Below are 68,437 nucleotides of genomic sequence, written 5' to 3'. Positions count from 1 at the left end.
ATCATATTATACATAAATTCATACGTATTTATCATAATTTAAAACATAAAGCAATAACATCATGTTATACATATATCCATATGAATTCATCATGCTTTAAAAAAAACTAAAACATGTTTTTCACAAGCCACGATCTGACACCAATGTTTGGAATCTTGAGAACAATAACCACAACATAAATATTGATTTCTCTACTAAAAGCCTTGTGAGATTCATGTTTCAAATTTCATGGAAAAAACAAAGAATTCAGGAATACATTTGGTGTAGTGAGCGCATGTAGAAATATAAGATTTGACTCTATAGAAGTTCACGCGAGCCTCCCACTAGAAACCCTGGTGACTTGTTGTATTAGAAAAGATAAGAGTATGAGCAAATACTAGTAACTTGGGGTTGAGCATTTCATGCTCTATTTAATAGCACGTAAGGGATGCACCGTCTAGGTGGCTAAACTTAATTCACACTATTGTCTATTTGAATTGGGTTCATCTAATGAACATGGCCTAACAAGACAATATTATACTTTCTAAGATGTTAATTCTTTGTGTATGACCTTTTACATATTTTTAGCATATTAAGGCTGTAATATTTAAAACAAGTAATATTAAGTTGTTTGTGCATAAATTAAAAACACCTCTAAAACACATACCTCAACAGATTAAATAGATAAGCAAAGCCAACGAACACAGACACACACAAACGCCCTAAATCAACTCAAAACCCTAAACTTTAGGAGCTAATTAAAGCTTCAATTCCAAGTCCAATTCATCTTGCTCCTCCAGTTCTGATGTTTCTCCAAGTTCTGGTTCTTGTATTTGTACTGGGGGCATTCCATGTCTAGTAACACCTACTTCAGATCTGGCTAATTCATGAGGAGCAACAGGCACGATAGTGGGTATGAAGGGTCGGTCCATGAGGGACAAAAGGTCCCTTGTCTCATAAACATTGGACATAGGATTATCTGGTGATGGTGGCGGTGAAGGAAAGGGTGTCAAACTCCACATGTTGAGCATAGACTCATGTGTTGATGGTGGTGTGGTGGTGAAGGTGGGATTGAACCATGCATGCTGAGGTAATTGTATAGGTTGCAATCCCCTATTATATCGGCACAAGAGATTACAAGCTTATTCAGAGAATATGGTGGAAGGTTTCTCCCAAAAGTGTTGGGAGCAAAAGGAAATGGTGGCAGAGAAATTGAAAAACGGAGAGGATTCAACTTGTAATCCCTCTTTTCCCCATTTGTAAAGCAATTATACTATTGGAAATAATGCTCCACCATCTCCTCTTAGAACCAAAGAAGGTCAAGCAAATGGGACATACAAAAATGCTAAGAGTTTCATTGTTGACTTCATTCCAAATATTGTTCATCTTACCCTCAAAGTTGAAGGTATGAAAAACGGTAGAAAGGGGGGGTTTGAATAACGTTTTCAGAATAAAGCTTCCACCTTAAAGATTTTGACAAATCTTTCGAGAACTTAAGTGCTAAAGATAAGAGATAGAAAAGCACACAAGGATTTTATCCTGGTTCACTTGATAAATCACTCAAGCTACTCCAGTCCACCCGTTAAGGTGATTTCTTCCTTCTTAGAATGAAGGCAATCCACTAATCAGGTAAGAGTTACAACTGCACTTGAAACCTACAAGTGACTAACAATTACACTGACTTAGCTCACACTAAGATTCACTCTCTTAGTCTTCTCTAGGATCCGATCAACCTTGATCTCCTAAAGGAACTAAACAAACTGTTTATCAGAGAATTGTTTACAAGAGATTTGCTTCTAAAAAGCTAATAGTAAACTCAATGAATTTCAGATGAAAGAAAGCTTAGAAGAATTTGAATTTATCTTGCGCGTATGTGAATGCTTCTGCCGCTTCTTTCAGTCTTCAGCCTCTTTATATACTCCAAGGATTAGGGTTGAGCGTTGCATGGGAAATGCTACCGTTGGAGGGCAGTTCTGGAAAATCCAGCTTCTGCTATGTCTGAGACTGTTAGGTAGGTCGTCAGGAAGGTACAGTTGCTTTTGTACTTGGATAGCGACTTGACCTTTAAACCTAGGAGACTTCTGATCAGGGGAATGCTTCATATTGGAACTTGTGAAGCCGGTTGATCAGAGTCAGAGGGAAAGCCCAGATCCTCTGACCATTGTTTCTTCTGATTCTGAAATCAGAGGGAAGTACATGGTCTTCAGAGTATCTTGCTTCTGGACATCAGAATTTCACTAATCAGCTTCTGGATCTTCAGAGTCTTCTACACCATCAGAATATCTAAGCCTTCAGTGTTTCTTGGTTATCAGGCTTTCTGGATCTTCAGAACTTCTAGTGACTGAATCCACATCAGAGTTTGTATAACTTCAGAACTTCTGAAGCTTTTCCACTGTTCATACTGAACATGGTGAATGCGAAAGCGTTGCTTGGGTCGCTCTTTAACACAGTGCTTCTGATTTGTGTGAGATTGAGTTGAGGTCAGAGCCTGTAAATAGCACACTCAGAAAAACACGTTAGAGTACCACAATTGTTCATATCAAAAGGTTAACTTGTAATCATCAAAACATAGAGTTGTACTACTAGATCAAAACTTGATCTTACAATCTCCCCCTTTTTGATGATGACAAAACTAAGATTTTTGATGAACAATTCTTAAACATTAAACTAAATTCACTCAGAGTTTAGAGATATAGAATAAGACTTATCCTGATGTGTTTAGTTTATCTTGCTCATTCTGAATTCAAGTCACTGTTTGATTCTGAGCTTAGCTCCCCCTGAATCTAATACTTGATGAAAACATTAGTAAAGTCTAGATTCTGAGCTAAATGATATAAGAGTTCAGAGTGAAAAACTTATGACATAGATGAAAATAGAGTAATCAGAGCGCATAAGTAATCAGAGTCACGGACAAGGTATCAGAGTCTTGGGTATCAGAGTCAAATTAGAATCACTTCAGAAGAAGTGAAATGTATTCCTTGTATTTGCCCAGTGACACATCTATGGTCATAAAGGTGGAACTCTTAAATTCTCCAAAAGAAAAATAAATCACACTAACACATCTTACACATCAAAAACTGGGTTTACTCCCCCTTTTTGTCATAAGCAAAAAGCCTGGGGTGTGAAAAACTTAGCTTGAAGTACAAGGTACTCCCCCTTAGAGAAGGTCTAAGTTTAAAGAAAATGAAAACGATGCAAGAAACAGAGTTAGGCGAAATAAATAGAAGAGTTAATGCAAGATAAGAACGTTTACCACCGGCCAAGGGAGTAAAGAGGAGGGTCAGTTACCAAGAACTTAACCTCGAGAAACTGTAGGAGCATTAACTTTCAGAGAGAAAGTGAAGCCTATATAAAGCGTTGGAGAGAGATGTAAGCTTCACAACTCGAACAATTTTCAGTAAAAAAGAATGGCATCATACATCGTAGCACTAGAAGAGCTGAGAAAGAAGGCCTTTGAGGAGGACTTGTTCCTGAACATCAGGCATCCATAGGGTACACAGACCATCTCAGAGCTAACACGGACACTGCTGGAGGAGGACCTGCGTCCAGAGTTGAAGAGAGACTTGAGGGAATTTCTTGCCTTCGTGGAGGAGGTGCAAGAACTTAGCCAGCTTGAACTCAAGCTGCTGGAAGAAAGAGAGATTTTTGAAGAGAAGCTCAAGACTGCAGAAGAGATTCTGGAGAGGGATGAGCTAAAAGACAGGCTCAACAACATCCAGTATGCACTGGAGCGTCTAGAGAAGGAGAGGGCAGAGCAGCGCCAGGAGTGCAGAAGAATGAGGAAGGATCCTCCATTCTAGACTTTAGGAAAAGAATGTATGATGTAAACATAAAGAGATTATGAATAAAAAGATTTTTGCAAGCATATGTGACAAAAATATATATAGATATGCATAGATAATCACAAACGAACAAAGTAGAATAAATAAAGAAAAAGAAATAGAAAATAACAAAACAAAACAAAGTTAAAGAAAAAGAAAAGCGAAGAGATCCTAAAACTAGGGTTTATCAGATCGACGCAGAAGTTCCATCATCATGTGCTTCATTTCAATTAGCATGGATTCATGAGTGTCAAGACGTTGTTCCATGATGTCGAGTCTGGACGAGCTTGACTGAGTAGAACTGGAAGGAACATTCTGAGCAGCTTGAGGAGCTGGAATGGAAGCAGAAGCAGCAGGAGTAAACACTACTGGTGCAAGTGCTTGGCATCTAAGGGCTTCAGCCTCAGCTTCAAGTCGTTCTGCCTCTAATCTGGCTTGTTCAGCTTGAGCTGCTGCTTGACGTGCAGCTTCTTCTGCTTGTTCTTTCTTTCTCTTAGCCTCTTCAATAGCTTCAAGTAGCTTATGTCTCTGTTCTTGTTCATGAAGAGCCACTCTTCTAGCCAACCTTTGCTTTGCAGCCTCGATCCTCTGACTTCCTTCTGCATGCAGGAGCTGCATCATAACTGGAACTTGAGCCACTAGCCAAGTGCCCAGATTGTTCCACTCTTCAGCCACATGTTCAGCATTCTCGCTTAGGTCAGTCTGACCTTGCACATTGCGTAGCATCAAAGAGGCTTCATGATAGAAAATATTGATGCACTCAGAGAGAGATGTAGGTCGGAGGTGAGTGTAAGGAATTATAGAGAGATTGGTTTCAGGAGAGGCTGGGTGATTGCTGCTGTGAGCTTCAGAGGCACCTTGTGGAGAGCCAATGTTAAACATTTGAGCATTTGGTTCAGAGGTTCCAAGGTGAGGTTCTGAAGTTTCAACCAGAGGATGGGGTGATCTAACTGAGGATTGGTTAGACACAGATTGTTCTGGTTCAGGTTCTGGTTGAATAGGCTCTTGTTGGTCAGGGGCAGGGTGAGCTTGTTGAGCCAAAGGGTCTGCCTCATGTAAAGGATTGGCCAAGATAGGTTCATCTGGGTCAACTAGACGTTCAGGTCTAGGGCCAGGATATCTCCTAGGGCTTGGACAAGTGAGATAGTATTCTTCTAAGGTAGACACCTTTTCTTTTCTAACTTTCATGAATTTTCGAAGGGATTCAGAGTTGTTGGAAGGAGAAGAATCAGCAACATTTGTTGAGAAGAGTCTATATCCGTGGTTCTGAGAGCCAGACGTTCTGATGCTCTTGGGACAGAGTGATCAGAGGTTCTGGGTCCAGGTTCTGTTGGGTTAGGCTCTGGTTGCTCATGAATGGTGGGTTCAGAAGTTAATGGGTTGTATGGGATGGTAATGGGAGAGGTTGGTTCATCTGGCCTAGAGGGTTGGTTCTGGAGCAAATTCCAGAGAGGTGCTTCAGTAGGGGAAGGTTGAAAAAATGAAGACCTTGGGGAATGTGGTGGAGAGGTGGTTTGTGCAGCTGGTTGGGACTCAGGAATAGGAGTGAGGGGATTTGAAGAGTGTTTGAGCATGGCTGATATGGGGAGTGCATCAAATAAATTCAAATCATCATCAGAAGCAACTGCAAACTTACTTGAATGTGCTGATGATCTTGTCACTCTGGCAGGAGGTTCAATCCTTCTGATCACTTCAGCAGCTGGTTCCACCCGAGTAGGCTTCACCACAATTCTGACCTGCTTCTTCTTCTTCTTAGGAGGACCATCCTCATCATCACCATCATCACCATCATCGGGCTTGCTGGTTTCATCATGTTTTCTCTTGGATTGACCAGCCTTCTTCTTTTTGATCAGAGGGACATCTGATTCCTCAGAAGATTCTTCTAGGATCATCTTCCTCTGAACTTTCTTCTTGATAGGAGAAGGAAACTCTGGAGCTGGTGGCAGTCTGCTGAAAAATTCATCAAGATCAATTTCAAAGCCTTGAGCCCTTAGGTCTTCAACATAGCACCTAATGGCTTCAGGATTGTCTGCCTGTGTCCACAGAGGGTAGTCATTCAGAGGCACCCTTCTACTTCTGATTTCAGAAGATGTGTCTTCATGGGCAGGAGCAATCTTCTTCTTGACTAGGCCCATTTTCTTTAGAGAATTTGCAGTGAAGACATCACTGACAATAGTGGTCAGATCCTCTGTGCATCCAGCATTTACCAGATCTTGAATGAGGCCACTCTCAATGAAGAGATCAGACAACAGTCTCCCGAAGGGAATATACTTGATTGCTGACTTGATGGAGGCAGTGGTACGAGACTTCCGGATACACTCCTTCAAGTAGGAGAACAGGAAGTAGGGAAGGCAGATCTTCTTCTTGTCTTGGATGAAGAACAACATCGCCTTCTGGTTGAAGTTGATGTAGTCTGGGGAACTGCCCTTTGGTCTCTGGTTTATGCAGTGGAGCAAAATCTTGTGCCAGATCCTGAGCTTGGGATGAAGGTCCATCACTTTGTAATTCGTCTTGCCCGGTTTGTAATTGGTGTACAGGGCCTTGTTGGTCTCATCCTTCGTCTTGGGTTTCAGCTTCGATTCAGTGAATTGGAAACGATACCCAAAAGCAGTTTCTGCACCCAGCAGGTTCACGAAGGACTTTTCTGTAATGATGATCTTTCTTCCAAGAATGTGAGATACCACCTGAGTATCATCGCAGTCGGCGTGCTTCCAGAATTCCTTGATCAGTTTATCATACACCGGTCCTCGAAGCCTGTTGAAGTAATTTCCCCAACCTTGAACTTGGACTTCAGGACGAAGATCATACCCATTTGTAGCAAGGTTGTCGAGGTCGAATCTCCATTCTTCCAGGACTTGAAGTTCTTCAGGAGCATATACGCAGTGAACGGCACAGCCCCGTTCTGCAATCGGAATAATCTGCTCTTGAGCTTGACCTTGATCTTGAGTCGGATTCTCAGGACCCCTTTGACCTGTTGCTAGACCAACTACCATATGAGGGAACTGGGTTGCATCTGCAGTAGCTCTTCTGGTTTGACTCACCATTTTTGGAGCGGTTGAAGGTTTAGGTAGAAGATGAAGGTTGAAAGATGAAGAGAGATCGAGAGAGAAATCGAGGATAAGCGGTTTTGAAATAGCAAGAGAGAGAGAGTAAAAACCGGAAGTGAAGGAGATCGTGTGTGTATAGTGGGTTTTGACAAATAACCGTTGTTGATTCAAAAAGCAATTTAAAATCAACGGTTGAAAATTAAAGATAGATAGTAACAGTAAATACACATATCACACACAGGAGAGAAGCACATCTACACGCAATCATGACAGACTGTCACACGGGCACAAGGAACTATGCATCAGAAATACTGACACACGTGTTGCTGTCTCAGCTTCAGAGTCAGTACCAATGGGTACACACACTCTGATTGAGTTACCTTCTGGACTAGACATCTTCTGATCAAGAAGTATCATAGTCAGAGGTTCTGATCCATCTTCACTCTGGACAAAAGTCCATGTTCAGATTTTTCAGAATAAAATTAAATCTATCCTCTGCTAAGGGCTTTGTAAAGATATCTGCCCATTGATGGTCAGTATCAGCAAACTTCAGAAGAAGTACGCCCTTCTGTACATAATCTCTAATAAAGTGATACTTTACCTCAATGTGCTTTGCCCTTGAATGCAAGATAGGATTCTTACTCAATGAGATTGCAGCAGTGTTATCACAATAGATTGGGATATTGCTCTCAAGGATCTGATAATCCTCCAGCTGATGTTTCATCCAGAGCATCTGAGTGCTGCATATTGCTGCTGAGATATATTCTGCCTCTGCAGTTGATAGTGCAATGGTTGATTGCCTCTTGCTTGCCCATGAGACTAGATTGCTTCCCAGAAATTGACAATTTCCAGAAGTACTTTTTCTCTCTGTTCTATCTCCAGCATAGTCAGCATCACAATAACCTGAAAGCTTATACTCTGAAGTTTTCTTATACATCAAGCCAAGGTTAGTGGTGCCTTTAAGATACCTTAGGATCCTCTTAACAGCAGTTAAGTGGGTTTCCCTTGGATCTGATTGGAAACGAGCACATAAATGAACACTAAATAGTATGTCTGGCCTAGATGCAGTTAAGTATAGAAGTGAACCTATCATGCCACGATAGAGCTTCTGACATACTTTACCACTTTTATCTTCTTTCTCCAGAATGCATGCAGGATGCATTGGAGCCTTGGCCACTGTTGATTCCAGCATATTGAACTTCTTCAGAAGTTCTTTAGTGTACTTGCTCTGATGGATATATGTTCCTTCTGGTGTTTGATCAACTTGTATTCCCAGAAAGTACTTTAATTCTCCCATCATACTCATCTCAAATTCAGCCTGCATCATCTCAGAAAATTCTTTGCATAGAGATTGATTAGCAGAACCAAATATAATATCATCAACATAAATTTGCACAATTAAGATATCATCTTTATAAGTCTTGCAAAAAAGAGTTGTATCTACTTTACCCCTTACAAACTCATTCTCCAGAAGGAATGAGCTGAGTCTCTCATACCATGCTCTGGGAGCTTGCTTCAGACCATAGAGTGACTTCTTCAATTTGAACACATGGTCTGGTTTCTTCTCATCTTCAAAACCTGGGGGTTGATGAACATAGACTTCCTCTGAAATATAACCATTTAGGAAGGCACTCATCACGTACATCTGATGTAGAACTATGTTGTGATTCACTGAAAAAGAGATCAACAGTCTAATTGCCTCCAGTCTTGCTACTGGAGCAAATGTTTCAGTGTAGTCTATTCCTTCCTGCTGGCTGTAGCCTTGAGCAACTAGCCTTGCCTTGTTTCTGACTACATCTCCTTTCTCATTCAGCTTGTTTCTGAATACTCATTTTGTTCCAATTACATGGACACTCTCAGGTTTCTTCACTAAGCTCCAAACATCGTTTTTGGAGAATTGATTCAATTCTTCTTCCATAGCCAGAATCCAATCCTTGTCCTGAAGAGCTTCATCTATGGACTTGGGTTCAATTAAGGACACCAATCCTTTCAGACTGAGCAAGGTCTCTTCAGAGGGTCTGAAGGCTGATCTGGTTCTGACTGGTTCGTCTTTGTTGCCCAGAATCAATTCCTTAGGGTGAGCTGCAGTGATTCTGCTCTTCTTCAGAGTTTGTGAGTTAGAGGGACCAGCTTCTTCCTCTGGTTCATCTTCCTCTGGCTCAGCTTCCTCTGGAGCTTTGCCTTTGTCAGAAACATTAATGCTTAAATCTGCAAACTTCTCAACTAGCTTTGACTGGTCAGAGTCAAGCTTATCGTCAAATCTAACATGAATAGATTCTTCAATAGTCTTAGCATCAGTATTATAAAATCTAAAACCTTTAGATCTCTCAGAATAACCAAGTAATAGACACTTAGAAGACTTAGCATCAAATTTATGCAATTTATCCTTAGTATTGAGAACATAACAAACACAGCCAAAAGGATGAAAATAAGAAATGTTGGGTTTTATGTTCTTCCACAATTCATAAGGAGTCTTATTCAGAATTGGTCTCACAGAGATTCTGTTCTGAATGTAACATGCTGTATTTACTGCCTCTGCCCAAAAGTGCTTGGCCATGCCAGTTTCTTGGAGCATGGTTCTAGCCATCTCCTGAAGAGTTCTGTTCTTCCTCTCAACAACACCATTTTGTTGAGGAGTTCTGGGACAAGAGAAATCATGTGCAATTCCATAGGAATCAAACAGACTCTCAAACTTGTCATTCTCAAACTCTCCACCATGGTCACTTCTGACACGCACAATCCTACAAGCCTTCTCGTTTTGCACTTGAGCAATGAAGGTAGAGAACACAGCATGAGACTCATCCTTGCGGGTTAGAAACTTTACCCATGTCCAGCGGCTATAGTCATCAACGATAACCATCCCATATCTCTTGCCACCTATAGACTCAGTTTTCACTGGTCCAAAAAGGTCGATATGCAGAAGTTCCAACGGCCTTGAGGTTGAGACAACATTCTTTGCCTTGAAAGGGACTTTTGTGAATTTGCCTTTCTGACATGCTTCACAAAGAGCGTCTGAAGCGAACTTCAGATTGGGTAAGCCCCTGACAAGGTTTAGCTTGCTCAGCTGAGAAATCTTTCTCATACTGGCATGCCCTAACCGTCTATGCCATACCCACTGCTCTTCATTAACAGACAGAAGGCACTTCAAATTCTGAGCCTCCAACTCAGATAATCTGATCTTATAAATGTTGTTCTTCCTCTTGCTGTTAAACAGAACAGAGCCATCGATTTGACTTACAGCCCGGCAGGACTTTTGATTGAATATAACATCATAACCCTTGTCAGCTAATTGACTTATAGACAATAAGTTATGTGTTAAGCCGTCTACCAATAACACATTATCAATGCATGGACTACTATCTACACAAATAGTACCAGTACCAACAATTTTACCCTTTTCATTTCCTCCAAAGCCAACTTCGCCTCCAGGCTTAAGTTTCAGCTCTCGGAACATACGCCTTTCTCCCGTCATGTGACGCGAGCATCCACTGTCCAGATACCATGATTGGTGTTTCAGTGGAGCTATCAAGGATATCTGCAACATAGATAATCTTGTCCTTAGGTACCCACTTTCTGGGTCCTCTCTTGTTAGTTACCCCAGAGGTTCTGATCACCTTGGGTGTCTCAACATGATATTTTAAAGGAATATTTGCATGATATTTAGTCATAGAGAAGGATCCCTTTTTAAGAGGGTTTTTAGCAACTTTAGCAGGTAAAGGATCAGGCAATATGGTACCAGAAGGAACAAAGCATTCATACAAGGATTTAGCTTTAGACACAGAGAGCTCATTTCTAATTGGTTTAGAATAGCCAATGCCATGCATTCCATTTCTGCTTACGCCATAGATCATTGAAGCCATTAAGCTTCTATCCACGCTTTTAGCTAGGAATCTTTGAAAAGACTTTTCATACTTAGACTCATTTCTACAATCAGAGGCATCACAGGCAACAATTTCTTCTAACTTAGCAATCTGGTTCTTAACCACAGAGTTAGAATTGATCAAGGCATGATTATCATTTTTCAATTCAGAAATAATTTTCTCATGTTCAGAAGGAGTCTTGGAAACAGCAGATAAGTCCTTTTTCAGCTTCTTATGCTTAGACAATAAGGAGTTATATTTATCCATGATATCAGACAATGCATGTTTCAGTTCAGAGGTAGAGAAAGAAGCGAATACCTCATTTTCATCGTCTGAGTTAGGATCTCCTTCTGATTCTGAGTCAGAGTCAACAGCTCCCTTTGACTCTGCTTCCTTGTCTTTGACAATAGCCATGAGTCCTTGGACTTCACCATCAGAGTCAACATCCTCTGACTCTGATTCATCAAATGTCACCATCAGACTCTTCTTTGTCTTGAAGTGCTTCTTTGGCTTCTTGTCCTTCTTCAACTTTGGACAGTCACTTTTGTAGTGCCCTGATTCTTTGCACTCAAAGCATGTGACTTCCTTAAGTGAGGACTTCTTCTGACCTGAGGATTCAGACTTTCCTTTTGCCTTTCCAGAGCCTTTGTATTTGCTCTGCCTGTGCTTCCAGATGCGATTGAGTCTCTTGGAGATCAGAGTCAGCTCATCTTCATCAGAATCTTCTGATGCTTCTTCAGATTCCTCTTCTTCAGCTTGAAGAGCTTTTGACTTCTCAGCCTTAGCCTTTTCAGATTTAGATTTCAAGGCTATGGACTTTTTTCTCAGATCTTGCATCTCTGAGCGCTTCAGCTCATGGCATTTCAAAATGCTGATGAGTTCTTCTAAACTCATATTCTCAACATCTCTCGTGAGCTCTATTGAAGTCACTAAAGGCATCCAACTTTCAGGAAGACACCTGATGACCCTTATGACATGATCTTTTGTTGTGTAGCTCTTGATGAGAGGTCGTATGCCAGCTACAAGCAACTGAAATCTGGAGAACATTTCTTCAATGGACTCATTTGGCTCCATGATGAAGGATTCATACTTTTGGATCAAAGACAATGCCTTTGATTCTTTGACTTTCTTGTTACCTTCATGAGACATCTTCAGAGATTCGAAAATGCCTTTCGCAAACTCACGATCTGTAATCTTCTGGTACTCTTCATAGGAAATAGCACTTAGAAGAATTGCTCTTGCTTTGTGATGTTGTGAGTACAGCTTCTTTTGATCTGCAGTCATCTCTGACCTTGGGATCTTCTTGCCATCTGCATCAACGGGACGCTCGTAGTCATCCACAATAATATCCCAGAGATCTGCATCGAAACCCAGAAAGAAACTTTCCAGTCTATCTTTCCAATATTCGAACCTTTGACCATCGAACATAGGAGGCTTTGCATTGTAACCATCTCTTTGAGTTTCACTGGTGGTGGCAGCCATTGTTTTTCACACCGGCCCGGATCACTGAACACTGTTAGGTGTGGTAATTAGAACTTGCGCTCTGATACCAATTGAAGGTATGAAAAACGGTAGAAAGGGGGGGTTTGAATAACGTTTTCAGAATAAAGCTTCCACCTTAAAGATTTTGACAAATCTTTCGAGAACTTAAGTGCTAAAGATAAGAGATAGAAAAGCACACAAGGATTTTATCCTGGTTCACTTGATAAATCACTCAAGCTACTCTTGTCCACCCGTTAAGGTGATTTCTTCCTTCTTAGAATGAAGGCAATCCACTAATCAGGTAAGAGTTACAACTGCACTTGAAACCTACAAGTGACTAACAATTACACTGACTTAGCTCACACTAAGATTCACTCTCTTAGTCTTCTCTAGGATCCGATCAACCTTGATCTCCTAAAGGAACTAAACAAACTGTTTATCAGAGAATTGTTTACAAGAGATTTGCTTCTAAAAAGCTAATAGTAAACTCAATGAATTTCAGATGAAAGAAAGCTTAGAAGAATTTGAATTTATCTTGCGCGTATGTGAATGCTTCTGCCGCTTCTTTCAGTCTTCAGCCTCTTTATATACTCCAAGGATTAGGGTTGAGCGTTGCATGGGAAATGCTACCGTTGGAGGGCAGTTCTGGAAAATCCAGCTTCTGCTATGTCTGAGACTGTTAGGTAGGTCGTCAGGAAGGTACAGTTGCTTTTGTACTTGGATAGCGACTTGACCTTTAAACCTAGGAGACTTCTGATCAGGGGAATGCTTCATATTGGAACTTGTGAAGCCGGTTGATCAGAGTCAGAGGGAAAGCCCAGATCCTCTGACCATTGTTTCTTCTGATTCTGAACTCAGAGGGAAGTACATGGTCTTCAGAGTATCTTGCTTCTGGACATCAGAATTTCACTAATCAGCTTCTGGATCTTCAGAGTCTTCTACACCATCAGAATATCTGAGCCTTCAGTGTTTCTTGGTTATCAGACTTTCTGGATCTTCAGAACTTCTAGTGACTGAGTCCACATCAGAGTTTGTATAACTTCAGAACTTCTGAAGCTTTTCCACTGTTCATACTGAACATGGTGAATGCGAAAGCGTTGCTTGGGTCGCTCTTTAACACAGTGCTTCTGATTTGTGTGAGATTGAGTTGAGGTCAGAGCCTGTAAATAGCACACTCAGAAAAACACGTTAGAGTACCACAATTGTTCATATCAAAAGGTTAACTTGTAATCATCAAAACATAGAGTTGTACTACTAGATCAAAACTTGATCTTACAAAAGTTAGCTTCAGGTTGCACAATGTTTGAAGGAAGAGTTTCCAGAGAAGAAATGAAGGATTTGGATGAGAAGAAAATGTTTTGTAGCTTGAAGAGAGATAAAATATGAGTGATGGACTGAAAAGGCTAGGTGAAAAGACTATATTTTATAGTGAGGTTCGAAGTCCAAATGTGGCTAAGATCTCAATTTAAGATTTATTTAATTTTAAATTTAGATACATGGATACTGATTTTGAGGTCTAATACTCATTCTCCTTGTCTGTTCTATGACGTGTTTTATGAAGCTTTACATAAAATCTATAATCATTGTTTTCAATTGATACATATTCGAAAGCGAAAATATATTATGATCAATACATAAATATTTTACTATCCTGAACTCATTTAGTAAATATTCAATTTTTCATCAATATCATGCCTAATTGATCAATTTTAATAAGATATTAAATAAATAAAATTTAAAACTTTTCAAAAGTAAGATATTTTAAAACTGTTTTAACTTTTTATATTCTAAGGTTTACTTTTACCATAAAAAGTCATTTTTGATCCAAATTAATTTTAATATGTATTTTATTATTTTAATACTTTACTTGGATTTAAAATTGAATGTATAAAAATTCATAAAATATTTACTAATTATAAAATATTAGCTTTGGGTCAAATTATAAATTATTTATAAGAGAGAAAAGGTTTGTATACTATATACTATATATAAGGCTCATGCGTTGAACAAATTTATTGATAATATTTTATAAGAATAAATTTTATTTAATTATTTAACATTTATTCTTATTGTATACCCATAGGATAGCTCAAGTTGTAGGAGCTGGGGACATATGGGTTGGGTAGGGGATGTCCAGGGATCGATTCCTGGCGGGTGCAATTTATGTTTCCGATGTACCAAAAAAAATTTTGGTTTAAGAATAATTTTTAATTATAATAAATAATAAAATCAACGGCAATTGTATTGAAATATTTTAGAAAAAATATAATTTTAAATAGGCTTAATTCCAGTTTAGGCCCCTGATGTTTTACAAATGTGAGGTCTGCATCCCTTGTATTTAAAATGTGCGGTCAAACTCCCTAATGTTTCTAAAACGGTCGATTGGAGCCCTTCCGTCCATCTCCGTTAGTTGACCAAACGGAAATGCTGACTTGTCACTTATTTAATACATAAAATATAGGCTACTAATTGGTGACGGAAATAATCCGTCACAAAATCCTTCAGCAAATACCTTTTTCTTCTTCCTCACACATTTCAGAATCAACAGAGACACAGGAGAAAAACAAACAACTCCATCATCATCAAGCTCTGCCAAATTTTGTTCCTTTTTCTCCTCTTCTTCCTTTCTAGCAGGTACTGGTAATGCAGAACAATTAATTAAAGCTTCCCAGACCAGATTTTGTTCCTTTTTCTCCTCTTCTTCCTTTCTTAACTGGACGCACCACCTCTGTCCCCTCTCTCACCAATCCCTCTAATAAAACCATTTTGGGTGAGAGGGAAGAACCCAAACCCACTACATTAACCCCAATAACAGCAGCAACATCAACAGCGAAGTCGATGCACTACTACAGAAAATGCCTTTTGCCACAGTTCTGCACGCCCTTTCGCCACGGTTTAACCGTGGCGATAGCTTGCGTGGCAATTGAGCAATTGCCACGGTTCAAGGGTGACCCGTGGCAATTGCTTCGCCTGTAACCACGGGTCGTAGTTGGTAACCGTGGCAATAGAGGCCACATATTGCCACGGTTACGCACATAACCGTGGTAATAGATGGTCTCTATTGCCACGGTTACGTACTTAACCGTGGCAATATGTGGTGGCAATAGAGGCCACATATTGCCACGGTTACATAACCGTTGCAATAGAGACCACGTAGTCAACTACCCAATTGCATCAATAATTGCAGCCACAATTTCATAAAAAGTAACTTAGACTAATTGCAGCCACCAACTTTCATAAAAAGTAACTGAGAATAATTGCAGCCACCAAATTTCATTAAAAGTAACCTCAACAATGTAGCAGCTAAAGGAAATGAAAAATAATACACTAGTGACAAAAATGAATTGAAAATATGTCATCTACCTCACTAATTACGTCTATTTACATATTATTATGTGACATGGAACCGTGGAGCTCTGCTTGGACTAATATTCGAAGACTTTGCTACCTTTCTTTTACTTCTCGTTCGATATAAGACATTGTCGGTATCTAAAACATATGACACCTAACAACATGCAAAAGGTGTCGTTAAGAAAATGTAAGGACTGGCAGTTCAAAAACACAATCCAACATAATTACTTTAATCAAATGCATAATCAGCAAGATGTGCAAAATAACTACAAAGATGGAAAAAAAAAGTAAAGGACATAGAGATATGAGAAAGAGATTGTGATACTAAAATGGGATGCCCTGCTAGAGGTCAAACTCATACACTCTAAATAATCTACATCTAACTGATAACTTTGCCTCTTAACAAGAAGAATTACTCAGTTAAAGTGAATAAAGACATATATTGACAAAATATGTAGAAGTAACAATTGATATTCAATACCTTCGAAGAACTGCAAGCTATCTCACACTCCAGACCATTAAAAATTTGTAGTCCTTCCATAGCCTAGCCTGAAAAAGTAAGACAGCTAAAATTTCAAATATTTGCAAGTCATTTTACTCAACCACTATCTCTATTAGTTCCCTCTTAACTATATAATTTATTCAGCCATTAACAAAATCATTATTATTACAAATCTAGCCTTTTCCCACTAGGTCGGGCAGCTACATGCATCAACCTTCACCAAAATGCTCCAGAGGAAAATACAACTTTGATTTTTAAAATCAATTAAGAATCAAGTAAGCCACATATTTGACAAACATTTTAAACCTAATGATCATCAAAGATCTTTCTTTTTCTATGGTGTTTACCTATAAATTCAGCAAACAAGATGCACTCAAATAAGATAAATATATGAATATGATGACATGGCAAATCGGGTCAATTCGAGTTTAAGAAAACCATGATTTATTTGAGATTCTAGACCTTGGGGCCAAGATGCACTCTCCACTAGCAAAAAGAAGTTCAAAAAACAATAGGCAAATGAAAAGAAGTACTAGAAAACTTTTTCCATTACAAGATGCACATCTACATCAACTCATATGAAGTTGTGAAGCACTATAAAGGAAATAACAGTACATGTATCTATGACTATAACCATATCATGTCTTATTTTCCTAACTCTTTCCATTGTAGGGCTTTACCCACAATAATAATCATGTAAATCATTCAATCATTAAACCAAAAATTAGAACAAATCACATTTAGCATTCTAAATAAATAAGAATATTTGATTAGGAAAGAAAAGGAAGCACCTTCATGAGAGTTTGAAGAAGGCAGGTGCTAGAACAACAGAAGACAAATATGGAGTTTGAAGAAACTAAACACTGCTTGGCAACACACAGCTCTGCTGTATATAAACATTTACCTGCAACTTACACACATCATGCCTTTGAAATTCAAATCCGAAATTAGATCACGAAAAGGGTATGAATCACCTTATTTTTATAAATATCATCACAAATTTGAAACAACAGATCAAACTGTGATATCAGTTCTGATTTTGTTGGTCATATCTTAGTTTTAATGAGTTACCAGCATACTTTCACTATCAAGAAAACGAAAACATGTACATGCTCTTAAAAACAAATAACATGCATATTATCAAAACCTATCCAAAATGACATTTAAGCATAATCAAAACAAACCAAACCTAAGTTCAGCAGCCTATATCACCACCTGATAAAATGATCTCTAAAGTTCATTAAATATACCCACCTACCCCTATTTATACTATATTGCAGAAGTGTGTGCGTGTGCTCCCTCAGTCAAATGAACTTTAGAAAACCTGGGATATTGTCTGAAAGAGAAAAACAAACTTCAGCTCGTGTTAGTACAACATACGTCTGTTCTTTAAATCTTCATTAAGCTAGATCAGCTTTTCCATGGGTAAATAGCATGCATTGCCAGCATATTAGACAGACTCAGTAGAATAATTGTCCTAATCAAGACCTATCTGCTATCTTTCTCTTTGATTTCTTAGGATTTAAGGACAGATTAAACATGATCATGTGAAACTCAAACACTTCAGAATTCAGAAAACTCCTTGAAAGTTTTCCGATTACAAGTCATTAAAGAAACACTTTTTTGGTTCTTGTCTATCTGGTCATAATTAACGCACCATTCTGTAATCAAATCACATATGAATCACTCCTCTACAAGTCATTGAAGAAAAACTTTTTTGGCTCTTGTCTTTCTGGTCATAATTAACGCACCATTCTGTAAAAGAAGTAAAAAGACCAAAATTTATAATGTGAAAAGATATGAAAATGTTAATCAAGAAAACTTATATGTAGATACTAGTTCTTTTTTACTTACCTTGGGTAGGGATTCAATATAGCTTTCAGGGATCTCCATCTCCGATAGGGTCTGTGCATTTATGGCCATCACCACATCAGATGAACCCTCTGCAGGAACCTTAGGTGTAGGACCACTTGTCATCATTTTTTCTCTTTGAACTATCTTTATCTGCATCATCTGCATCTTGTGATACATAGTAGAACTCATTCTGGTCTTTGAAGTTATCTGGACAGTCCTGCTCATCATCAGCAAGTTTTTTTAAGAGCTAACAACCTATTGAGACTTATCTATAGAAAAATAATGATCATTTTGGTTAATGATCTTACAATAAGCATGTTGTCAAGGTTTCTTAAGGCAGGGATATTCATATGGAGATCTGTTCGTTGTCGCGTTGTCATAATCTATTCATTCAAAGATGAGGATCAATCATATAACAACTATCATAGGGACAATAAGGAACATAGGAAAAATAGAGTGAGTGAGGAGGGTTACCTCCATGCTGGATCCATCTTTTGATTTTTGTTTAGTAGGACCATCTCAACAACATAATTTGTCACTAATAGAAGCCAATCAATTTCCTTTCTCCATCTGGCTCTCCTCTCGGGCAGCATCGACTCTAGGCGCTTTTGTTCACCAAAAACAGCAGCTGCATTCTCAGCAAGAAAACAATGAGAAACTGACAAGAGCTATTTGAAACATTTCTTCTATCAAGAGCTCATGAAAATGGAAGTAACATCATAATGTTTATCCATCATGATTCAAGCAGCATATAAAGAAAGTAAAAAGTCAACATACCAGCAAGGTTTGGGAATGCATTTGACAGTGCCAGAGCTGATGAAACACCCTTTCCTCCACCAGACATATCCTCCCCCAATAGCAATTCTCTCCGTCATCTATTCCATTTCTGAATTGCTGAAGCTTAGTTATATTTATAGACACGAACTGCAAACACCAATTAAAGACTAAACCCAGAACTCATACTTCTCTATGCAATCTTACGGTTCAGTATTTCCAACATTAACAGTGAGGTAAGTGGTGCAGGCTAAGAAAAACAAAATAACAGAACTGTTGATAAACATATAAAGAAACAAAACATCTAAGCGTTAGATATAGAGATAGAGCAAGAAAATGGATACCTAAAATGACTCAACAATCAATGAAGGACGGTAACGACACGGCAGAGAGAGCGTGACAGAGAACCCTAGTGATGGAGAACGACTGATAGAGAACAGCGACTTGGACGGAGAACGAAGACTTTGTCGGAGTGGGTGACGAAGTTGCAAGGTGTGGTGTGACTTCGATGGAAGAGAAGGCCCAAGCGTCGAGAGGGACTGCAACCCTAGGTGAATGGCGTGAACAGAACAGATCGGAGCTTAAAATCAAAAATAGATTTCTGTTACGTCCTTCTCTCGCCTCTCCGTCAACATCGTTCAACTGTCGCTCGCTCAGCCGCAGTTGCAGCCTCCTCTTTTCTCCACGAAGCTTCCTCTGCGGCTCGCTCTGTCTCAGAATTATCCGCACTAAATTCGCTGGTGGGAGAGAGGGACAGGTCGATGAAGAGTGGGAGGGAAGGACAGGGAAACGAGAGAGGGACGGGAACAGATTGAAGCTTCGTCGGCAGGTTGATGGAGTGTGGAGAGTGGGATAGAGCGTGGGAGGGAGAGGGTTTGCAAAGCTTTAGGGTTTTCTTCTCAAAAAAATTGGAGAAAATTTCTATTGTCACGGTCCCTAAAAAAAATAATAAAATATTATACCCTATTACCACGGTTCCGCTTATAACCGTGGCAATTGAGCTTTTGCCACGGTTCCGCCTATAACCGTGGCAATTGAGGCGTGGTAAAATGTCATTTCTGTAGTAGTGATGGTGGAGAATAATTGAGTCCCAGATCCGTTCGAGTGGGTATGAGAGGAGGAAGACGAAGGCTAGGGCGAGGATGTGGAGGAATGATGTGAAGGATCGGTGGGTAAAATTAATTTTCTTGGTTTGTGTTTGATTTCTGGAAGGAGAGGGGAGGGGGCTGAGTTTCCTAAGCTTCACTCGCATCTACTTCCCGCATCTCTCGATTTGGGTTTCTGGAAATACAATTTTTTTGAATGTGTGATGCCTGGATGTTGGTGGTGATTTACATTGCAGTTGTGCTTCTTTACAGGTTTCTGGGTGAACAAGGTTTTTGATTCTGAACGATGAACAAACAGGTTTCTGGGATCTGGGTTGGTTTTTGGAGGGTTTGGAGCGATGGGGGTTCAAAAGCTTGCAGTGATCATCTTCCCTAAGATTGTGTTTGGATGGGGGAATATTTGAGGGGAATGTAATTTTAGAGGGTATTTCAAATCCCTTCAATTAAAATACCGTGTTTGGATATTTAATGTGAGGAATTCTCAAATTACTAGTAATTAAATGAGGTATTTTACTCAATAGAAATTAGGGTAATTGAAATCACCTCAAAATAGGAGGAATTTCAAATTCTTCATCTCTCCCTTAACCCTATCTAAGTTTAGTCAAAAAAATTAATCTCGGCCAAAAACTCAAAAATCGGTCCAAACCCCTAAAAATTGGCCCGATGCTTAAAAATTCGGCCGAAAAACTGAAAGTTGGTCCAAAACCCTAAAAATCGGTCCGACTCTCAAAAATCGGCCGAAAACTCGAAAGTCAGCACAAAACCCTAAAAAATTGCTGATAACCTTAAGAATCGGCCGAAAACTCAAAAATCAACACAAAACCCTAAAAATCGACCCGACACTCAAAAATTGACAGAAAACCCAAAATCGGCCCATAACCCTAAAAATTGGCCGATAACCCTAAGAATCGGCCGAAAACGTGAAAGTTGGCCTGGAACTCAAAAATCGACCCAAAACTCAAAAATCGGCCGAAAACTCAAAAATCGGCTCAAAACCCTAAAAATCAGTCCGACTCTAAAAAATCGGCCCTACTCTAAAAAATCGGCCGAAAACTCGAAAGTCAGCCCAAAACCCTAAAAATCGGCCGAAAATGTGAAAGTCGACCCCAAACTCAAAAATCGACTCAAAACCCTAAAATCAGCCGAAAACTCGAAAATCAGCCGAAAACTCGAAATTCGGCTGAAAACTCAAAATCGGCCCAAAACCCGAAAGGTCGGGTTTTAGGTTTTTCGGTCAATTTTTGAGTGTCATGCCGATTTTTAGGGTTTTGTGCCGACTTTTGAGTTTTCGGCCGATTTTTTAGAGTCGGGCCAATTTTTTGGGTTTTCGGCCGACTTTTGAGAGTCGGGTCGCTTTTTAGGGTTATGGGCCGATTTTGGGTTTTCGGTCAATTTTTTAGTGACGGGCAAATTTTTAGGGTTTTCGGCCGATATTTGAGAGTCGGGTCGATTTTTAGGGTTATGGGCCGATTTTTGAGTTTCGAGCCGACTTTCACATTTTCGGCCTATTTTTAGGGTTTTCTTGCCATTTTAGGGTTTTGGGTCACTTTTTAGGGTTTTGTATCGAATTTTGAGTTTTCGTCCGATTTTTTAGAGTCGGGCTGATTTTTGGGTTTTGGGCCGATTTTTAGGGTTTTGTGTCGACTTTTAAGGTTTCGGTCGATTTTTTAGAGTTGAGATGATTTTTAGGGTTTTCGGCCGACTTTCGGGTTTTCGGCCGATTATATTAAGATAAAAAATTTAAATGAAGGAAATTCAATTATATTACCCAAACAAAGAATTTTACAATTGAGGGGAATTTCACCATTTTATCCAAACAATAAAATTTGAAATTCAAGGGAATTCAATTGAATTGAATTCCATAGCATTCAAAATCCCTTAAATTTCTACAATCTCTCATCCAAACACAACCTAAGAGTCTGGTTTCAAAATTCCAAAGACCAGATCTGGGTCTCTGGTTTCAGAAGCTTGCAGTGATCATCTTCCCTGCAAACCATCTTCCATGCAAGGCCCTTTGGGCACCTATTGCTGCTTGAGTAGCTTCAAATCTTAAGTAGACAAAACCAGCACTTTTCCTGTCAAAGAAACAATAATCAAATGAAAATTGCACAATCTTATAGTCTTAGAGAAGTCAAAGAAGAAACATAAGATACTAGTTTACTTACTTATCAACATATATGTGCTTTAACTTCCCAAATTTAGAGCATTCTGCTTCAACATCTTCTTTCATATCCAAATCAAAATCCGGTTTCGTCTGCAGCACATCGAGCAAGTAATATCATTAGACAAAAACAGAAGTGTGGTAGAAAGAAATTCCAAGTATAGGTTCAATTTAGCTACCTCAGCTTTGGGGTCAAACATATTCTTTAACATTAAGCATTCACTTGGAACACCAATAGTATCTACTGAAGGAATTGCCAGCTGTGGGAATTTGGAGACCTCCAATTGGCAATACAGGTATATTCCCTGCTTCTGGCAGGTTAAAGCTTGTGTTGTTGACAACAGAATCACCAAGGAAACCAACCATGCTGCCGATAAAAGCACAAGATGAGAGATTATATACTGTCATATTGATGATCTCAAAATATGAAAAGCAAAAATGGCAAGGGCCAAGGGATAAACCTTGGTGTGGTGCCACTGCGATCCAACTTCTGCATGAGTAATGCTCGAGAAGATGCATTCAAGGAATGAAATTTTCAGAAAGCTAATGTGAGTTTGTATATAAGAACTTGATAGCTAATGAAAGTTTGTATATAAGAAGAAACATAGTCTATTTTGAATCATGTCTGAAATTTTGAAACCAAAGTCTTAATTTGGACACAAATAGACTATGTTTTTATTCCCTTGTGTGGCTGGTTGCAGCGTGTTTGAACTTTGAAGGAGAAGAACGTAATGATTCTGAAATGTGTGAGGCTAAGGGGTTTTGTGACGGATTATTTCCGTCACCAATTAGTAGCCTATATTTTCCGTTTGGTCAACTGACAGAGATGGACGGAAGGGCTTCAATCGATCGTTTTAGAAACATGAGGGAGTTTGACCGCACATTTTAAACACAAGGGATGCAGACCGCACATTTGTGAAACATCAGGGACCCAAACTGGAATTAAGTCTTTTAAATATTATATGGTGTTTAATCTAACCATTTTTCAATATGTTTAATGTTTCTATTCCAATACAATATAGCATCTTATATGTCAATTATGCAATTTCAAAATGACTCGCATAACTTTTTTTTATACATTGGAAAGAAAAATTGTACTCTATAGGGATTGATCCTCGGACCCACCCCACCTAATTCACATGTCTTCTTGCTCTTACCAAATGAGCTATCATTTAGGGGCAGACTCGCGTAACTTTAGACAATAATAAATTGTGATTATTTAAAATCTTAATAGTAGTTTTAAGTTTTAAATTTTTTTTGTTAAATTTATTTTGATAATATAATGATTTATAATTGTAAAAAAAATTACAATGTAACATAACAAATCACATGCGAGTGCCAACTTTCTCTGCTAGGGTTTCCCTTTCCCTAGCAGCCTCACTGAATGGCGCCGTCAGTGAAGGAGATTTGGAGGACGGCGACACGGACAATGAAGGTGATGGTCAGGATCAAGGTGACAATGCAGACGATGGAGGAGGTCGTCGAAAACGCCGTTTCTCATGGTTGGATGTTGTTTCTCAGAGTTGTACCACTCTTTTCATTGATGGAATTGCAGAATCGGTAGGGTATTATCAAGTTAAAGACCTATTTGTGAAACACGGGAAGCTAGCGAGTGTTTTCGTCCAGAGAATGAAGAAGCAAGGGAGGGTTTCTCGCTTCAGTTTCGCTCGATTTGTGTCCAGGGATCATGCTTTTAAAAAAATTAAATTTCTTCATGAGATGAAATTGGGAGGGTGTTCCCTGTCTGTTTCTTTTGCTAAATTTCCTAAGGATGTTCCAGATAGGTCAAGCAGGCGAGATCCCAAACTTCGACGCCATTGAAGAAGGTGGAGGCCCCTGTTTCTCAAGGCTGGCTGCGAAAGGTTGGTGATTCGTGCTATCTTTCTAAATCATGGCGTGACGTTTTGTCGGGCAAGATGGATGAGCGGCGTGAGGTGTTTTGCTCTTTCGATGAGGAAAGGATAATTTTAGGTACTTCAAGGTTTTGTGTTTCGGGGCCAAGGATTCCAGATGTTGCTCTGTTTCCAGAAATTGGCTTCCCTGTAATTCGCTTTTCTAATTGTTTGATAGAAGATGAAACCACACATGAATGAGAAGATTTGCATATAGGAGAGGATTTTACTGAGGCTTCCCCATGTTTAGTGCAACACAAGTTAAAAGCTCCTTTGGAATCAGTAACACCTTTCAAGGGTGGGTGGAATCCGGAGGACTCTTCCTCTGGTGTGGCCTCACTCTCCCTTTTTACTGGTTCACATCAAGGAGGTTGTTGGCCTTCCAACACCACAGTCGTAGCCAACTCCTAAAGCTCGGAAGGTCAACCAATTAGGGAGTGTTCTCGCCAAAAACATAGAATCAAGGCATAGTGCCAAGAGTGTGTGGAATAGGGGTGAGCACAAACCCGCTTCCGACCCGTACCCGATCAACCCGAGATCATTTTTTTGTCAAACGGGCGGGTTTTAGGGCCTATTTGGGATAGCGTTTTTAGCATCAAACGCGCGTTGCGTTCACCGAAACGTCATTCCGAAACTTTCCGTCCCCGTTTGGATGAGCGTTTGCAGCAACGCAAAAACGCTAAAATTCACCAAAACGGTGTTCTACTGGAATCGATAATTTGGAGCGTTGGGCGTTGGAGCGTTAGGCGTTGGAGCGTTCGACCGTTGAAAGGAAGGCATAAATTTGATTTTTTTCCCATGGTACCTTCCCTGACTTTGTTCAGTTTGCCCATGTCGTGCTCGATCCTGGTTTGGAAATCGCATTCGTGCTCAATCCCGGTCTCTGGAACTTGCCTCCATGCTCGATCTCGATCTGGATCTGGAAATCGCACGTTCTGAGGCAATAAAATGGGTTTTCATAGAGTGATACCCTGAAATTGCTGCGTCTAGCTCTGAGCCAGTTCCAGGTAAGTTGAGCCAACTCCCACACTCTCTCAGCATTCTTCTCGCCTCCTCTAAAGATAACTTTATTCCTTTCTAGCCAAAGGGACCAGAGAACCGCAACCCAGATTGTTTTGAACCCCCTTCGTTGCAAATCTGTCCCAAATTCGCTGCCATGTTGGAGGAAGTGAGCTTGGCAATCCAAAGGCAGAGCTGAAGACACATTCAACCACTTGTAGCACTGGTTCCACACTTTTGCTGCAAAATCACAATTAAGGGAGCAAAGCCTCTCCAAAGGTCAGGACATTTGAGGGAGCAAAGCTTCTCCAAAGTTGATCAAAGGCAGGTAAAACTTCTTCAGAATTCAATCCCTGCAGTAGCAAGAAGCCTCTGGTATAGTCGGTTAGTTGAGTCTAAAAGCTCCTCTGGTATAGGGAAAATTGAATTTATAATTTGAGGTCCAAAGAGTTCTTTTTTTCTTTTTTCAACCAGAGAGTTCTTTTCATTTTGCACACTTTCTTTAAAAATTATAGAATAATAGAAACCACAATTGTTTATATATAATGCTTCTTATAATCTGTTCACGTTTTAAATTTACTTCCCTTCATTTATTACTTGTTCTGCTTATTACTCCTTGAGCATGGAATTTCAGATATGGAATTACCAACTCTCTTAAAGGCAAGTAAATGCAAGTAGGTGCATCAAACATTGGTTCAGACCTTGAATTGAATTTTGGCTTTCTAATCCTTACCTCACTCACCAACTCATCTTATATGCATCTGATAGAGAATTAAAGGCAAGTGATAAATCCATTTATTTCTTAGTTTGTTTATTCCTTTGGTCTCTCTATTTATATATTGAAGTGCATTGGTTCACCCTATCACAGTGGATGGTTGAGGACTTGAAGAGTGTTTGAAGAGGGTTCTCTTTGTAATCCATCTTCTTGGTTCAATCTTGCAAGCTATTAGGTTTGTAATTATTCTACTCTTGCTATTGTTTATTCTTGCTTAAATGACTGTGCTATTCAATATTCATGTGTGTAAGGTGAAAAACTGGGTCTTGGTCTCTTTTAATGTTCCAAAATCAAAACTGAGGCTTGATCTAAAAAACTGTGTAATTTTCTATTCAATATTTTCTTTTTGACATGCTGATCTGAAATCCCATGCTCAATCTACTGACATTAGAAAAACTGCATATTGACTAGATTTTAGGTCCCTATTTATGCTAAAGTTTGTATGTTTGTGACGTTAGTAACTTGGTATTTTTTCTCTTGCTTGTAATAGAAATGTGTTGTTCTTTTTCTTGCTAATAATTGCTAAGTGTTCTATAGAATTTTGCATGATCTTTAGCACCTCTTTGCTACTGTTATGAGTCTTCAGCTAATGGTTTCAATTTCTGTTATGATATTATAGTAATGAGATGCTGAATTATAGTAATTTGCTATGACCAATAATAGTATAATACTGTTATATGCACTTTTATCATGTTTGATATCTTTTTGTGATAGAACAATGGGTAACAACAAAAGAGAGAAATACATTATGGATAACTCAAAGGCTACATGGGATTTTCAAGCAACTAAGTTGTATGTCAAATTATGTTTGGCTGAACATCATAAAGGGGAACGTTTAGGATCCAGCTTTACAAAGAAAGGGTGGATATCTATTTTAACCAAATTTAATGCATCAACTGGAAGAAATTATGATAAGCCCAAGTTAAAAAACAAATGGGATAATTTTAGAAGGGAGTGGCAAGCATGGTACAAGTTATTTGAAAAGGAAACAGGTTTGGGATGGGATAAGGCAAAGAATACCGTAGATGCTCCAGATGAATGGTGGGAGAAAAAGCAATTGGTATGAATTTTTTAATGCAAAGTTGTAAAATTTTCATTCCTTTCACATAATATATGGTGTTAATTAGTTGAAAACTTGCAGGAAAATCCACTATATGGAAAATATCGAGAGAAAGGACTTTCTTTTGGTGAAGAACTAACTATTATGTTTAAGGATGTGGTGGCTACGGGAAAGTCTGCGTGGGCACCTACTTCTGGGATATTACCTAATGGCCTAAGCCAAAATGATGATGTTTATCGTCCATGCTTAGAGAGTGATGAAGAAGATAGAGAGGAAGGATCCGGAGATAGTGAAGAACTTATTTATGGTAGCGCTGTACCAAGTGTTGGAGTAAGCAATGAATTCCAAAATATAAATTTAAGTACTTCCCAAGGAAATAATAGTGAAACTAGCACTGGGAAGTGGAAAAGGGTTGAGACTAGTGCAAAAAATCAGAACAAGAAAAAGACAAAAGAGCCTGCCTCAAAACAAATAGCTGATGCAATAACTAAGATAGCGGATGCATCTGAGTCACGCACCACTGCTATAAACACACTTGTAGCTCCCGGTTCATCTATTGGTGAAGTTATGGCTGAGATTCAACAAATGGAGGCTATTACAAGTGATCCTGAATTGCATTCTAGATGTTGTCAACTCATGATGATAAAGGATGCAAGGATTATGTTTGCATCCTTGAAAGGATATGATAAAAACTTGTTGGATTGGCTTAAGTATGCAGCTTATAACCCATTTCCTAGTCGTGGGTGATGTGTATTGTGTTATGTACTAGTACTGCTTCTACAAAATTAAGCATATGAATGTAGTATAACCTTAATGGTTTGTTTGTTATGAATTTAGAGCTTTGAAAACTTAAATGTTGTTTTGTCTTGTATTTGAAGAAGAAAATGAATGAAAGATATTTTTCTTTATGCATGCAATTCTTTAGTGATGTTTTATACAATGCAAGTGATTATTTGCAGAAGTAGTGTTATGCTGTGCTGTGCTATACTTATTATATGCTTTTGGTATTACTAATATGGATGCAATAAAAATCTGAAAAGGATGATTAACAAAGATCTTGTGACTTGGACATCCATTATTGGTGTTTATGCAAGGTTTGGACTGATGAGTGAATTTATGTGGTTCTTATGTGGTATGCAGGAAAGTTGCTTTGAGTGTGCTTTGAGCTAAGGCTTCCCTTCTGTCAAGCCTAAACTTTGGAAAGGTCAAAGGAAAATTATTGAATTTTATCCAGGTTTCAATTGGCTTAATGTTTTCAAATTTGCTCGTTAGATATCCCACTGATATGCTTGTTATTGAGTGTTTGGGCTTAGGAAACTGACATGTTACTGTCAAAACTGTTTGCATTATAGTTTCAATGAGCACTCACTTCCATTATTTTGGTTGCTCAAATAAAGCACATATGCCAATTAATGTCTTGGTTGCTGATATTTCTTATTTTTTGGTCTTTGGGGAAGGGCCAATGAGCCTGCAACGTAAATATGCACACATAGATTTGAGTTGATTATACACCCTTTCCCCAGGATACATTTCGTGCTCTAGAAATAAGAATAGTAACTGATCTTAGTACCAATATTGTCCAAGAAGCATCTCATTCCAACGTATCATTTTATCATATAGTAAATGTAGTACTTGAGTTTTTAATCATAAATTGTTTCTTATATTGATAGGTTTGACAAGATCAATGGATGATTGGAATGAAGAATCTTTGGAAGATCAGTCTGAGGAATCTATGTTACTTTCTATTTTAGAAGATGATATAAGGGAGAATGAAGAGGTCAGTGCTTTAATTGGTCAATACACAGTAAAATATCTATGCAAAGAGCCACGAAGGGACGGTGATCAAACAGGGCATGCGTGGGTGCAAGAAATTTTACATGGGCATCCCATCCGTTGTTATGAGATGTTTCGAATGGAAAAACATGTATTTTATCAATTCTGCAATGAATTGGTTGGACATGGTTTACAAGCAACTAAAGGAATGGGGATAGAAGAAATGGTTGGAATGTTCTTGAACTTGCTTGGTCATGGAGAGGGAAACAGGATGATGCAGGAAAGGTTCCAACATTCTGGTGAGACTGTAAGTAGGCATTTCCACAGAGTATTAGTTGCTTGTCTTAAGTTGTCATTTGAATACATTAAGCCACAAGATCGAAGGTTTCGTAATGTTAATGAAAAAATTCAAAATGACCGACGATATTGGCCCTTTTTTGAAAATGCTATAGGAGCCATTGATGGTACTCATATCCCATGTGTGGTTAGTTCTAGTGAACAACCCAGATATATTGGAAGAAAAGGATATCCCACACAAAATATAATGGCTGTATGTGATTGGGACATGTGTTTTATTTTTGCATTACCGGGGTGGGAAGGCACTGCACATGATGCTCGTGTATTTGAAAATGCTCTCACAACAGCCTCAATGAATTTCTCACATCCACCTCCAGGTATGATTCTTGTTACTATATTTTATCTATATGTATGCATTAAAATCACAATATACATGACCATATTTTTTTAATAGGAAAATATTATTTGGTTGATGTTGGCTATCCAACACCAGTTGGCTATATTGGTCCATATAGATCTGAACGCTACCACCTTCCAGATTTTAGACGCTCAACTGGATTTGCAAGCAACAATGAAGTGTTCAATTATTATCATTCGAGTTTACGATGCACAATAGAAAGGACTTTTGGGGTATGGAAAAATAGATTTGCAATGTTACGTTGCATGCCTAGTTTTAAATTTGAGACACAAGTGCAAATAGTTATTGCGACGATGGCTATTCATAACTTTATTCGAAGGAAATCAACTACTGATTCTGATTTCATGCGCTTTGAAGATGAAGATATCCTTGAAAATGACAATGACAATCAAGTTGGTGAGAATCCATCCATAACTGTTGCCTCTTCGACAGAAATGGATTTTGTTCGGAATTCAATTAGAGATCAAATTGTAGAGAGCATGCAAAATCACTAGTTTGTGTATTTGTACTTTGAACATGTAATCTATTTATTATCCAAGCACCATCTGCCCTATGATGTGATGATTTTTCCACCTTTGTTATTAATTTATACCCACAGTTATAATGTTTGGAAAATTAGGATAATAATGTCTTTTTTTTTATTTAATTCTAAACGTGAGTTTGATTCATTCATCCAAACAATATTCATTTTTTCACAATCACGTTTGTTACAAATCATCCAAACATAAATCACGTTTATCAAACACATTTATACTAAAATCACGTTGCCTGAAATCACGTTAATTCAAACACCACGTTTCCAACGGAATCCCAAACAGGCACTTAATGGGTTCACGGGTTTTCGGGTGATTTGTGCGAGGTAGATACTGGTGAAACCGGGCGGGTGCGGGTCTGGTAAAAATTTCCGTCGAAACCCGTACCAGCCCGAAGCACTAAATAAAATCACGTGAGAGCCACCCTATGCCTGCTTTATGCAGCTACACTACTCATGATATTGACAATGTGACATGCATAGAGCCAGCTGTCTCCCACTCTCTCAATCTCAAAGACTCAAAACGTTAGCCTTCTGACATTCTCTTTCCATCTCAAAGACTCTTTTCTCTCTATCTCTGCTTCAATTCCTTGCAAAGACTCTTTCTTTCCTTCCAGCTCCGTCATCTTCCACTGTCGAAGAATATTGTTTGGTCGTTATCCTCCCGTCGCGGCACCCACAGTTGATGTATTGCTTGAAGAACCTCCATCCTTTTATTTACGCTACTATTAATGTTATAAGTGGATAAGTGGAAGTAAATTGTTGATAACTCAAGAAGAAGCATGACTGAAGTCGGTGGCCGGTGGGTCAGCATTGTCTCACTTACTCTTGCTTATGCCATTGTATTCATAGTTCTTTTTCTTTTGTTTAAAATGTAACTTTAAGTGCTAGAATGTGAAGTTTCAAGAAGTTTAATATGATAGATTTTTATTAGTCACCAGCCATTTGTTTCCTATTTGTGAGCTCATGAAATATATGAATTACGTTCTTATCTACTTTTAATTTCATTTTTTGGCCTGAAAACTCCATTTGTTTTCCTTTCTTTTGATGATGTGCTTCATGGATGGCCGCTTCTTCCTTCTATCCCTCTATGTTGTTCTTGGGTGAAAAAAAAATACAGCCCAACACTGGTCCAACCCGTTCAAACCCACCCGTTCAACCCGTCACCCGTTCTACCCGTCACCCGTTCTATCCGAATGAAGATTCGGTCGGAATTGGGCCAATATATTGCCTAGTCGGTTTTCGGCGGTTTGGACTTTTTAGACCCGAAACCGACCGCACCCGACCCGTGCTCACCTCTAGTGTGGAATGTGATCGGAGATTTTAGAGAGATGAGCTCATAACTGTTTAGGGAGAGAAAATATAACTGAATTTCAATATTGTTATTGTTAAATGAGCTAAGAGTCCCTTACAATTGGTGATCGTCCCCTATTTATAGATTTGGGGTTGGGCCTTCGTGCCTTTATTCTGTCTAAATGGGCCGGTTGGGCCTTGGGGAGAGCGGCCCAAGGTCCAGGCATGTTCCGCGCCTAAGGCTGAGTCCCCTGGGCGAGGGACCCTGGGGTCTCGCCCAGTCCAGGGAGGATGTTGTCGACGTTGCTGATGGAAAACACGGAGGCAACGGCAGCGTACGGTCTCCGGTTGATGAAGAGGGCTCTAAACTGGTAGTGATCCACACAACTTTAGCAAGTCCAGGCTTTTGTTTCGACATTTCGAGGAAGATTTTGAATTTTTCATCAGAAGGGTTAGGTGGTCAGGAGGCTAGACCACACCTGTCGTTTTCCGTGACATGTGGCAGTGACTTTCTGGTTAAGGTGGGGCCTTTAGAGATCATTATTCCAATTCCCAGAATATCAACTTTTTCACGTGTGGCTAGTGGTGATGCAAACCTCTGGAAGTCAATGTTGAGCATCTTATCTGGGGTTTTACCAAATAATGGACAGGGGAGTGATTTGTTTACTTTGGCCATTAAGGCCTTTTTCCCTATGATAGGCCAAATTGGGCCAAGGTTGTTAAAGGGCTTGGACAAAAATGCAGGCAGGCTCATGGGGTGGACTTCCCGGTTACAACCTTTTCACCATCGGTTTTTTCATCTGTGGATCTTGACATTGATGTTGAGTTCAGGACAAAAACAGTATCTTTACCAAACCAAATTCGCAATCCGAAGCGAGGAAGAGGAAGACCTCGAAAAATTCTTCCTAATTCCTCTTCTACCTCAGCGGGTCCACATCTCTCATCAAGTTCGCCACTTCGTAGAGAGACACCTACGACACTTGAGGGGGCATCTCTCTCAGTCCTTCGACCAGAAGGATATCCAACGAGGGCAAAGAAGGCATGGGCTGTAGGGAAATTACTAGGATTACACTTTGAAGGCACAGACGAGCAAGTTGAAAGCGGGTTAGTGGACGAGTTAAACATTATCTACCCACCGTTGTCATGATTCGATGAGGGGTGGGACTGTGGGAGGTTGGCTTGTTTTGTGTAGTTTTTATCGTTTTGGCAATGTTTCTGGTACTTGTTATTGTTTCTTGTTTCCTGTTATCTTTTCCTTTTCGATTTGTAAGGCTTTTGTCTATCTGTTGTACTTTGGCTGGTACCTTCCATTATTAATATATTTGTTTGGTTTTTCCAACAACAAAAAATAATATAATGATTTATTTATTCAATAAAATTAAATAAATAGTAAATTTATAATTTGTAAAATCTAATATTAATTCAATTTTTTCGTGAGTGGATCAGAACGGAAGTCCTTGCAGCCACAAAAGCAATGGTTGTCGGATCTCGAAGTCAGGATAGAAGAAAAGGAGAATAGCGGAGCAATCGAAAAAGGAAGGAAACAGAGGGGGTTGTTGCTGCGCAGGGAGGCGGTGCGGCACCCAAGGAATCATAGATCTGGTCGATTGGATGAGAAAGGCAAAGAAATCGTAGAGAGAGGACATCAACAACTATTTATATATATCAAATTAAATTTATGGTTCTTTTCTAATAATCTGGAGTTACCAAATACAATACACAAAACATTATTGTCACGTTTCATTCCATTACGTCATGTTCATCAAACACTACCTTAGCACTTTCATTCATGATTACCGAAACAAATTTGTCAATTTTTAGTGAACCACCATGAGCCACTTGATAAAAGTCTCACTGAAGACGCCGCCCTGTTTAACTGTGTTTAACTTAGCGCCAATCATTTTTTTTTTGGATAGAATTGATCCTAACTAAATTAATTATAGTAAAAGTTTTTTTTTGAAATTAATTATAGTAAAAGTTAGTTGAAAGTCACATGATTTATGTTTGATAAGTTTAATCTGGATGTGATTTTTTATAGGAAAAAATAATAATGTTCACTGAGAATAGCTTAAGCACTTTCATGTTAATAAACTACCAAAAAAAAAAACTTTCATGTTTAATTCAAAAACATGATCTTTTTGGTTTGGCTTCAACAATATTCTGTCAGCCATAAGTGCTTCTAAGAAGTTAACCCGAACATGGTCTGATGATGAAAAACCATGAGATAAGATTAGAAGTGTTTATATGGATGAGCAACGTGAAACTAAACATACACTAAGGTCACAGATCCATCCACATGTAGCAACCGTTATTCACAATTCCTTGCGAACAGATTCAATAATGAGCAACCCTTACAAGACCAGATGGTTATGGTTATGGTTATGATTATGATTATGGTTATGGTTATAGGTGAGGTGATGACATAAGACTGAAAGACTAGCTCCTAGGTGTTAATAGCATTTCAACCTTCTACTTCCTTACAAGTAACAAACATACCTAACTCTTTCAGTCACTACTTTTCTCTAACGATTTCTAATTCTAATCTATTTAGAAAAAAATTGTATTTTAACAAAGCAAATTGCAGCAATCCAAAAAAAATCGCAGGCCCAAGAAACACATGCTTGTAGTTGCTTTTTAAGTCACATTCAAAATGTCAAATTTGATAGTGCATGAGGGGGGAGGGGTATCAATTTTCTCCAGGTTTGCAACCAAAGTTTAAGATAAGACAATGTCGGCAAGAAACAAAAATAGAAAGGACCTAGGGGAAGTAAGCGGGCCAGTTGAAGTAGTACGAATCTCGGTGGTCCTTGTCCCACCTCTTGTTCCACTGCAACAGCACAAAGTTATACGAAGGTATTAGCTCTGTTCAGCTTAATATTCCAAGAAAAATGAGGTAGAGGGAAGTAAAGTAGCATACCTGGAACTCATATGGTTCATTCTTCTTCATTGCCTTCTTCCAGTGATATTGCTCAAATAACATTGCTTTATCATGCCAACTGCGCATTAAAGAATCTTAGAATATGAGATATAAACATGAGTTGATGCAAAAGAAAGTTTGACAAAGCAAAATTAATGAAGAGAGAAATGGTAATGGATTATCAAATCAGCTCAAATGTCAGAAGCAGGATAGATGGAAAACAAACCAAGAAGAAAGACAAGACACTAGTACATGACTGAATGAACTAAGGTACAATGAAACTCCATGACAAGTCGTTGCTTCAAATCAATGCAAAAGATAAGCCCAGGCCTTAAGATCAAATCATTTCAAATTACTAGGCATAAGTAATACTCACATCATAAAGTGACTATGCAGCATGAACCTTGGCTGTATATGACAGAATAATCATTATTTTTGCATATGGCTTATATATGAAAAAGAGGTCAGGGACCCACTTGCTCGATAATAAGTCTGGCTAAACATACTATACTAAATAGCTTTTTCATAAATACTGAATTTCATTGATCCAATCGTTGATATGAAAGCTCCCTTTGAATAGTAAATTAAGTATTATGTAATTTTAAAAACTATTTGATACGTGTAATATGCATGCTTATAAATATCTAATTTCTCTTGAATTCGATTTTCTTAATCACTAATCATCATATTCATATTCATACACAATCTTCAATAGTTGGATTTGTTGAATTCCTATTCTACAAAACTATCATCAAACGAAGTATCAAGGATTTGCTCTAGGAGTAATCACACACACACACATTCCCTCAATCAGACAATTTTCTGGGGCTAAATTCCAACTTGGAGAAAGCTAAACCAATTCTCAAATGCACTCTATGAAAGCAGCATTTCTCATTTCTCAATCCAGACCAAGCTAACATATCAAAATACAAACTTTCAAACAAAAGCATTTTCTCTCCACCACAACAATTGAACAAACTTTCAAACAAAAGCATATTTTAATGCAATAAGAATGTCCACAGGGAAATCAATAAATCTATCCAAGAATCCCCCGCCTCAAGGCGGTCATATACACACAGAGAGGACTAAAACCATAACAGTTTGATTAAGCGCGCATGGCAATAAGCACTTCTGGGATAAGCCCTTATTCATAAGCTAATTTTGAATCTGATTGAAATAAGCTCAATTAGTGGTTTAAGGCTGTTGTTGTATTCAAATAAGCCCAAAACAGCTTATAGGTAGGTATAAGGGCTTATTCATAAGCTAATATGAGCAGCTTATGATAATTAGCTTATGTTACATAATACACTACAATGGTATCAAATTGTCCATAGGTTGAAAACGCGGATTCGCTTGAGTTTGGTATAGTTTGTTCCACCTATGCATAAACCTAAGTACCAATTACCTAAGGATGAAAAAAGGGATTAAATAATTTCAAATTTTAAAAATTCATTCATTCCATAACCATGGCTGAAGAGAAAAACCTAAAACCTAAAAGCAGAGCAACAAAATCCAGATTACAAAAATACATGCAATGTAGTGAAAATGCATAAGATGATTCAATCACAAAAATCTAAACTGCAACGATCAAAGGAAGTTTAAATTAGAGAGTAGTGAATTTATACTTGTACTGATTAGAGAGCTGCCACATGTAGGGATTGATATAGGTGAGAACAGAGAATGCAGCGGCACCGATCCAAATGGTCACGAATCGTTCGGGATCGGCATGGGGTACGCCTGGGTCACCACGATAAGCATTCCCGAAATACTTCTCCATTCTTCTTCTTCTTCCCTCTGCTTTCTCTACGCTACTTTCCTCTTATCCACTTCTCAGTCCTCACCCCCTATGTAAAGTGTAAACCACGCCTAATCTGACAAAGCAAAGGAACGACGTCGTTTTTGAGTGAATTAAATTAAATATTTACTATCCAATGTGTCATTCATCTCAACCTAATCATGTGTGACTATCATATCAATTTTCGTTTTTAAATTGTAATTTAACTTAATTAAGATATATTAAACAAAACACAAATTAAAAAACAAATTTACACTTTCTATTTATAGATATATTAAATAGCATATGATCGTGATTCCTAATAGCTTCCAACCTTGAGACTTGGTCCTGCAAAAAGAAGAGATCAGCCCTTAGAAGAATTGACGAGGAAAGCTTTCACTTCTTAGTGCGTCATCACCGATATCATTAAAGGACCAAACAAGCTGAAAACTCTTTCAACTTAAAGAATTTACGCACCATTGGAACATCGTGAACCTTAGGAGATATTACATATGAAAGCAAACTTGTCTTGTTTGTCTTATAATAGAAGGATATCATTAAAATCAAAGTATGCATCCATAAAGGATAGGAGGCAATATCCTAAGCTTTTCTACTAGGTTATGTATGTTAGATAGAGGAAAATGGTACTTCGAGCATGCTTTATTAGGATCTGTAAAGTTGACGCACATGTGCCACTTCAACTAAATTTCTTCAACATGACCATGTTAGATAGCCAAGTGGTGTAGCCGACTTCTCAGATCAATCCAGACTTCAGAAGTTCCTTCACACCCAAATGGCCTTTCTTCATTCTGAGCCCACTTTTCTTTTCTTGGCCTTATGCTTGATGGATAAATTATGGCAGGAGAAATCCTCATTAATCGCATGCATGTCAACTATGGTCCAGGCGGACAAGTTTATGTTTCTCTTAAGGAATTGTAAGTGGTGGCCCCTAATTGCACATTATCCAAGCTCTCTTTTGGCTCGAGGAGCAAGAGGTTACCTTGGTCTATATTCGGACCCATGTGAGGGTACAAATCAATGAGGTTGCACTCGATGCCAACTGTCCTCAGTGTTTTTTCTTTTCTTCGGATTTTTCATTCCAAGGTGAGTCTCATACTCATGTTCTAGCAGCTCTAAGCTACTTCTTAATCCCCTTAGGTGGAGATGATTTCACCATTGTCGATTGGGAGTTTAAGCACGATCCTCTTCGTTGAGATGTAGGTATCAAACATATTCATTGAGAGTCGACTAAGGATCACATTGTAAGTGGTAGGATAATTAGCTATCAAAACTTTGGAATTGATAGTCTTCAAGTTATGTCGATCCTCGAGAGTATACCTAGCCTCGTAATACCCTAGAGGGTGATACGTACTCCACCAAATCCTATCAAGTCTCTCTCAAAAGGAATTAAATCATTGTTGGTGAGTCTCATCCTCTTCAAGCATGGGTGGAATATGATATTAGTGGAACTGCCTTAGTTGATAGACACTCTGCAGACGCAATGTTAGCAATTTGTTTCTCAATGACTACGGGGTGATAGTGACTGCACTTGATGTGATCGAGTCTAGGGATGACAATTTTCACCTGCATATGGGGATCCCTGCGGGGATTTCCCAATTTGGGGACCCGGTCTTGGGGAATTTTTCCCCGTGGGGATGGGGGTGGGGACGAAAATCCCCTAGAGACATATTTGGGGGTGTGGATCACCCTTCCCACCCTGCAGGATTCTTGCCCCGTGTACATAGGTAAAAATTCAATAATACCCTTCATAATAAAGGATCATAAACGTAGTCGATTAGGTACTTCAAAATTTCAGTTTGAACAACATATATTTAATGCAGATAAAGATGCTGATTGAGGTAAAGAAATATGTGGTTTCTATATTTAAACATATGTGGTCCAAGTAGAAATTTATGTATTTTTTATTTTATTTTTAATGATGTATTAGTGATCGTCATGGGGACCTGTGGGGAGGTGGAGATTAGGGATGGGGTGAAAACTCACCCTGCCACAGGGATGGGGAGTGGGGAGGCACTCCCCCGCCCCCACCTCGCGTGGGAATCATCTCTAGTCGAGTCTTTATTGTTGAGTTTGATATACAAGCCAAAAGAATCCTCATACTCAATTGAAATGTCTGGCTGGAAGAAATTTGCATAACTTCCTTTAGGTTCTTCTTGCAAGTACTAACCGAGGTTGCACTACTTGTGAGTCCTTCAATTACCATGGGGGCTACCACTCCATGCGCGATCAACTGGTCCTCCTCAATCCATGTGATTCAAATTTTGTTTCCCTTCTTGACCTTATGGTTGTGGCTTCTCCCTATCTTTATTTCATTACCTTTGACCTTGACCACCAGGTATTCAAGATTTTTGACGACCTCTATGTGCTCTTCCATATAGGCTTGGTGATCAGCGGCGCCGGAAGTTCTAGTTCTGTCTGCCCTCGTGTTCTTCTCCTTTGACACACATTGACCTAGCCACACCATCCTCACCAAGTTCTTGATTCCATCATGGAGAGTGACATACTCATATATGGTACAATCGTACCCATCCTCAACATGTCACTATTGTTGATCTAATGGTGGTTGAACTATGTGAAAAAATTATGCTAATGGATCTAGGCGCCAGGGATTTGTACCAAGTCATTGCAGCCTTAATTTAACCTCAATTCTCTGGGACTCGTCTAAAAGTGGAGGGATTTCATTCGTTAGACCTTAATTTATCATGTTTTTTTTCATTTACATTCTAAATAATAAACTGAGAAGTTTCAAATCATGTGATTTTTAATGGGTACTAGAGCAACTCACAAAAATTAATTGTATAATAATTTCTAAATATGCACTAAAATAAATGATGTATTATAAATAATTGAGTGAATCTAGTTCCACTCCAAAAGTGCTTGTCCTGTAGGTAAAAAGAGAAATTGAAATTGAAATTGCAAAGAGGTGCCTGTTCTTGTTGCTGAATTGCTGAATGACCCAAAACCAAAAACCAGTTCACAACTCTTTTATAAATAACACTCCCCCTCTCTCGCTTGAATGCTGAACCCATCTCGTTAATCTTCTTCCTTCCTTCTCCCCTTTCATTCAAATTTCCCTATTCAATTGCTTTCCTTCCACTCTCTGAGTTGCGATCTAGGGTTTTACCAAACAACTGAGAAATCCATGGCGGTGAACAAACAATGCCACTCCACAAAACCCTAATTCCGGGTTCAAACATGAGCCATGGAGGCGACGGAGGAGAAAGAGCTGCCGCCGACGACTTCGGCCGCGCCGCGGCGAAGGTCGCAGTATCGCAGCTATGTGAATCCCAAGGGTTTCACGCCGTGAGAACCTCAGCTCTGGATTCCTTAGCCGACGTCGCAATCCGGTACCTCGTTGACCTGGGGAAGATCGCGGAGCTCTACGCAAACCTCTCCGGCAGATCGCATTGCTCCGTCTTTGATTTGATTCGAGGGTTTGAGGACCTGGAAGCGCCGCGAGGGTTTTCCGGTGGCGCCGGATTGAAGGAGATCGTGAATTATGTGGAAGCGGTGGATGAGGTTCCGTTTGCTCAGCCGATTCCTCAGTTTCCGGTGATTCGGGAGCGGAGGAGCATCCCGAGTTTTGACCAGATGGGTGAGACGCCGCCGGGAAAGCATATACCTGCTTGGTTGCCAGCTTTGCCGGATCCTCATACTTACATTCACACGCCGGTGTGGGATGAGAGGGTTTCTGATCCTCGTGAGGATAAGATTGAACAGGCGCGGCAGCGCCGGAAGGCGGAGAGGTCGTTGTTGAGCTTGCAGAAGCGGTTGTTGTTGTGTAATGGTTCGGCAGAAACCACCACAACTACTAACACTGCTGCTGCTACTAATGCTACACCTACTGGTGTTGCTATGGATCCTGGAAGGGCTGATAAAGATGTTTCTCCGGTTAAGATTCCGGCGGTTTCGGATGGGAGCCGTGTTTCTGTGTTGGAGGCTTTTGCTCCTGCGATTGAGGTTCTAGGGAGTAGTAGTTTGTGTGATGATGATGGGGTTGAGGGGAGAATGGTGGTTCCTGCTGCGAGGCCGACTGTGCATTTTAAGTTCAGAACTGGGAAGAAGCTCATTGGGGAATCTTTGGATGCTAGACTTCAGAAGAAGGATGCTGCTTCGCGAGCGGCGTCGTTGGGTGGCAGAGAAGATGAGAGGGATGATAAGAAGAGGAGGGCTGAGTATATTCTCAGACAGTCTATAGAAAACCCACAAGAACTGACTCTGTTGTAGATTCATTAGTGTTTACATTGGAGAGAGTTGGCATTATCCGCAGGGCTGAGGGGTTACTCAATACTCACTAGTTAAGGGCATGCTGATCTTCTGGTGAGGATTCTGCGACTTACCTGTAGAATCACTCTTGAGTTTTTAAGTTTTGTTTAGATCAGTTAGATTGGTTTCCTTTCTTGTCAGTTTAGCTCTAATTTACTTACAGATTTTTCAATGTAAAGCTCTTCTCCACATCCCATGTTGTATTTTACTTACTGAATTCAACTGAATCGGCGTACTCAATTTTGTGTGCATGTGCCACAATCTTCTTGTTATTCTAGTTCTACCATTGCTTATGTTGACTTACAAGAAATTTGCATAGTCAGGTTAGAATTGAAGTGCATATTAGGACATGGGAAGTTTATTAGTGGGGGAAAAGCATTCTGCAGCTTATTTTAGTGGCAATTCATTCAAATGTGATTTTTATTCATTCTCACTTCTATCTTTTCTAAGAAATACTGTTTTGTATCCATTGCACATTTCTCCCTATTCATATGACAAGATAGATCTTGATGCCTTTTCCCATAACTAACCCATCTACTAAGTAATAACAACATTATGGCCATTGTATTTCAAAATATAAAACCACTGGCAAGAGTAAATATTGTGTCTTTCTGGAATGATTGGTGAATAAGTAATTTATCAATGTTTGTCTTCTAACCAATCATAGTCCCGACCTCCAAGCAGAATGTGTTTATCATCGTTGGCCTAGACAGTTAGATAGATGAATGCTTAGCCATGGATATATATCCCCTTAAACTCAAGTCATTCCTAGTGTTTTACCCAGTTTCAGTTAATGGTGGAAATACAATTCAATACTAAAATCTAGTCTGCCCAATTTGATGGATGTAGTGAATTTGAACCTCTGACCTAATATCTCACTAGTGTTATTCACAAGCTCACTTGCCTGTATACACACCCCCTAAATGGTTCTATAGAGTGGAAGCATGGACACCTAGTTGAAATAGGTCTCACTCCTAGTCCTAGCTCGTGCTAATTTACCACTTAAGTTTTGGAACCATGCGTTTACTTCAGCTGTTTATCTTTACTAATAGGATGCCAACTTCCATCTTCAACTCTATGTCATCATACTCTGTCTTTTGAATCAAATACCTGACTACAAGTCCCGTAAGGTCTCTTGGGTACGCTTGCTATCCATTTATTTGATCTTACATTCCTAACAAACTCTCTCTTGGCTCCAAAGAGTGCATATTCCTCGGTTACTCTTTGTCTGGCCTCCATCTAACCCTTCTCCTTCTTATGCCTCTCTCCTCTCCACGACCTTTTGCATCTTTCCTCCCATACTAGCCTCGTGGTATGTCTACCTGCTTCAGTACCTTCTTCCAGCAATATTTGCCCCATGCAAACTCGTGCCAGAGCTAGCATATTCAGACCACAGCTGTGCCCTGCTCTATTACTTAATCACTTGGAACCAACTATTGTACAGCCCTGATTGACCCCCTGAATAGCATGCAGCCAAATAATATTTGGTCATTGGTACCTTTTGCCTCCAAATCATCATGCCATCCTAAACGGCATACAGCCAAATATTTTTTGGTCATTGGTCAGTTTGCCTCCAAATCGTCATGCATTTGGCAGCAAATGGGTTTTCCAGATTAAATAGAATCTATATATGGCAGATAAACAAGTATATTACCCACCTAATACGGTAATACCTAAAGGGTTTCACCAACAATATGGTTGGATTTAGCAGAAACTTTTTCTCCAGTTATGAAGTCAGTCACTGTTCACTACTGTTGACCCTGGCTGTTTCCTATCACTGGGACTTCCAACAGATTCATGTAAATAATGTTTATCTAAATGAAGAGGTGTACATGGAGTGAACTCGAGGCTTTAAGTCCTCTGGCAGGTCTTTGGTTTGTAAACATAACAAAGCTCTTTATAGCCATAAGCAGGGACTGAGAGCATGGTTCAAATGGCTTACTTTCAGTCTTCTCAGTTTTGGCTTTAAGGCCAGCTGATTTGATTCATCTTTGCTCATGCTACATGGCAGCAAGCTCTGTCTTTTTGTACTCATCTATTTTGATGACATTATTGTCAACTAGGAGCTCTGCCTATGCAATCTGACAGCTCATTTTTCACCTGGATACTGTATTTATTTTCCACTCTAAAAACTTGGCTCACTTGAATTTTTTTTGGGTATTGAATTTGAAGCTCAGCGCATCAAGGAATGTTCACTATTGCCACCATGTGACCACGGTCTAAGTATATTCAGGACGTCTTGACCAAAGCTCATATGTCTGAAGCAAAGGGGTTTTCTACCCCCCATGGTTGGCAATAGTAAGCTGTCTATGGACTAAACAATGTTAAAGACCCCTACACTGCATCGCTCCATTGTTGAAGCTCTACAATATGTGAGAAAGTCTTATGCCAGATCCAGCATAGAAGCTGAACACAGAAGCATGGTACAACTTACAAGCTGCAGCTGACCTTCTGTAGGTTCAGTTGCTTCTCATTAAATGCGGGTTCAATTTCAGGCCCCTGCTGTTCATGGTGATAACCTCAATGCAGTCTAACTCTCTCCCTGGAAGTTTAGGCCTCTTTCCTACGAGATACTTCCATTTTTCCCCTTCTTGCTTCTACACATAATTATACAGGGACCTGGAATCATTTGATTCAGGCCCATTCTTTGTAAAAACCTATCATTCACGGTTTTGACTATCTCTTTTGTGGAACCTATCAATTTATCATGCAGCTTTACTGTTAGGAACCTTAATCCTAACAATTGAGAACTGTAAAGAAAGTGTAAGAACTGAATTGATAGATTGCTTATTTGATGATAAAAAGGGATTACAACAGAAAGGGAATGAAATCCGATTCTGACACAGAGCTAGGCTCCTATAGGAAGCTCAAAGCTTCCTACTCATATCTCTACTTAGCTTAGAATCAAGATACCCTCTCAACCTTTCCTTCCTCCCTCTATATTGTTAGATGGTCATTACAATCATAATCCTCTCTCTCTATTATGTTAGGGAGTTACTAAGTATTCCCCTTTCTACCCCTTCTAGAATACCCTCCAAACCTTAGGCCCATTCATCCTATGATGCACCAATATGTCACCCTCCAAGCCCATCCCCGGATCAGTCCTAACTGAAGGTATGAAAAACGGTAGAAAGGGGGGGGTTTGAATAACGTTTTCAGTACAAAACTACCACCTTAAAGATTTTGACAAATCTTTTGAGAACTTAAGTGCTAAAGATAAGAGATAGAAAAGCACACAAGGATTTTATCCTGGTTCACTTGATAAATCACTCAAGCTACTCCAGTCCACCCGTTAAGGTGATTTCTTCCTTCTTAGAATGAAGGCAATCCACTAATCAGGTAAGAGTTACAACTGCACTTGAAACCTACAAGTGACTAACAATTACACTGACTTAGCTCACACTAAGATTCACTCTCTTAGTCTTCTCTAGGATCCGATCAACCTTGATCTCCTAAAGGAACTAAACAAACTGTTTATCAAAGAAATGTTTACAAGAGATTTGCTTCTAAAAAGCTAATAGTAAACACAATGAATTTCAGATGAAAGAAAGCTTAGAATATTTTGAATGTCTTGCGCGTGTGTATTGCTTCTAGCCGCTTCTTTCAATCTTCAGCCTCTATATATACTCCAAGGATTAGGGTTGAGCGTTGCATGGGAAATGCTACCGTTGGAGGGCAGTTCTGGAAAATCCAGCTTCTGCTGTGGCTGAGAACGTTAGGTAGGTCGTCAGGAAGGTACACTTGCTTTTGTACTTGGATAGCGACTTGACCTTTTAACCTAGGAGACTTCTGATCAGGGGAATACTTCATATTGGAACTTGTGAAGCCGGTTGATCAGAGTCAGAGGGAAAGCACAGATCCTCTGACCATTGTATCTTCTGATTCTGAACTCAGAGGGAAGAACATGGCCTTCAGAGTTTCTTGCTTCTGGACTTCAGAGTTTCCACTATTCAGCTTCTGAATCTTCAGAGTCTTCTACACCATCAGAACATCTGAACCTTCAGTGTTTCTTGGTTATCAGAACTTCTGGATCTTCAGAGCTTCTAGCGACTGAGTCCACATCAGAGTTTGTATAGCTTCAGAACTTCTGAAGCTTTTCCACTGTTCATACTGAACATGGTGAATGCGAAAGCGTTGCTTGGGTCGCTCTTTATACACAGTGCTTCTGATTTGTGTGAGATTGAGTTGAGGTCAGAGCCTGTAAATAGCACACTCAGAAAAACACGTTAGAGTACCACAATTGTTCATATCAAATGGTTAACTTGTAATCATCAAAACATAGAGTTGTACTACTGGATCAAAACTTGATCTTACACTAACAATCCTGCTACTGAATTTCCGGGGTCTAACAATACCACCTACTGAAAAATCAACCTTGTCCTCAAGGTTGAAGGATGGGGATTGACTCTTGATAGTGAGGACGTCCTCCCAAGGCGCTTCATCGAAAGATTTGCCACAAAACCCAAGGTGATCAACCCAGCTTCTAACTAGTTCCCATTGCTGCAACTGGAGAAAGTACCATAAAGTGTTGGGCCAGAATTCCTCATCATTGGAGCAACTCCAGTTGATGCAAAGTGGTTGAAACAGCCTTGAAACACCTTCTCCAAGAGTAAGCATTGAATTAGTTGTTTGAAAATGGTCCCTTAACCTCTGAAGTAGTCCGCTAGTGCAATCCACAACAGCTAGGAACAACACTCTGAGTTTTCCCAAGCCATTATCTCTTCCACTTCCCGCTTCACCTTGGAAAAACTCAAGAGCTATACTGTGGTCATCAAATTGATACCTCCACTTTTGCTCATGTCTCCATCCTAAAGCATTGAGCTCATCACTTGGAGAATCCACACTTTGAAACCCAACAATCCATTCAGCAGACACATTTAACCAATTTGTCCCATAACTTGATTGACCCTGTGATAGAGATGGTGGAACCAAATGATTTCCACCTAGATTCCCCTTCTCCTTTTCATTGCCCAGCCTTGGAGACATCATTACAAATGCAGTAAAAACTTGTAGATCACCTGAATTGTTTTCCCACAGCCTTTGCACATTTCCTTGTGACTTTTCGAGTGTGAGTCGACCTGTATTGTGGAATACAGCAGCACTGTCAACTTGTCTAATGAAAGTTCCAGCCACTTCAGAGTCTCCTGTAGTCTCATGATGAAAAGTTGGAGTTGGTGTAAGACTATGAGCATCATCTCTTTGGGTTTTGCCTCTATCTGTGGCCCAGATAACTCCTTGGCCTCTCCCTTTAGCTGTGGTCACAATGCTCTGTAAAGCCACGAGAGAGTCATTACCTGTCCTTAATCTCTGGAGATTAATCTGTCTTTGGCTGCTCCAAAAACTCATACACTGTGTGAGCCAATTCTCAATCACTACCGGAGCTTTGGCCACGGTGCCCCGAAGTCTCAAAATCTGTGGTGGCTCACCGGATTCGTTGCCAATGTTGTTAAAATTCCTCAGACTCAGCTCTCCATCATGACCTTCTTCTTGTTTGTTTACCTCTCTGGCAAGAACGTTTCCCTCTGCAACTTCTTCACCGTCTTCCTCAGGTAATTCTTGTTTTGCTATAGACCCGTTTTCCTTTGGTCCTTTGACCCAGTCCCAATCGGATCCTCCTGTGTGACCCGACCCCGTAGATCCGGTTGTGTGGAATTCTATTGGGCCTTGGTGCTCTATGTTAAATAGTAAATCCACTATCTTCTTTTCCTTCCTTCTTTTTGCTGGCAGTGAGCAGAACTCCTTCTTGGTTTTGATTTCTTTTCCTTGTTGGACCAGGCCCATTAAAAGGAAAAATATACCCAACCCGTTTTGCTCTTGACGTACCCCATCTCTTGCGGTGAGAGGTTGTGCGCCTTCCACAACCTTCCCTCTCCTTCCCGATGCCGGCGCGCCGTGGGTCTCTAATTTTGCCACCGTCGTACGCGCTTGGTGCGCTGCCGTGTGACGATCTGAGTCCGGCGGTTTTTGCGGTGGCCGCCCCTCCCAATCGTACCCTAAATCGCTGATCTGAGCCTCCACGACTGATTCTCCCTTCTTCTTCCCTTGAATGTTGCCGATCTGCAACTTCTCCATTGACGATCCTTCGAAAAGCTTCTTGAAGACGATGACCTCCTCTTGTCTCCCCAACGCTTATGTTGTGGCTTCCTTCGCCGTTGTCGGAGACTTCAGTTCGGCTTCCGCGACCGTAACAAACGTTGAGTCTTTCCGCGACGCTTCCGTCTCGGTCTTCTCCGGTGAATTCGCCTCAGGTTTTGCTTCCTCCTCTGAAACTTCTCTGTTCTCCAAGCTTTCCTGCTCTGAAGAATCTAGACTTGGTTCTGGTAGGTATTGCTCTCGTCGTTCTTCCTCCACTGCTTCATCGGGGATCTCCTTCCCCTTCAATCGCTCTATCATCAGCGCCAACGATGAAGGTAGATCCTTCACCGCCATCGTGATCGCTGCTAACGCCGTTCGCACCTCAGCGAATTCGTTCGCCAACGCGTCGAGTTTCGCCTCCATCTTGGTCGCTGTTTGCTGGTTCCGGCGATGATCATCCGTCAAAGCGAATCCGGCAGGTCGGACCATTTTGTTAGGAACCTTAATCCTAACAATTGAGAACTGTAAAGAAAGTGTAAGAACTGAATTGATAGATTGCTTATTTGATGATAAAAAGGGATTACAACAGAAAGGGAATGGAATCCGATTCTGACACAGAGCTAGGCTCCTATAGGAAGCTCAAAGCTTCCTACTCATATCTCTACTTAGCTTAGAATCAAGATACCCTCTCAACCTTTCCTTCCTCCCTCTATATTGTTAGATGGTCATTACAATCATAATCCTCTCTCTCTCTATTCTGTTAGGGAGTTACTAAGTATTCCCCTTTCTACCCCTTCTAGAATACCCTCCAAACCTTAGGCCCATTCATCCTATGATGCACCAATATGTCACCCTCCAAGCCCATCCCCGGATCAGTCCTAACAATCCTGCTACTGAATTTCCGGGGTCTAACAATTACTTTTGGAATGGATATAGTTTTTCCTTTTGATGTTTCAAAATTCAAAATGTAAACGTGATAGTGATAGAGTAGCCTATAATGCAATATTTTTTCATGCCTTCTGTGACAACAATTGTAAGCATATTTCATAAATTTGCTTTTATATTATATTATTTAGTTGATTTGCAGATTGTAAGATATGTAAGGAAGTACTGTGAAAGTCATTGGTTTGTTTACAACTTATGTTCTTTTCTTCCTACATTCATATCATCATATGTACTTGAGAATTGAGATGAAGTTGTATGCTTGATGAAGTGGTATGATACAAGACTGTATAAGATCTATTGCATTCACTGCTCTTTTTCAGCGCTAAACACTTTTGGAGTTATTTTCATTCCTGATTTTTATTGATAGAAAACCCTAATTCCCAATTGGAAACTAGGGAGAGATACAAGAGGAAAGGATACCAAACACCCTTCCAAGCCTAAGAGAGAACCACTTCTCTCTCTAACCCAATTCCTAAACTGAATAACAAGATGGCTAAGGGCCCGTTTGGTGTGACGTATAGTATAAGGCCTGATAGTATAAGGCCTGATAGTATTAGGCCTGATAGTATAAGCCCTGATAATTTTCTTATACTATACAGCGTTTGGACATACACTGTATAATTTACCATATCGTTTAAATTAATGCAATTTTATGTTTAATGAAGTATTGAATAATGATATAAAATAAAAATCAAATATGGAGGTGATTATAACGGTGGTGGCGGTGGTGATGGAAGTAGTGGTAGGTTGGTGGTGGTGGTGGCAATGGTGGTAGGTTGGTGTTGGTGGCGGTGGTGGTGACAGTGGAGATAGGTTGGTGGTGGTGGTGGCAGCGATGGTGGTTGTGGTGGTGGTGATGATAGGGTGGTGGTGGTGGTGGTAAGGCGGTGGCGGCTACAGTGGAGGGTGGAGGCAATGGTGGTGGTGGTGGCGGCGATAGGGTGGTGGTTGTGGTGTCGGTGGTGGCAATAGAGTGGTGGCGACAATTATGGTGGTGGTGGCGATAGGGTGGTGGTTGTGGTGGCGGTAGGGCGGTGGCGGTGGCGGCAACATCGGTGGTGGCGGTGGTGGCAGCGATGGTGGTTGTGGTGTTGGCGACGATAGAGTGTGGTGGTGGTAGTAAGGCGGTGGCGGCTTAGTAGGGTGGTGGTGACGGTGGAGGGTGGAGGCAATGGTGGTGGTGGTGGTGGTGGCGATAGGGTGGTGGTTGTGGTGTCGGTGGTGGCGGCGATTATGGTGGTGGTGGCGATAGGGTTGTGGTGGCGGCGATTATGGTGGTGGTGGCGGTAGGGCGGCGGTGGTGGTGGTGGTGGCAACACCAGTGGTGACGGTAGGGCGGTGGTGGCGGCGGCGGCGGTGATCGGATGGTGGTGGTGGTGGTGGTGGTGCCAATGGTGGTGTAAGTTGGCAGCAATAGAGGGTGGTGGTGATGGTGACTTATACGTCGCAACCTTATCATGTCTTATCCATCACTCACATGATGGATTAAATAATACGTCATTTTAACGTATAAGGGGACTTTGATGGATAAGCTTATACAATACAATGTCATCACCAAACAATGGATAAACTCATAATGTATTGTATAAGCTTATACTATCATGCCTAATACGGCGTGCCAAACGAGCCCTAATGTTCTCTAACCCTTTCTTATTTATAGGCTTCCCTTTAAGACTAACTAACAACCCACGTGACTAACAACCCAAGTGATATGCAATACTATCATGATCTTTTTCACACAACAGTAGATGGCGTCTTTTACACAGTGACTGGATGGTCCATGTATCCTCTGTTTGTATGTCTTTTCTTTGATTCCAGATATTCTTGCAGCCTCAAGTTCTTCTAGCTTTATTCATCTTTTCACTAATGGATTTGCTTCCCATCCAAGGTGAGAATTGCAATTTAATATTATTATTCCCCCTTTCCTGTTTATTGGACTTCTATGATGTTCATAAGTCAACATGTCATTATAGGTTTGGGTTGCTTTAGATCACTTAAGGCAAATCTAGCCATACTTAAATTTATAGGAAACCTCTAAACTATATTTGGCTTGGTCATTTGCTCTATGGACCTGCAGACAGCACAATAGAAACTACCCAATAAAAGGTTCAACTTTTCTCAACAATATTAGGACAGTTAACTGGTTAAGGGCCACATAAGACAGGTTCTCTCGATTGAATGACCAAATTATGCAACCTTTTGCTACTGTCCACCATGATTTTGATCTCATTGTGTTTTTTCACCGTGTATCCAAACCTGCACATAACTCATTTTCTTTCTCTGAAATGGATTTGGGAAGTTGTTTGATGACTTCAGTAGGAGCTAGTCTTGGATCAATAGTTCCTGATGCTGCGAATGACTTTCGAAAGCTATTTTCTTTAGCAGCCTCCCCTTGGGCTGGCCATGATAGTTCTAGAAATCAACCCACCCTTCTTCTAGGCACTTTGGCATGTTAAACTCTTTGCTTTGGGATGCAATGAAGCAATTTATTTCCTTTTATTGCATCTATATGTGAGCATTTTGTGGTTCTTTTGGAAAAAGACACTCGTCTTAACGAGAGTGCTTTAGTATAGTTAAATCATCAAAACATGTTTTGATATTCATGTTTATGAGGCCGTGTTGAAGAATGACACAGCATAGTATTAGTATACTCTGCCATCACCACTTTTAATTGTGTACTATTATGTATTTTCTGATTGAAGTTTAATATCTGTTCCATTGTTGGGGAACTCAGATATCTATTTTCTTGTGTGCTTTTCTCTTTTAATGCACTCTTTATTTACTTATAAAACACTGGATTCTTGGGATAATTTACAAAGTGTAGCTTCTGAAGTTACCTTGTTTTGGATTGTGTGCCACTACCAATGCAAACACACTATTAACTATCAGAAAGGAAACAGAATGGGAAACTGGCCCAACAGGGACACAGGGTGACAGAGAGATTGAATAACTCAACAATTAAGGTGATGATGGAGGCCAAAGAATTTGGTAAATTAAACGATGAATTTCCAACTGAAGGGAGAGAAAGGATGCCTCATGGTAGAAGCTACTAGCCACTGAGTCTTCTATGAGGATTTTAGTTTAATTGATAATTACTCCATAGAACTTGACAAGCTTTAATTATGATATGTTAGTTATTTATAGCCTTTTCTTTTTTTACTTATTTTAGGAAGTGATTGTGAACTTATGATAGTACTCATAGGATACAGGTGTATGGACTCCGTTATCGAACATTTGTGCTCTTGTTATAAATGTTAGAGAATTACTTAAAATCTTAAATGTAGCTAAATATCATTAAAGTTTTGACAATTGACCTTAATTGTGTTCTTGAGGAAAAAAAATTGTTGGAGCAGTACCTGATATTTTGGTTTAGAAGAGATGCAATATGCATGTTTCATTTTTTATTTCCCCTTCGACTTATATACTCAATGGCATAACACAAACCTATAGCTCAATTATCTAAATCTTATCCATGTAACTGAAATAGGCAAATAGCACATTACTCTGGGACGCAAATGTTGTAGTGGTAGAGAAAAGTCCAGCAGGGAAGGGGACCTGAAAACACTCCATCTGATTAGCAACGTGGTATATATTGAATCATGTTCTATCAATTATACCAAGTTGATTCGGAATATATTTAAATTCCTGTTAAGCTCAACGCAGATGTATATCATTCCAAATGCTCTTATTGCGACCGGCATATATTAAGAACCTTAAGTAACAATGGATTATGATTCTACAAGACTACATCCTCGAGAAGTCAATGCTCCAATTCCTTCAGGAATTCTTTTATTCTCTATTGACAATATTCCTCCAGGATCTTATGCAATAATAATAAGAATCAAGCTTTCATAAAGGAAAAGAAAGTTTAGAAAGACATGTTTTAACACACTTATATTATTGATGAGTAGGAAACTTGATGTCTTTCAAATGATGAGAACTCCTTATATAGGCAAAGGACTCTAATACAACAAAATGTATGACATCATTGCCTACATCATCTACACATTTAGTGAATGTTTACATCAGCGTTCCACATTATTCTAATGGATGCATATATATATATATATATATATATATATATATATATATATTTGAGTATGTATCTTATAACATGATTTAAATATGATCTATGCCATAATAATAAGAATCAAGCTTTCAGAAAATAAAAGAAAAAGTTTAGAAAGACATGTTTTAAAACACTTATATTACTGATGAGTAGGAAACTTGATGTCTTCCAAATGAGGAGAGCTCCTTATAACAAAGGACTCTAATACAACAAAATGTATGACATCAGTGCCTACGTCTACACATTTAGTGAATGCTTACATCGGCGTTCCACATTATTCTAATGGATGCATATATAAATATATATAGGTACTCATATATCTTATAACAATATATTTGTGTCAAAATTTTCATGCTATTATAATATAAGCATGACAATATAGGTACTCATATATCTTATAACAATATATTTGTGTCAAAATTTTCATGCCATTATGATATAAGCATGACATGGATCAAGAAACAAGATTTAAACATCGTATACTATGTGTTTAGATTTCCATCAAACTCAACACCAATTATTCAAATTGAACTCAACGTCACAGAATCATCTTCATTTACCTTTTACAATTAGTGGAATTGTGTCTTTGTTAATGGAAAGAGATAAACACCCAATATTACGTTTGCGGGTGATTTACCTAATAAACTATTATGTAGTTTAAGTTTGATGAAAACCCTCATACATCTAAGAAACTATACAAGTATCAATCCTTTTTACTTGATGGCAACATAACTATATGCTAGGATGAACAAAAATATTAGCCTCATTTTATCATTTGTAGCGTCCATAGTACTAGGGATGTTTGTTGTCTAGTTTCGTTTGGTTCTTAATCATCCAATCAGTTATGTTTATTTTTCAAACCCGAACCAATCCGATCCAATTTTAATTGGTTTGAATTTGATTAGATTTCATTTTTCAAACCCGAACCAATCCGATCCAATTTTAATCATGTTGAAATAAATAGAAATAGAAAATAAAACCATAAAACACAATAACCATTTCAAAACTTCATGTTAGTGTTTAACAATTAACATTAACACCAAGTCACCAATATCGTTATTATGTATGGGAAATAATACCAAAGAAAACAAGAAACCATTTCAAAACTTTGCGTAAATAACAACATCAAGCTCACTCCAATTACTATTTCTGCACTATACAGTTCATCAAGCTATAGTAGGTTCTATTCCTGTAACAAAAAAAAAAATTAGTAGGTTCTATTGGCTCTGTCTCTATCATGCATGACAGGCCTCAAAGCACAAACAGATCTGTGCATTTCACGAACCCCTCATTTGAATGCAGTTAAATGCCATTTAATTAGGCAAGTAGAAAGAGTTACTGAGTTACAGATAACATTATTTGTTGCCAGAGGCATCACTCAAAGGATAACATGTGCCACTGCCACATGCTTATAATTATTGAACACATTATTTGCAACCTAACCAAGCAAAAGCAATTTTTCACCTGGAAAATGAGATCATTTGCTTTCATTCTGGACATTAACATTCAATAGACCTAAAGTTAACTCAAGGCTACAGCAAATAATTCATGTAAGTATAGTCAAATTGGAGGCTAGCTAGCTCATCATAGATGGTTCTAGTAGTTACATCGTGTCAAAATCACAAAGACAAGTGCCAACTACAGAAATGTAAAGTATGAAGCTGCAAAAAACTCATACATCAAAGACAGTGACATCAAATGCGCAAATAAATTGTACAAATTTTGAGAAAAGAGTTTTCCTCCTCATATAAGAAATGAAGGCGCTTGATCCAAATTTATAGAAGTCCTTCTTAATGTATCAACTTTGCATTCGTTTCCACGGGAAAGACTTTGCCTCGATGGTTGAATATCATGAAGTCCAGGTTGGCAGGTAAAGAGACAATCCTGCATCCAAGAATAAACGTGGAGATTATGATCCAATTAATTACACAACATGTCATGTTGTTAGTAGGGTCCGACTGTAACTCAAGTATGAAAATGTGCAACTAGGATAGCAATTACCAAGTTTTGGAAAGAGGAAAAAACCTTTGACAAAGGACAAATATAATAAATGGGATTTGAACACTTTTTGCACCATACTCTTAGCCTTAACATACTTTTACTGCAATGTTTTATCATAATTTCATAAAAGCCACTTACATCACTCATTTGTAATGACTTACATCAATGGTAACAACAAAGGAATAGTGTCCAATAGCTTATATTATCAGGCAGCATACATTGTAACAAAATATTTAGACAATATGCATCATGTTATATTTTAAGGGAGAGTGCAACTAACGCATATATGACTGACTAAGCAGAAAACTTATTGCTGTTTAGTAATTGTTATCTCACTCAATGAAATAATTAAATAAACCATACATGTATGTGCAGGGGGTGATCAATGATTGAACAATAGAAAATTTAGCCTTCTGGTAAATTTCATGTAATGCTGAGGAATAGTTAGCATGTCTCATTTTTCATTTTGATAAATAATGCAAAAACAAAGCATATTTACCCATTGCCTAGCATATGAATGAAAAATCTAACAGGAGTAGCTTGATGGTTCTATGGAAAACTAATGGATCCTTGCCAATACATATATGAATGACAATTTTCTATACATTTGGGGAGTTCATTAGTGGCAGAGGAGGGAAAGAAAAGGAAAGGAAGGAGGGAGGATGTAGGGGGGAGTTACTACCCCCTTGTTTGGGTGTTAAGTTTGGAAAGGAGGGAAACTCTAATAAAAACCAAAAGCTCTATACTCTTTTTATTGAAAAACTAAACAGCTAAAGTCCCTTCTCACTGCTTGCAAATAATAGAAATATCATCACTTTCAGGTAGGGGATTATGCAAGAACAGAGAAGAAAACTCGGAAAATTGAAAGGGACCGGAAATATACAGATATAGCCCTTTTGAGGGGCTTGCTTTCTCCCTTCCCAAACCTTATCACAATTCTCCTTTTGTCCCTTTATCAGTATCCAAATCAGTTTCCTTGCCCCACCTGCCGCACGATTAGGATGTTATAACCAATGTTGTCAAAATCGCATGTTGACTTGTATGATTGTCCTATTAGTTTCACACTTGTTTCCAAGATGCATACCTATCTGATGGGATGGGAGTAGGTTCGTCAGGAAAACTTGTAAACTCATTAGGTGTACGCAGGATGTGGCAGGAAGGTGGAAACAGATTTGGGTACTGGGAGTGGAAGGAGAGAAGCAATGTAAAAATGAAAACAGGAAGAAAAGTAATCAATCCTAGGTACTGAATATGAGATATCATGTGATCATTTTCTTCCAAACAAAATGAGCCTGTGCTATTTTATGTTTATATTTTGCCAAAAATTATTGTGTTTATTTATTTCAGAACTCCTAATAAGTAAGGTGGGTAAAATCCACTTTTGAATATTTTTGGCTTTTGTCTTCCCATAGATGCAATAAATTGATTTTTTTCCCCTGATCCTCTTAACTTACACACCAAATCCAGTTCCATTTCAATATGAGGTTCTCAAGCAGGCTTTATGACAAATGGAAGGACCTATAAATACACTAACCAAACTGGTTCACGGTGGACCAGGCTTTAAAGGATAGGACTTTACAAGGTAACAGCAACTTATATTAGTAGGTATTTGGAAATTTCAGAAGTAATTCTTCAGAACCCCACGATGAATTTTGCAGTCGAGACTCACTTGTATCACAACTTGTCCAAATAATAAATCTAGCACTCAAACATTTAACTAACTTTTCCGACATCAATTTTCTAAAATCAATTTCCCCGCAATTCATTCTCCACTGAATGCCCAAACAAGGCTAACAATCACATCTAGTTCATGACAAGGTCAATTATATAGAAAACAACAACCCAGTGTGAAACAAACTAGAAGCTATTTGACGATTAGTTTTCTAAGTTCATATTGACCTCCCTTTCAAGCATCCTAACATCCAAACCTTCTCTATTTCCATTCCTCTACTATTTCAGCCCTCTCTACCAAGAAAGCTCGAGACACACTTGACAAGCAACAGGACTTGACCAAGGTATACCACACATAAAAGGGAAATTATATTGCATAGCAAGAGCAACTTGAGTCAGGTAGAACATGGCACATAAATAATTAGGTCTCACTCCCAAAGTCAAGGTAGTATATCTGCATTTTTCGTTTAGTGGAAATAAATCGATGCAATCAAGCTAGCAGTTCTCTAAAATTACAAGTTCCTCTTGCTAATAAAGTAACAATAATCAATGAGATCAGAAAAATCATACTAACCAAGTCCTTAAATTCACAATCACTAGAATCAAACTTTCAAGAATAGAAACAAGGAGGAATTACCTGTTCTCTTCAGAATCAGGTTGGATGGATAAAAAGTTCCCCGGCACGGTCAGCGCAGCCCACATACAAATCACTAACCCTAGAGTCAGCTCAATCACCACCTGCATTCCCAAAAATAAAATCTTCACAAAGTTACAAAATACACCAACACAAATCAAATCAAACACCCACCAACCCAAATCAATTGAAAAACAACAACACTTACATTCAAAGGAGGCCCAGAAAACTCCTCCTCAGTAATCTTCAACAAAGCCCTATCTGCAACCAAATTAAACCCAATCCAATTTTCAGATACGCATACATCAAATCCATGAACCTTTTTTTCCTTAACAAAGTTCAAATTCATCAAAAAGAAATAAAAGGATCAATATGAATCGTAGCGAGTGATGAATACATTGGATCGTTGAATAAGCGGCGTGAAGTAAAATCAGAGCACCGAGGAATCCGACAACAAAACCTACGCCCATCGTTTTTGGCGATGATTATGTAGTCTTGGAGGAGACAAAGGTCGGAGATTCCGAGGATGAGTAAATCGACGGGGCACACACACACTCTGAGAAGCAAACCACGCTAGTTAGCACCGAGACGAGACCACACAGAGAGAACTGTAGCTAATTAATTGCTTGCAATTTTCTTTATTTCTTTAATTCCATTAATTTATAGTTTTTTTTTTTTTCAAAAAGAAAAACTATAACTTTTTTTGAACTAAAAGAAAAACTATAACTTAATTCCACTTTTAGTTCCTTATTATCACGATTGTGTAGGTTATCGTATTTTAAAACGAGCAATAAAAGCCCTAATATTTTTTGTTGTTTGCAGTTTTAGTTTTTCCCTCTCTATTCTATTTGATGATGTGACATTTTTATTTATTTTTTAATTGAATATTGTAATATTATTAACTGCATCACCTTCTTATCTTTCCCAACCTCTTCTCCCCACCTTAATCTAACCTACCACCACAACCTCTCTTTCAACCATCGCTACTCCTCCTTCCTCACCCAAAAATAACTTCCATTGTTGTTTCTCAAGTATGTGCACTTCCCTATAGTTTTATGAACACATGAGCCTCTGCCACAACATTTTCCTCATCCTTGTGAACACTTCCCACCACTAATGATTTCACATTCACGTCGCTCGGCATAAAAATCCTCAAAAAATCATTGTCATGGACCTGAGTCTCAACGGAGGTTGAGAAATTTTGAACCTTGAAGGCGACTATGGCAATGTTGGAGGCATCGCTATTTGTTGCGCTTAGACTAAAAGACACTAATGGAACCTTTGAAAGACTAGAATTTTAAGAGTGCAGGTCAAAAACTTTTGTGGGAAATACCCATTATGAGGTGAAACCCCTATATTATAAAATGTCAATGATTGTTGCAACCATGATTGAAATGGGTTATGTTATCATTAGAAAGAGCATGGTGACATCTTGCTGGTGGGGACCGGAAATACGATGAGTTCCTAGAACCAATAAAACCTTATGTGCAAATTTCATGCAGCAAATGTGAAAATGGCCGAAAAGAAAGGAGTAGTGGTGGTTGAGGAAGAGACTGTGGGGGGTGGGGAAAATGAAGAAGTAATGATGGTTGGAAAAGAGAGTGTCGTGGTTGGTAGTTTCGGGTGTGGGGTAAGGGAAGAGAAGAAGGTGTTTGTGTGTGTGGGGGGGGAGGCGTCAGTTACAAAACATGTCACAATCTTCGCCGGTCGAGGGCTATCTTCACTGTCTTGGAGACTGTCTGCACTCAAAATAATTACGGTTAAATATTGACACTTTGTCTTGGAACAGATTTATGAGTCAAGACCTCCCGTCTTGGATTAGTGACCATGCTCGCAGTAGACATGGTGTCATGCTTGTGGCTTGTCTTTGAGAAGTTTGGAAATAGCGTAATGACAAAAATTCTCGGTCAACTGAAGAGGCTTGGCGTCGTCTACGTCATGACCAAGACATATTTGTGAGGCAATGACGGATCTAAGTACAACACCATGAGGGCATGTGCCCTCACTTGATTATGAAAAAAATCATTAGAAAAAAAATTGAATAGTAAAAGTTTGTGGTTTTTTGTGACTCTTTTGATAAAAAAAACTCTCACTTATGTTCCACATTGCTAAATGCCTTCACTTGTATTCCACATTACTAAATGCCCTCACTTGAGTAGTAAAAGTATGTGATTTTTATGACCTCTTTAGTAAAAAATGTCATCACTTGTGTTCCCTTGGTAAAAAATGCACTCACTTCTAATAGTATATATTAAAATCTTTTATACGAATTTAAATTTAATTTATATATTGCCCTCACAACATCAAATTTCTGAATCCATCACTGTTGTGAGGTATATGTCTCCACATATTTTTGACGTTGGAGATTTTTACTTGAGGTCTATTTGGTACTTGCCTCCTAGTGGAGTCAAAGAACATAATATAGTGACAACCATAAAAAGGATGATAACTGCATAGGTTGGGGTGGTCTTTGCTTGTGACGTGACATGTTAGTGGTTGTTTGATTTTTATGCATCTGAGATTGGTGGTAACACTTAATATCGGAAGTGTATGCCCTCCACGAGGATCTCTCCATTGCTTGGCACAGGGGCTACAAGGAAGTGATTGACGAAGTCGACTGTACTTGAGTTACTTGCTTCGATATAAGACGTGGAGAGTAGGAGTTTCCTCCCAAAACTGCTAGATTTCACATTCTGAGAGATTTATTAGTTGTGCCTTAGTTTTGTTGTCTTTTTATTTTCTATTTTCCAATACTAGTGTTTTTTACCCGCGCGTTGCACGGGGAATACGTTTATTATATTTTGATACATCAATCAATACTTTGATTATTAAAAATATAATAAACAACAAATGAAATAGAAGAGTCTGAAATGATGAGCAAATTGGGTAAAAAGTCTTAAATTGAAACTTTTGTTGCATAGATTGAAATTTGTATCCCCGTATGCTAGCTCAAGTGGTAGGAGTTATGAGGTATATGGGTTGGGTAGGGGGAGGTCTAGAGATCAATTCCTAACGGGTGCAATTTATATTTCCGATGTATAACAAAAATAGATTGAAATTTGTACAATTGAAAAACTAATAAAAAAATTGCTTAAACACAAATGAAATACCACAGACCTCGTGAACTCTCACATAATGTTTATGTATATTTACTCATAAAATCATTAGAAAAACTATGAACAGTGTACTTAAATCATATATGAAATGTTATTTTCTTATTATATTTGACATTAAAGCAATTCTATGCTAAAATGTTCTTTCCCGTAGGAGCTTTTTGCCTCGTAATTTGAACAAAATAAAATAAAAATAAACAATATTGTTATGTACAGGGACGGATGCAAGTTATATAGTATGAGGGCAAGTGCCCTCACTTATTTTTAGGAAAAACATTAAAAAAAAATTGAGTGGTAAAAGTATGTGGTTTTTTATGAGATCTTTAATAAAAAAATGTTCTCACTTATGTACCACATTGCTATATGTCATCACTTGTGTCCCACATTGCTAAACGCTCTCACTTGAGTAGTAAAAGTATATGGTTTATTATGGTCCATTTGTAAAAAAATGTCATCACTTCTAATAGTATATGTTAATTTTTTTACGAATTTATATGCATATGTATATATTGCCCTCACTACATTAAATTTATGGATCTGTCCCTTGTTATGTAGAACATGTTTAATATGAAGTTACATAGTAAAATAATGACATCTTATTAAAAATTATTTTTCTGTTAATTTTACATGAATTTTCATGTAAAATGTTCCTCCCCATGGGAACTCTTAACCCTACAGTTTAACTTAAACAAAAGTACACTATATATGTATTAATGTTTTCTAATCTCCGCACTACACATTTTAATCATCATATTCTCATGCCTTTACATTTATTTCCTATTAAAACTTTCGAAAAGTTATAAAAAAAAGTAATGACATTACATTGATTTTTTATTTACAACTCATAGAAATTAGATTTTCAACCTATCAGTTCAAACAATCACTTTTTATCCTTGCATTGCACGAAGAACTTTTTCTTGTGCTCAAGACATGTTCAATACCATATTTTCAAATACTAAATGATATACTTAATGAGAGATATATAATGTTACATAATGTGTCCCTGTAATTTAATTTCCTTCTATTTATAGTTCATCTCGTCCTAGTACTAAGTAACTACTATAATAACATCTAACTAACGTAGCAGTCCCTGATTAATTTCCCCTTCTGTTACATCCTTACATGAGTTTGAAAATTTAAGTAAACACACTTCTCTTAGGTGGTAAATGAAAACAATATAGAAACAACCGTAGTCCGCAGCTAATAAGAAACTCTGCCAAATTCATCTAAAACCCATCAAATCTCTGTGTGTCCATGGTAGCTTTGTGGACCCTCAGCACCACATCAACTCCCGTTTCCTGAAATTAACATTAAATAAAAATAAGATAAATTAAGAAAAAATCAAGAAATAAACAACCTAAATCCTAATCAAATCTAAAATTTAAAAATGTAATAATTAAAGATAGATAAAAACTATCAAAATGTAGCAAATCACAATAAAAACTCATAAAATCATGAATTAAATAAAAATCCGAAAATTCAATAAAGACACCATAAAAATTGATTAATAACCTCAAAATAAATCTAAAATAAAATAAAAGATCCAAGATAAAATCAAGAAATAAACAACATAAATCCTAATCAAATCTAAAATTTAAAAAGGTACTAATTAAAGATAGATAAAAACTACCAAAATCTAGCAAATCACAATAAAAATTCATAAAATCCCGAATTAAATAAAAATCCGAAAATTCAATAAAAATACGATAAAAACTAATTAATACTCTCAAAATAAAATAAAATACCCAAGGAAAATCAAGAAATAAAAAACTTAAATCCTAATCAAATCTAAAATTTAAAAAGGTCAACATGTGCACATATTCAAGCCACGGTTAGCATAAAGATACATGAAATTTAAGAGTTGTACATAGACGTCCTTTTATGCACATAGAAAGTTAGAATTAGTATGGCTGTAAATAGATGTGTAATCGGAATGAGGAATTTACAAAAATTGCAGAAAGCATGCAAACTATTGGTTCTTCAAAGAACTTATTACCATCAAGAGCTAAGGCAAGGATGCTACTTTGCATTCCTGCAGTATGACATTTAATTAGTCAAGTAACATTTACTACTACAGGCATTTGATGGATGAAAATTCATAAAACTTAAAAGATGTCTTAAAAGAAATTGTTAAAAAGGGTTCACATAAGGATAATCACAGAAAACAAATCCAATCAGGGTATAACCAAGTATAAACAATGACAAAAGAAAATCAATAGCCAGGAAACAGATAGTAACTCCAAAGGGATTAACAAACTCAGTGTTTGAGCAATTGGTGCCCCAGATGCAAGAGTCGCCACCAATAATGATAGTGGGAGCAAATATGGTTTTATAATTTGACAAATATGAGGAAAGAAGCTGCAAAGACTTAACAGTAAGTGAAAGGCAGATTCATAAAATCACAGAAATATTGTGAAATAGATTGTTCCTGAGGCAAAAGGTAAAGAAAAAGAAGATGTTACCTTTGCATGCTATTTGGCCTTGGCTCATTGTTCGCAGAGTCTGATACATGACATTATTTAAAATTTTCAGTGTAACACGTGTCAAAATAGGAGAAGGATTTACTTATACATGCCCATATTTAGTTATTTGCATCAGATTCATAATTCTAAGATCCAAAATCAACACAAATTAGTAGCTATATGATTCATTCTCCTTACCCACATTCCCTTTCCATTAAGCTCATTAATTGTGTTATGGCTTGCTTCCCACTAAGAAAAAGTTCAAGTATCAGTTATGAAGCCAAACTAAATATAACTTATGAGTTATAATGATGCAGCTATGGGTACAACTAATACCCATGCATGTGACAGGAATAAGGATGCAGTAATGGAATAAAACAAAATAAAAGAGACTATAGATATGTCTAAAAGCGATTTACAATTGACAACAAAAAAAATTAATTAATAAGAAAAATAGCAAAATCTGGAATTGAAAGCAAACATATGAATAAGTATCTTACCTAAATCTCATTTCCTTAACTGGGATCCTGGGTCTAATTTGTTGGACATCCCTTCTTAAATCTGGAAATTTGTTAAATGTAGATAAAAACTATCAAAATCTAGCAAAAAATACCATAAATATTAATTGATACTCTAAAAATAAATCAAAAATAAATTAGATAAAATCAAGAAATAAACAACCTAAATCCTTATCAAATCTAAAATTTAAAAATGTATTTTTTATGAGAATTTACCTGTAATGGGACCATTATAATTCTTCACCTGATTCGTGACAGCACTTGCATGTGCTCATCAATTTTCTAACAACACTGCCAACATTTTGCCACCACCAAATACATCTCCATATTAAGGGTCAAAACTCAAAACTATGTTCTGCATTGAACAGACCATGCGTACAGTAACATTATTTCTTCTTGTCTCATGAGATTAGAGTCATTATAAGACCCACCAAACCACATAATTTTGAACATAATAGCAGCATCTGAGGAACATGGAGGAAAAAAATGACAATGGAAGATCCTTGTCCGAAACCCCCACTTGGGCTGTGGCAACTGTCATCAGTCTTTTGGTTCCTTCTAGTTTCTTGTTCCATGGCACATTGACAAAATTGTTTAAGGTACACACAAGTATATTATATCCTTTGCTTTCTCTTCACTGATTTTCTCACATTCATAGATTTCTAATTTTCTTATAAATAAATTTTAGGTGAAGAAAAAGTTTATTTTTAGAGTATTAATTAAATTTTATGTTATTTTTATTGAATTTTCGAATTTTTATTTAATTAAGGATTTTATGAGTTTTTATTATGATTTGGTAGTTTTTATTAATTAATTTTTAAGGTATTTTTATTGAATTTTTAGTTTTTTATTTAATCTAGGTAAATCTTAGATAAATCGGGCAAATCTTTTAAATTTTCAACATTTTATGAAAAAAAATTCAGATTTAAAATTACCTTTAAAAAATCCTAATCAAATCTAAAATTTAAAAATTACCTTTAAAAAATCCTAATCAAATCTAAAATTTAAAAAGGTACCAAATAAATATAGATAAAAACTACAAAAATCTAGCAAATCACAATAAAAACTCATAAAATCTTGAATTAATTAAAAATCCGAAAATTCAATAAAAATACCATAAAAATTAATTAATACTCTAAAATTAAATCAAAAATAAATTAAGATAAAATCAAGAAATAAACAACCTAAATCCTAATCAAATCTAAAATTTAAAAATGTACTTTTTATGAGAATTGACCTGAGAATGACACGTGGAATTTTTTTTATGAGAATTAACGTGAGAATGACACGTCACCAAGAATTAACGTGTGAACGACACGTCACTAAATCAGCCTGATGAGAGTTTTTCTTTTCTAATATAATATTGATAAAATTTAAAAATGTTCTAAATAAATATAGATAAAAACTATCAAAATCTAGCAAATCACAATAAAAACTCATAAAATCCGAAATTAATTAAAAATCCGAAAATTCAATAAAAATACCATAAAAATAATTAATACTCTAAAAATAAATAATAATATAAATTAATATAAAATACAAAAATAAACAACATAAACCCTAATCAAATCTAAAATTTAAAAATGTACTAAATAAAAATAGATAAAAACTATCAAAATCTAGCAAATCACAATAAAAACTCATAAAATCCGGAATTAATTAAAAATCCGAAAATTCAATAAAAATACCATTAAAATTAATTAATACTCTAAAAATAAATAAAAAATAAATTAAGATAAAATCAAGAAATAAAAAACCTAAATCCTAATCAAATCTAAAATTTAAAAATGTATTTTTTTATTAAGGAGAAATAAAGTAAGTAAAAATCAGGGCACATGTGGCAAGTGGGGCCAAGGAGAAAGAGCTTACATGTAAAATATTAGGTAAGAATTAATCTGGGAGCGACACGTCAATAACTTGGCATGTGAGAGCGACACGTCATGCTAGAAGTTGTTCTTTTCTAATATATATAAAATTTAAAAATGTTCTAAATAAATATAGATAAAAACTATCAAAATCTAGCAAATCACAATAAAAACTCATTAAATCCGAAATTAATTAAAAATCCGAAAATTCAATAAAAATACCATAAAAAATAATTAATACTCTAAAAATAAATAATAATATAAATTAATATAAAATACAAAAATAAACAACATAAACCCTAATCAAATCTAAAATTTAAAAATGTACTAAATAAAAATAGATAAAAACTATCAAAATATAGCAAATCACAATAAAAACTCATAAAATCCGGAATTAATTAAAAATCCAAAAATTCAATAAAAATACCATAAAAATTAATTAATACTCTAAAAATAAATTAAGATAAAATCAAGAAATAAAAAACCTAAATCCTAATCAAATCTAAAATTTAAAAATGTATTTTTTTATTAAGGAGAAATAAGGTAAGTAAAAATCAGGGCACATGTGGCAAGTGGGGCCAAGGAGAAAGAGCTTACATGTAAAATATTATGTGAGAATTAATCTGGGAGCGACACGTCACTAACTTGGCCTGTGAGAGCGACACGTCATGCTAGAAGTTGTTCTTTTCTAATATATATAGATAGATACCAAACAAAACTAGATGAATTTAGTACTATTAATAATATGTTTGTTTGTTAGGCGAGAGAGAAATACGAGAGAGAAAAAGATAGGGAGGAGTTAATGTAATCTCCCTTGTTTGATGGGAGGGAGGAAGGAGAGATGGAGAGATAGGAGCTTCAAAGGTGGGCCCACTTCTTTTTTACTGTCTCCCAAAATTAAGAAGAGATGGGGTTGCATTATGCGTGAGTTACTTTTTTTTTGCTAGGTTTAACAATTTACTGGTGTTTTTTTAATAGACAAATGTTAAATAATGTTAGTAAATTAGTTTCTGATCAGAGTTCGAACTCTAGATCCTTCACCCTGCATGTCACTTAACCATTATATTCCCTAACTCTTACTATTCGGTTTAACATCCTTAGCATGTGTATGTAAACCGTAAGAAATTTGCAATGAATAAAATTATTTTTAAATGTAAAAAATAACTATATATATTTTATCTTTATCTTCTAAGGTGATGCCTAATGTGCACCACTTTAAAGTGGTGTAATTTTACACTAATTTTTTTAACCTGCTATAACAGGTTAACATATTTTTTTTAAAGAAATTTAATATATGATAAATTTGTAATGATATTTTTTATTCAAAAAATAATAATATATTGACCTGCTATATCCGGTCAAAGTAGGTGGTGTAAAATTACACCACTATAAAAGTGGTGCATATTAGGGAGAACCAAAAATCTTCTAAACCAAATATTAAAGAATGAAAAATGTAATATTCAATAAATATTTTTTATTTAAATAATGTTCAATGGTTATTAATTACTATATTTTTAATATCTCATTTCAACTTCCGATGAAAATCTGTTAACACGCCACTCCTACAATTCCAAGTTATCTATATGTCTATATTATATATAAAAGCAGAGTTTCTGCAGCTTTGAAGGCAAACTGGTCATTCAATAATCCATTGCACTACAACCTAATTTCCGGCATGGGAATAAATACCTTAAACTAATTTTAGACCTTCAATCTTCTTTAAACCTTAAACTACGAGTATAAATACCCCTTTGCTCCATACTATTTTTTGTGGTTTTCTTACCTTTATTTTGCTTCTTATTTGGTTTAAAGTAGATTAGTCATTAGCCCTTCAAGCTTGATCAAACTTCCAAATGGTAAATGTTCTTCCCTATATTTTTTGCTTTTCCCTTCTATTTTATCATTTTTTTATGTTTTCTCATTTTTAAAAAGTGAATGGGTCTACAAAGGCTTGAGCTTCTAATTTCGAATACTATCATTTGGTTTTTCTTAATTTCAGGTTCCAATTGTGCGAGTGGAGAAGATGACAAATGAGTGTGTTATGAGGAAACAAGCAAAGCGAGACAATTGTGTAAAGAAATAACTAATATGTTTGTATTTTTTCCTTTAAAATGTAGTTTTCCTTAAACATTCATGCTTGAATTTACAAATTGCTATTTTGTTGGGAAATGACTCAACTTACACTTTTTTTGGCATTTTGTTGGACGAGCACTCAACTTGCACCATTTTTTGCATGGGTTTGAAACACAAAAATAAGAATTTGTGTTTGCAATTTGGTTTAAATAACCAAGATGAAGGATTCTTGCTTCCATAGTTGAAAAACTTGGAAGACAAACTGTATTGACTAGGAAAATGCACCCTTGAAGGGTAGTTGTTGCAACAATAATGATACGTGTGATGAGGATGATCAAGCTTCCAAATCATGATTGTTATCTTTACCTGATGTTGTATCTATTCCGGCTTTACTCTTCTTATACTTTTTTTATCCTTAAAAATTAGGCTTAATTCCACTTTGGGCCCCTGATCTTTCAAAAATGAGCGATTGGGGCCCCCCGTGTTTAAACATAGCGGTCAGGCACCCCAACGTTTCAAAAACGTGCGTTTCAAGCCCTTCTGTTAAGTGTCGTTAGTTTGACTAACGGAACTAGTGACCTGGATTTTCTTTTTCATTTTAATATTATTTTTTTACCCAAAAATTCCCCCCCCCCCAAATTCTCTCTCAATCTCGACATCTCTCCCTTTTCTCACTTTCTTCTCCATTTTTCTCCCTAAAACCACACAACTTCATCTTCTTCTTCATGGTCACCGCCACTGCTCTTCGGCCAAGCCACCACCACCGCGAGCTTCCTCACGCGAGCTCGCCGCTAGCCACACCACCATCACTGCGCCTCCTTCTTCTTCTTCTTCTTCTTCTTCCATGAGAGCCACTGCCGCTGGCCACACCACCATCACTGCGCCTCCTCTTTCTTCTTCTTCAATGAGAGCCACCGCCGGTCACACCATCACCTCCTCATCATCCTCGCGCGAACCTAAAGGGCAGCCACCATGGCCACCACGTGGAAGCCATCACCACCATGAAAACCTAGGACCGCCGCCTTCAAAGTCCGATCTACGGCGAACCGCTCACGATCTCAACAAACCAACACCACCGCTGTGCTCCTCTCCTCGTCCGCAACAAAACCCACAAAGAAATTTTCGATTCCGACAACCTCCGCCGTGAACCGCCGTGCGCCGCCGCCGGAGGCGATTTCCGGCTACTCACCCTCTTCTCCTCTTCTCTTTCTCTTGCTAAATTAGGGTGAAATTAGGGTAAAAAATTGGGGGGGGGGGAAGCGTATTTGTGTTGGTGGTGGCTCGGTTGCTGGGTTTGGGTGGTGTTGGTGGTGGCTCGGTTGCTGGGTTTGGGTAGTGTTGGTGGTGGCTAGGTTGCTGGGTTTGGATGGTGTTGGTGGTGGCTCGGTTGCTCTTCTTTATCTTCTTTGCCCAGACTCTTCATTTTCATCCAGAATCAAAGCATTGGAGGGTTGTTTGGGATCTTGAATGAACTGAACAATTTAAGTGTTGCTGGGTTTGATTTTTTGAGATATCTGAATGTGTTCTTAGTAAACCATTCTCCTTGTGTAAAAGACAGAATGTATCCATTCACTTGTTGAATTGATTCCAAGCTAAGATAGCTCTTTATTGGTAGAATTTGTGTTTGGACATTGTATGTAACAATTCATGATAAGAAAAGGTGACCAAGTGATACTGAAAGTGTTAGATTCAAGAACCAGGCAATTAAGCCAAAAATTTAATCTTAAAATGAAAAAGAAAATCCACATCACTGCTCCGTTTGGTCAAACTAACGGAACATAACAGAAGGGCCCCAATCGCACTTTTTTGAAACGTTGGGGTGCCTGACCGCTACGTTTAAACACGGGGGGCCCCGATCGCTCATTTTTGAAAGACCAGGGGCCCAAAGTGGAATTAAGCCTAAAAATTAATATCATTTTGTCCCATCCATATATTCTTCTATACTTGACAGGAGTTTGAGTTAAATATTTGGCTTAATTGCACTTTTGGTTCCCCAACTATTGCCTTCCTGCGAAAATCGTCCCCAAACTTCAAAATTAGCAAAACACGTCCTCCAACTATACCTGTCGTTGCACTTTTGGTTTTCCGTCCAACTTCAGTCCAAAACTTAACAGATTGCTGGAAAATAAAATAAAAAAATTCAAAAACCCAAGTATTGATTGGTTCTTCATCTTTTTCAAACTTCTTCATCATTAAATCTTATAAAACCCAGAATCTTCATCTTCATAAAACAAAACCCATAATTTTTTTTTATAAAAAAATCTACAAATCCATGTTTCCCCACTTCAAAAATCTCTCTTCCCCTTCTCTCTTCTCCACCACATCCTCTTCTTGCTCCCTCACCTTTCCTCACCCACCTCCCTTCCTGCATAATTTAGTGAGTTGCATTTTTAGTCCCCCAATCTATAACCACCACTCCTCCTCCCCTCCTCATTCCTCACTTGTTTTCAACCACCGCTTCTATTTTCTTCATCCTTCCCAAGCTTTTTCCTTTCTCCATCGTTGTTTATGTGCAAGAGACCCACTTCCTGTATCATCAACCAAACCCACACCGTGAACCATCATTGAAGCCTCTGCCAAGCCGTGAACCATCATCGAGACCCACTCCTTCCCTCACCCCCACCTCTATTTGATGAAATCATCAACCCAAATCGCCCATCCCCCACAAAACCCAAATTGACGCCGCTTCTCACGGCAGTAGAACATGGAGCTAGAATTTGGGGCCTGTAGCTATGGTTTAGGGTTTGGTGTTTGAGGTTCCTGGTTTGAAGTCTTAGTCATTTTAGTTCATGGTTTTGCTGTGAATGTTGGTTTGGAGATGGAAGGGGGAAGGGATCTTTGTGAATTTTGGGTTTGATTCTCTTTTGGGAGTGTTTGCTGGGAGAAATTTGGATTTCGTAGTTGATTTGAATGTTGGGATCGGTGGGGTTGAGAAGGGATGAAGAAGAACAGAGTGTGGTGGCGTGAAAGTTGTGGTGGTGCAGTGGTTGAGTGGTGGTAGTGTGGTGATTGAGTGGGAAGAAGAAGAATAAGAATAAGAAGAGAGTGGGGTTGAGA

General features: G+C 38.1%; 6 protein-coding genes, 2 long non-coding RNA genes and 1 pseudogene across 8 annotated transcripts; 4 read left to right on the top strand and 5 right to left on the bottom strand.

Annotated features, from left to right (window-relative positions):
• Window positions 1-15,521: 15,521 nt before the first annotated feature.
• LOC130716839 (uncharacterized) lies at window positions 15,522-18,090 on the bottom strand. The gene is made up of 5 exons (XR_009012210.1): window positions 17,897-18,090; window positions 17,700-17,797; window positions 16,834-16,946; window positions 16,022-16,089; window positions 15,522-15,694 (listed from the first exon to the last, which is right to left on the bottom strand). It is a non-coding gene; the product is annotated as an uncharacterized LOC130716839 (long non-coding RNA).
• A 113-nt stretch (window positions 18,091-18,203) lies between these two features.
• Window positions 18,204-18,900, bottom strand: LOC130717026 (rop guanine nucleotide exchange factor 12-like). The gene is made up of 3 exons (XM_057567112.1): window positions 18,674-18,900; window positions 18,371-18,524; window positions 18,204-18,279 (listed from the first exon to the last, which is right to left on the bottom strand). The coding sequence occupies exons 1-3, from the start codon at window positions 18,738-18,740 to the stop codon at window positions 18,273-18,275; spliced, it is 228 nt and encodes a 75-aa protein (XP_057423095.1). The 5' UTR covers window positions 18,741-18,900; the 3' UTR covers window positions 18,204-18,272.
• Window positions 18,901-21,736: 2,836 nt separating this feature from the next.
• Window positions 21,737-22,460, bottom strand: LOC130719097 (uncharacterized; annotated as a pseudogene).
• Window positions 22,461-23,266: 806 nt separating this feature from the next.
• On the top strand, window positions 23,267-27,538 carry LOC130719096 (uncharacterized). The gene is made up of 5 exons (XM_057569740.1): window positions 23,267-23,584; window positions 23,718-23,799; window positions 25,463-25,502; window positions 26,318-26,663; window positions 26,745-27,538. Exons 1-5 carry the CDS (start codon window positions 23,267-23,269, stop codon window positions 27,408-27,410), a joined length of 1,452 nt encoding a protein of 483 aa, XP_057425723.1. The 3' UTR covers window positions 27,411-27,538.
• Window positions 25,685-29,645, top strand: LOC130719095 (uncharacterized). The gene is made up of 4 exons (XM_057569739.1): window positions 25,685-25,778; window positions 27,804-27,897; window positions 28,334-29,110; window positions 29,188-29,645. The coding sequence occupies exons 3-4, from the start codon at window positions 28,348-28,350 to the stop codon at window positions 29,643-29,645; spliced, it is 1,221 nt and encodes a 406-aa protein (XP_057425722.1). The 5' UTR covers window positions 25,685-25,778; window positions 27,804-27,897; window positions 28,334-28,347.
• A 3,934-nt stretch (window positions 29,646-33,579) lies between these two features.
• On the bottom strand, window positions 33,580-35,731 carry LOC130721553 (uncharacterized). Its single transcript, XM_057572353.1, has 3 exons — window positions 35,519-35,731; window positions 33,894-33,972; window positions 33,580-33,803 (listed from the first exon to the last, which is right to left on the bottom strand). Exons 1-3 carry the CDS (start codon window positions 35,668-35,670, stop codon window positions 33,735-33,737), a joined length of 300 nt encoding a protein of 99 aa, XP_057428336.1. The 5' UTR covers window positions 35,671-35,731; the 3' UTR covers window positions 33,580-33,734.
• Window positions 35,732-38,684: 2,953 nt separating this feature from the next.
• Window positions 38,685-40,205, top strand: LOC130720188 (transcription initiation factor TFIID subunit 8-like). Its single transcript, XM_057570810.1, has one exon. The coding sequence runs from the start codon at window positions 38,848-38,850 to the stop codon at window positions 39,913-39,915; it is 1,068 nt and encodes a 355-aa protein (XP_057426793.1). The 5' UTR covers window positions 38,685-38,847; the 3' UTR covers window positions 39,916-40,205.
• Window positions 40,206-48,598: 8,393 nt separating this feature from the next.
• Window positions 48,599-50,133, top strand: LOC130716738 (uncharacterized). The gene is made up of 2 exons (XR_009012143.1): window positions 48,599-48,862; window positions 49,864-50,133. It is a non-coding gene; the product is annotated as an uncharacterized LOC130716738 (long non-coding RNA).
• Window positions 50,134-52,598: 2,465 nt separating this feature from the next.
• LOC130720848 (membrane magnesium transporter) lies at window positions 52,599-55,968 on the bottom strand. The gene is made up of 4 exons (XM_057571553.1): window positions 55,747-55,968; window positions 55,558-55,610; window positions 55,353-55,453; window positions 52,599-52,927 (listed from the first exon to the last, which is right to left on the bottom strand). The coding sequence occupies exons 1-4, from the start codon at window positions 55,817-55,819 to the stop codon at window positions 52,834-52,836; spliced, it is 321 nt and encodes a 106-aa protein (XP_057427536.1). The 5' UTR covers window positions 55,820-55,968; the 3' UTR covers window positions 52,599-52,833.
• Between the last annotated feature and the right edge of the window lie 12,469 nt (window positions 55,969-68,437).

The sequence above is a fragment of the Lotus japonicus genome, chromosome 5 (genome assembly GCF_012489685.1).
Source record: "Lotus japonicus ecotype B-129 chromosome 5, LjGifu_v1.2".
In the NCBI taxonomy this organism is placed as follows: domain Eukaryota; kingdom Viridiplantae; phylum Streptophyta; class Magnoliopsida; order Fabales; family Fabaceae; genus Lotus; species Lotus japonicus.
This window is presented reverse-complemented; position numbering and strand designations above follow the sequence as displayed.

Excerpts from the sequence above, each read along its gene's own strand:
- LOC130721553 (XM_057572353.1), bottom strand. The coding sequence starts at position 35,670 with ATGGAGAAGTATTTCGGGAATGCTTATCGTGGTGACCCAGGCGTACCC. Across the intron at positions 33,973-35,518 it reads CAGCTCTCTAATCAGTACAA|TTGGCATGATAAAGCAATGT; the intron begins GTATAAATTCAC and ends TTTAATGCGCAG. Across the intron at positions 33,804-33,893 it reads ATGAACCATATGAGTTCCAG|TGGAACAAGAGGTGGGACAA; the intron begins GTATGCTACTTT and ends GTGCTGTTGCAG.
- LOC130720188 (XM_057570810.1), top strand. The coding sequence starts at position 38,848 with ATGCCACTCCACAAAACCCTAATTCCGGGTTCAAACATGAGCCATGGA.
- LOC130717026 (XM_057567112.1), bottom strand. The coding sequence starts at position 18,740 with ATGTCTGGTGGAGGAAAGGGTGTTTCATCAGCTCTGGCACTGTCAAAT. Across the intron at positions 18,525-18,673 it reads TGCATTCCCAAACCTTGCTG|CTGCTGTTTTTGGTGAACAA; the intron begins GTATGTTGACTT and ends CTGAGAATGCAG.
- LOC130719095 (XM_057569739.1), top strand. The coding sequence starts at position 28,348 with ATGGATGATTGGAATGAAGAATCTTTGGAAGATCAGTCTGAGGAATCT. Across the intron at positions 29,111-29,187 it reads TTTCTCACATCCACCTCCAG|GAAAATATTATTTGGTTGAT; the intron begins GTATGATTCTTG and ends TTTTTTTAATAG.
- LOC130719096 (XM_057569740.1), top strand. The coding sequence starts at position 23,267 with ATGCGAGTGCCAACTTTCTCTGCTAGGGTTTCCCTTTCCCTAGCAGCC. Across the intron at positions 23,585-23,717 it reads GAATGAAGAAGCAAGGGAGG|ATAGGTCAAGCAGGCGAGAT; the intron begins GTTTCTCGCTTC and ends AGGATGTTCCAG. Across the intron at positions 26,664-26,744 it reads GGTGGGAGAAAAAGCAATTG|GAAAATCCACTATATGGAAA; the intron begins GTATGAATTTTT and ends GAAAACTTGCAG.
- LOC130720848 (XM_057571553.1), bottom strand. The coding sequence starts at position 55,819 with ATGGGCGTAGGTTTTGTTGTCGGATTCCTCGGTGCTCTGATTTTACTT. Across the intron at positions 55,611-55,746 it reads CGCTTATTCAACGATCCAAT|ATAGGGCTTTGTTGAAGATT; the intron begins GTATTCATCACT and ends ATTTGGTTGCAG. Across the intron at positions 52,928-55,352 it reads CCTGATTCTGAAGAGAACAG|GATTGTCTCTTTACCTGCCA; the intron begins GTAATTCCTCCT and ends TCTTGGATGCAG.